Source organism: Astatotilapia calliptera, chromosome 4 (assembly GCF_900246225.1).
Source record: "Astatotilapia calliptera chromosome 4, fAstCal1.2, whole genome shotgun sequence".
Lineage (NCBI taxonomy): Eukaryota > Metazoa > Chordata > Actinopteri > Cichliformes > Cichlidae > Astatotilapia > Astatotilapia calliptera.
Window position 1 is genome coordinate 17,951,367 of NC_039305.1, and position 72,089 is coordinate 18,023,455.

General features: G+C 40.5%; 2 protein-coding genes across 9 annotated transcripts; one reads left to right on the forward strand and one right to left on the reverse strand.

The window, feature by feature from the left end:
* Positions 1-1,989: 1,989 nt before the first annotated feature.
* On the reverse strand, positions 1,990-4,577 carry LOC113020036 (interferon-induced protein 44-like). Its single transcript, XM_026163704.1, has 7 exons — positions 4,236-4,577; positions 4,084-4,117; positions 3,693-3,891; positions 3,159-3,305; positions 2,737-2,908; positions 2,536-2,636; positions 1,990-2,411 (listed from the first exon to the last, which is right to left on the reverse strand). The coding sequence occupies exons 1-7, from the start codon at positions 4,270-4,272 to the stop codon at positions 2,241-2,243; spliced, it is 861 nt and encodes a 286-aa protein (XP_026019489.1). The 5' UTR covers positions 4,273-4,577; the 3' UTR covers positions 1,990-2,240.
* A 6,865-nt stretch (positions 4,578-11,442) lies between these two features.
* spag9a (sperm associated antigen 9a) lies at positions 11,443-36,665 on the forward strand. Of its 8 annotated transcripts, none has more exons than XM_026165243.1 (32): positions 11,443-11,946; positions 15,405-15,525; positions 17,517-17,587; positions 17,684-17,772; positions 17,894-18,044; positions 20,088-20,174; positions 21,179-21,314; positions 21,439-21,532; positions 21,630-21,751; positions 22,239-22,250; positions 22,733-22,747; positions 23,030-23,087; positions 25,004-25,156; positions 25,409-25,460; positions 25,561-25,691; positions 25,848-25,904; positions 27,475-27,636; positions 27,763-27,892; positions 28,149-28,238; positions 28,340-28,456; positions 28,566-28,752; positions 28,832-29,047; positions 29,127-29,346; positions 29,628-29,744; positions 29,985-30,065; positions 30,181-30,248; positions 30,431-30,582; positions 30,735-30,906; positions 31,166-31,279; positions 32,665-32,847; positions 33,165-33,302; positions 34,500-36,665. In XM_026165243.1, the coding sequence occupies exons 1-32, from the start codon at positions 11,647-11,649 to the stop codon at positions 34,616-34,618; spliced, it is 3,915 nt and encodes a 1,304-aa protein (XP_026021028.1). In that variant the 5' UTR covers positions 11,443-11,646; the 3' UTR covers positions 34,619-36,665. The 8 variants fall into 8 exon arrangements, with proteins under 8 accessions (XP_026021028.1, XP_026021029.1, XP_026021032.1 ...); XM_026165244.1 differs by having other exon boundaries at positions 30,434-30,582; XM_026165247.1 differs by lacking the exon at positions 22,733-22,747.
* The last annotated feature ends 35,424 nt before the right edge of the window (positions 36,666-72,089 follow it).

Genomic DNA, 72,089 nt, shown 5'->3' on the forward strand with positions numbered 1-72,089 from the left:
GGTGGAGTACTGGTTTGGGCTGGTATCATCAAAGATGAGCTTGTGGGGCCTTTTCGGGTTGAGGATGGAGTCAAGCTCAACTCCCAGTCCTACTGCCAGTTTCTGGAAGACACCTTCTTCAAGCAGTGGTACAGGAAGAAGTCTGCATCCTTCAAGAAAAACATGATTTTCATGCAGGACAATGCTCCATCACACGCGTCCAAGTACTCCACAGCGTGGCTGGCAAGAAAGGGTATAAAAGAAGAAAAACTAATGACATGGCCTCCTTGTTCACCTGATCTGAACCCCATTGAGAACCTGTGGGCCATCATCAAATGTGAGATTTACAAGGAGGGAAAACAGTACACCTCTCTGAACAGTGTCTGGGAGGCTGTGGTTGCTGCTGCACGCAATGTTGATGGTGGACAGATCAAAACACTGACAGAATCCATGGATGGCAGGCTTTTGAGTGTCCTTGCAAAGAAAGGTGGCTATATTGGTCGCTGATTTGTTTTTGTTTTGTTTTTGAATATCAGAAATGTATATTTGTGAATGGGTATGGGTATATATTTGTTTTTTGTTAAGTTGCCTAATAATTATGCACAGTAATAGTCACCTGCACTCACAGATATCCCCCTAAAATAGCTAAAACTAAAAACAAACTAAAAACTACTTCCAAAAACATTCAGCTTTGATATTAATGAGTTTTTTGGGTTCATTGAGAACATGGTTGTTGTTCAATAATAAAATTATTCCTCAAAAATACAACTTGCCTAATAATTCTGCACTCCCTGTAAAATCACACTTCGTGCACAGCTCTCTCTCTGTACTTCAACAACAGTTTCCCGTCTAAAAATCTGTTTTCTTCATTATTCGCTTGCTTGTTACGCACAAGTCTACCGTTGTTTACAGCGCTGTCGGCCACTGGTTTTTTTCCCTTTTACTTACTTCCAAAAAGAAAACCTAATTTCTGCCGTTCAATAGGCTTCTGAACAAATTTAAACTTTTTAAAATTATGCAAAATGCAAAAAGCTTAACTGTGTCTCTAATAAAACCGCTGTAACTTCAGAGATGATGTTCATATGTTGATTAATGGTTTTCTTTCGTTTTTGATGTACTGCAGAATATTTTTTATAAAATCCCAGGCCAGGAAAACCTTCATGTTTTTCTGTGTTTTATCTTCAGCTACTTTGACACAAAGGCATCTGCTGTGATGCTCACACCTTTGATAAAGTCTTGCGAGTGTCAGCTTCCTTTTTATAGATACAAAAATATGTTAATGTACTGATCTGAATTATAATATTTCTGACTGTCTGACGCAAAATTTCCCAGATTCAAATCAAATTGAATCGAATCAAATCAAATTGAATCAAATCGTGGATCAAATCGATTCGAGACCTTGTGAAATCGATTCGAGAAATCAGTGACGATACCCAGCCCTAATTTAAATAACCTTTATCAGATTTGATGGTTTTGTTACAGACTTCTCAAAAAAGTGTTTTGCTTTTCTTTCACAAATGTGGGGATTCAATTGTGTTAAAATGTACAAAACAGTGATGTCATGTTCTGTGACGAGGACCCAGGCACAGAGAGACTTGATGCATTTAAGAATCTTATGATTTAATAAAGAAATTTGCAGACTTGCACAGAGATGGTAAAATTATGATGACTGATAACGGAGACGAAGACAACAGACGATGAGGACAGGGAGGAACAGGGGTTTAAATGCACCAAAGTGACAGTCAGAGAGAACTCGGGACAACATTTAAGGATGCAGGGACTGACAGAGACAGGTTTATCTTGCCTGGCTGGGCAGCTCTCTGGGTGCTCAGCACCCCCAAAGCTCTGATCCAAGAATCGCCCCTGAATTTCAGTACCGTCCCGGTGCTGGTAATTTTTCTTATACAGTTGAGGGCTTTTCTCTGTACCATTATTTAATTCCAGAGGTTTTCAAGTTATTTTTTTTTTGCCCTTTAAGCAAACAGTATTATTAAAGTACTTCATGACTGGGCCAAGTGTCCTCTTTTTGGAAATCAAAATATGGTCATCCTAGTATAATATGAAAGCAGTATAGTTTTCTTACACAATTACATGTCTGTTCAAAGGTTGATAGATACAAGAGCAAAACACAAAAACTGAAAGCCAAGTCTACAAAGCAGGGTAAATGCTTTAGCCAAGGAAATGAGAATCAGCATGCAAAGAATTACTCTGACATTCTTGTTCAGACCCAAAAGTCATTTTAACACAACAATAAACAAGGTTCAGCAGGTCTGCAGTTTGTTAACGTAGTCCTCTCCAAAGTCGATCATCTGCTTCAGAGCAGCCAGTATCAGTGTGTCGATGTCATCATCTGTTTGGATCTCAGAGTGGTAGTTCTTGACAGGAAAGATGCAGTACAGTGGAATACCTGATTTCACACTCACTATCTCCATCTAAATTTCAACAGTTTAACATTTGTTAGCATTTATTTTACTTAAAATTTACTTGAATTAAACTGTTGGTAAAAAATAAATAAATATTCCAGCTAAATACTGAAAATTACCGCTAGAAAAGTACCTGTTCCTTCAACCAGGTGCTCTTATACACATTTCGTATATTTTTTTTGACTTCTGGACAGGCTTCATCAATTTTGGTGAGAATTGCCATTTGGGGAATTCCTGTCAATACACAGAATATTAAAGAATATCAGAGTTGGTGATGTTTGTCAGCTTATTTAATTCATTTTGGGTTTATCCTATAACCACGCTTGGCTCTTACCCATGTCCCTGGCTGCAAGTCTGACAGTCCTCATCTGTTTTATTATATCATCACTCATGAGTTTTATTTTGTTGGCATCGAGCACAGACACTAAAACATGAACTTTGTCATTTAGAGTGGGCTCCTTGTTGTACTTATGATCATGTTCGGATAATGAAGATTGAGGATTGAACTGGAAAACAATGAAGTTAATTAAACTAAACAAGTATACGCAAATGTTTCACACACACATATACACATATGTATGTATATACATATGTGTATGTATGTATATATATATATATATATCTATATACACACACGTGTTTTTGGAAATCTAACTTTTAAATACACCGTATGTGTTATTTAAAGGCATAATTAAATCGTGTCATTGTATACACCATCAAATAGTGTCTGCAAAAATGCCTTAAACTTCATGATACCGTGTAACCATCCTTCACGTGCCCATTCATGGCCAGTATGATGTCTTCCACCATAACTCCTGTGTCCTTCTCAAGGCCCATGATGTCAGTGAAGGCAAAAGGATAAAAAGTTCCTGGTCCTCCTTTTTGGATTTTGAAAGTTTCATACTGTAAAACAAAAGGTTTTAACGGTTCTGATAACAAGGTCACCTAATCACTGAAGACTACAAAGCTGGTTTCTGGTTTAGTATAAGGCTGATATCTGTGAGAACAACTATGGAGAAAAGTAAAGTGAAACTAAACTTCAGACAAAGATTCAAGAAGCAAAAAATAAAAAAACCCCATCTGTCACGCAAGAGCAGACCACATCCTAAGACCTCTAAGTGCTAATCTTTACTGTGCTGTAGTGGAAAAACAAGTGAGCTTGGTTCTACGTGCAGCTTTATAGCTGTTTAGTTTCAGTCCCCTAGTTTTGTTACAAATTGCATGACTTTTGTTTAACAAATTGCACAAAATACATGAGCTTGACTAAACCATACTAGGATTAAAACATACTTTTTTAGTGAAGCTCTTTCCAGAAATTCCATCTGCCAAAGCATTTGCGGCCATTCTGCCTTGTAAAAGAGCATCAACTGAGTTGATGAAGCTGGACTTGCCGGCACCAACGGGTCCATGAAGAAGAATTCTGAGGTGCTGGAGCTCAGAGTTATAAGGCTGGTAATTATTTATGCTCTGGAGATCACTGGTTTTGCCACTGTTCAAAGAAGAATATTTATGAAGTTAAAGTCAAGAAAGTGAAACTGATAGTGGTGCAGATACAGTGGTGAGACTATGCTATGAACACCAATGAGAATGGGAAATTCAGCTGACAGCAACCGATTTTTGCAAGTAGATGATTTAAGACGTTTACGTGGCAACAAAAGCACATTAAGAGTCAAATACTCACGTCCACCCCATTTTCCTCCATTCTTCACTTAAAGCTGAAAACATGCACAGAATTGACAAAAAAACTGAAAATACATTTTAAAGAAAGCAATGACTGATAATACGTAATTCTTTCTGATCTGTTTGACTTTATTGTGTTATGTATTATCTTACTCGGAGTGTTTACAGGTCGAGACTTTTGTCCTCCCATTGCTGTAAAACATTATAGCACAATAATACATCCATACATATGCATTGACACATTTAGAACATAACACTCTTTGCCCAAAATCATTTGTGTCGTATTGTACTGTGTTGTGCTGCTCTACTCCCATGTTCTGGACCAGAAAACAGGGTTTGATCTTTCGTTTCACTCTATAATACTGAAGTCATTTTTGTACGAAGGTTTGAACTTTGAGAGCGTTTAAACAAGAGAGAAACGTGAAAATGTTGATGCCTGTCTGATAAAAGTGTATAAAGCATGGACTGAGGGATTTTACAGCCTTAAAACATCTATAATAATGGTAAAAAATAAAGTTCGCTACTTCGCGGATTTCACCTATCGTGGGTTATTATTAGAACGTAACACCTGCGATAAACGAGGGAACACTGTAATTTCATAAAATCATTACTCACCTACAAAGAAAGTCTAATATTGTTTTCTTTTGTCTTTAAAATTTCACTGGAAAATAGAAAATAGAAATAAAAGGTTGAGAGAGAAAGAAAGGAAGCAATTTTAGGTAGCACCACCAAATATAACTAAATAACAATAATAAATTACACTGTTGTGAAAAAATTACAAATACGACAGAGGTGCTCATCACTGTTATATGTTCAAGTGCATAGTGTGGAGCATGTCATAAGGCCTTGAGGCAATTAGATGTAAAACACAATATTTATGAATTTTTTAATTTGTAAATTGGTCATATTTGACCCGAATAGGACAGAATATTTGGTATACATATTCAGTAATGCGCATACATTCTTACATATATTTATTCTTATAATTCTCATATTCCTATTCTTATATTTTGCCTTGTTCTTGTGTTTCTTGTATTTTGCACACGTCTGTTGCTGTTGAAAAATGAAACATTTTTAGGTAGCACCACCAATTGTAACTGAATAACAATAATCAATTACATTGTTATGAAAAAAAATACAAATGTATAAAAAGGAATAGAAAGACTAGAAAGAAAATGTAACTTCATTGAAATGCAAAGAATAATGTCAAAGTTATTCTGAAAGTCATTACCTTCTCCTGTGTGGCTCTGGACTGTCTGACTGCAGTGGGGGCAGACAGAGCTCATTTATACTGTTCTTGCTACTTTCACCTTTCTTATCATAATTTTACTTTTACTTTCTTTTTTATTGATGTTGACTCAGTTTACTGTATACCACATTACTTGACTTCACATCACTGGAACTTTCACTACTTTTCACTTAAGATAAGATAACATGAGATGAGATGAGATAAGATAAGATTAGATTAGATTAGATTAGATTAGATTAGACTTTGATTCCACAACGCTGAAATTGCGTTACCCCAGCTCAGGTACAGATGGCAGATGATAAATACAAAAATACAAATAAAATACAAACAAATACAAAATAAGTAAGATAATAAACTATATACAACGGTAGCATACACAGAATGTGATTATTGATAGAGGGTTGTGGAAATATGCAAGACATAAATAAAAGTATTCTACCACTGCTATTACTATGTAAGTAATAGATGTCTACAAATATCTATAAGTATAGACATGTGCATGCACACAAGACGTCCATACTAAATATACATATGCATACATACACATACACATATATCTATACCTGCACACGTCCATACATATAAAAGGTGCATGTGCATGAAGTATCACCATGGATATGCAAGGGAGCGGTCTCTTCGCTGTAACTTCCTTTTGCACGTTTAGAAACCACAAGTTTCTGCTCTTCTGCTCTTTTGCACCTATAGAGCAACTTGAGAAGAGGTTGCGCCATGTATGGTGTGACAGGAGATGACACACACACAGACACACTTGCTCACATACGCTTGCCTTGTCACGTATTTAGCTGAACTGTGTGTAAGCCAGTGGTTTGGACGTGCTTGACAGGCTGTCATACGTGGTTTACCAACCTGTTCTCACTCCCGACGCATAAAATACTGACGATTTGTCACGTCCCTTAACTTCTCAACAGGGTGCTCGCCTGGTACCCTATCAACCCATCCGGGGAGCCGTCACGGTCCCAGCTCCAAACCCAGGCCCCGACTTGGTCTCGGAGACGGCTGGGGGACCCGTAACACATATTTGACGACAGTGTCGCCTTCTCCAACGCCTCATAGGCCTTGTTATGGACACACAGGTTGCTGAGGAAAGCTAACCACTCAGGTGGGGGCTGTGCGGCATGTTGGGAGCGGCTAGTTGTCTCCCATCATGTCTTGGGAGCACGTGTTGCCAGTTAAGATGTAAAACTGTGTATCTGCCAGAGGTGGGTCGAGTATTCAAAAATTGTACTCAAGTAAGAGTAGCATTACTGTAAAATATTATTACTCAAGTAAAAGTGAAAAGTAGTCATCAAAAAAGTCACTCAAGTAAGAGTAAAAAAGTAGTTGCTGAAAAGACTACTCAAGTAGTGAGTAACTAATGTCCAATTTTTTTTTTAAATAAATGCTATCAGACAAACAAAAATAAAAAAATATACACATTTTAGTATTTTCAAATAGAATATGTGTAAAAACATCAACAAAATAAGGCACAACAATTCTAATTTCAGTTTTTCACAACATAAAGCCTTTTTAACCAATATCTACAGTCAATAATATAAATATAAACAGTGCAAACCATTTCCAGTGACAAGATATGCTGTAAACTTTATATTCATTTTTGCTCCAAATGGCACAGCAGCCTTAGAAAAAACATTAGAACAAGGCAATTTCAACATATGTAAATACAAGGCAGCTCAGTTTACCATAAATTGTATGGGTGTGCGTCTATTTCTGCATATTTAGCAAAAATGTGCCATTTCTTCACTCAGTGAAGTGATGGTTAAGCTTCAGCAGCAGTTTGCTCTCAAGGTTCTTTCTGTGAAGCTGTAACTATTTACTGTTTAACTGTTTGTGCAAAACACATTGCTAGTATTAACTGAACTCCCAAAAACAGAGCTACCCAAATCACTTAAATTACACAGTTGAAAGCACATGTTTATTGTTTGTGTATTTATACACAACTACTCATATATATTCAAATAATCAAAAAATAAAAAAAGTTCATTTTCCTTTTACTACCACACACCAAATCCGGTCCGTGGTACTTCCTGGCTTGTTCAGCCACTAGATAACAAAAGCTCAACACTGCCAATAGCATCCTGGAGCACTTCCGTTGTGTTTTGGAGTTTGTACATGTTTTTGTTAGGATGCCTGGGTCGTTGACCCAGGGTATTTGAGTTTCTTATATTATTTATACTTTCTAGTCTTTGGTTTCTTTGAGTTCTGTCTTATGGTTTATGTCTCTGTCTTCTTTAGTTGCTCTGTCTCCCCTATCACCTGTATCCCCTTGTCTAGTTCACGTCTCTGTGTATCCTTAGTTCCTATATCCCCGTGTTCAGTCAGTGTTTGTGTCTGCCCTGGGGCCCGTTCTTCGTACCTCGCTAAGTAGGTTAGCCGGATTAGATTGTTGACGATTTCGCGTGATCCTGGATCAGTCGGTTCCCCGAAGCTCATCCGGGACTTGCTGTCATAGCAACAGAGCCGTAAGCGTAAACCTGCTCGGGAGCAGGCTTACTTTATGTAAACAGGATTAGATCGCGGCCACGCAGGTATGTCCGCTTCATTTATACGAAAGCAACAGCGATATTTCTCCACTGTTTCACCATAAATAAATATTATCAATGTAACTAAAGATAATGCAGCACTTGATCCTTTTATTGATGTCACACAGATACATACAGGTCATTTCCTAAAAAAGGGAAATGTACTATTAACATTCTATTACATGTATGTGATTATTACAGATGTAATTCATATTTCAGAGTAGTAATTGCAAATTACTTTGTGTAATCAAGATGAGAGACCACGGCTATAAAAGCGAAGGTGGATTTGGGAAGCCTGTCGCAGCCATGTCCTGTCCGTATACGCGACCAACCCATTGCGGAAGGTGCAAGATTGATAAGGAGAGTTTTCAGAATTCAGCGTATATTGCGGGATAGACAGGATCCTTTAGCTCAGCGCGACAGTGTGCTCATAGAGAGATATCGATATTCCCGTGAGGGTATTATTTACTTAACCAACTTGTTGACGAGGGGGTGCAGGACCACCACCTGTCTTTTTTTGCTCTGCCCTTTTCTTGGTTGCTGTTATAAACAAACAGATTATTTCAGGGTCTCTTTCCTAGAGACGAAAAGCAATATAAGTGATAAATATTACCATTCTGTAGAATATTCTTATATTTCACTTTTACTTGTTCCCATGTTCTAGTGGGTCCTGTTGTGGCTCTAATGTGTAAGGGGATATAATATAACATAATATAATGTAATATAATATTGGATAATATAGTGTAATACAATAAATTTACCCTACCGCCTACTGGTGTTGGCCAGAGGGGCCGATGGCGCGATATGGCAGCCTGGCTTCTGTCAGTCTGCCCCAGGGCAGCTGTGGCTACAACTGTAGCTGCCTCCACCAGTGTGTGAATGTGAGAGTGATTGAATAGTGGCATTGTAAAGCGCTTTGGGTGCCTTGAAAAGCGCTATATCAATCCACTCCATTATTATTGTTATTATTAAATAACTTACGAGTTTAATTTGTCAGCAACTTTCTGCCAGCCCTCTCTCCTTGCTTTTGCAGCCTTTGCAGTGTTCCCTTGCGCTCTGATTAAACTCTGAAACTCCTGAAATCCCGCACTCATGAGTTCTTGCTCTGCTGCCGGAAAATACCGAGCACGCCCCTTCGACATTTTCGCCGACCAATCAGCGGGTTGCCGATCAATGTTTCTACTATCGATGCGTAGCCCCTTTTACGACACCCAGTGATGTCACATTCCTGCGTCCAGCTGTAGTAATCGTCAACAGCAGGTGTGTTCGGGGAACCGGATTAGCGAGCTCACGGTTAGCGCGATGATTTGATCTTGGATGTGTCATTTGATCTTGGATGTAGTAAGCGACGTACGAAGAACGGGCCCCAGGTCCCACGTCTCTGTTCCCTCTGTGGTGCCTGCCTGGGAGTCTGTGTTATGTTTCCTGTTTTACTTTGAAAGTCCATGTCTGATGTTAATGTGTCTGGTTTTGCTTCCCCTTGTCTCGTTAGGCCTGATTTGCCCCAGCTGTGTTTCCCTCCTGTTACCCATTCCCTGATTGCTCCTTCTGTGTATTTAAGCCCTGTGTTTCTCTGTGTCCGTGTCGTGATCTACTGTTTACGTTGCTGTGTGTTTTGTCAATCCGCCAGTGTTAGTTTATTTTTGACCTTTTTCCCAGTTATGTTATGTTTGAGTTCAGCATTAAAGCTGTTTTGGTTTAAGTTCTGTCTCCGGAGTCTGCACCTTGGGTCCTATTCCTGCCTGCACACAGCCACACCTAACAGTTTTGGAGGTTTCACGTGCTTCTGTATTTGTACGTGCTTCTGTATTTGTACGTGCTTTGTCTCTAGGGGCCACTGTAAATATACTTTTATTTATTCACTCCAGATAAAATGTAATAAACAAATTATATAATACAAAAAAACAACTATTCACATTTCAACTTTTAACTATTTAAATTTTAAGCTTTTTCCTTTTAAGCAAATTTAAAGTGAAACAACACAAAACACTGCAAACCACAACACAATTAAATATAAATTAAAATATGAAAACAAAAAGAACATGCATATTCTCTGTCATATGGGCCCGCATGAATAAACTTTCTGAATCCTTTATCATCTGCAACTGATAATAGTTGTGGATGATTACTATACCTTTCTAATGTGACGTTGTTGTCCCTGGCTCTCTTTCTCTCTGCTCTGTTCCTGTGCTACTGCCAGTGTAACTACCGCCCCTCCCCCCGCTGCTCGCTCATGTGCGAAGTGAAGCCAAAATAAGTGTCATAGAGAGGGTGAGAGAGTAAAAAAAAAAAATACATGGCTCCCAATAAGGAGCCGGCTCGCGTCGTTCACTTCAAAGATTCGGCTCTAAGAGCCGATTCGTTCGCGACCGACACATCACTAGTTGATAACTTTTTCATTAAGTTAAGACCTGATTTGTTTGAAATTCATAGCCAGTGCTCTGACACAGAGCCATCAACCTCCGAACGCAGAAAGAGCATAGAGTATCCAGAAAACACATATGCTGCGATAAATGCACTGCTCTAGTGTCCCCTCTCAGTGCCTTTCAGCGGCACGCAGCAGCAAACAGGTTGTCAGAGGCCGAGATGATGATTAAGTTTAACATTGTCTACAATATTGCCAAAGAGTGCCACTTTAAGCACTGTAAGCCCACGCACTTTTCCAGTAACTCACCTTTCTTGTAGAGCTGTGCTTTAAATACAGAACTTTGTGTTGATAAGATTGTTAGTTAATCGTTTACAAATAAATATTGTCTGTATGGACAGCAATTAAAAAAAAGTGAACATGTAAAACTTTTGTGCTGGTGCAGCTAAGAAAAAAAGCGCACCAGTGTAACCCTGGCAAAAAGTTAGTCTAGAGCCCTGGCATTTGTAACCCTTTTCTGGAAAATTTCTCTCCATAGTACTTTGCATGGTATGTCACTCATCTTTTATGTGTATGTAGAAACGTATATAGGCAGACCTATGTTTTTTATTTTACTAATGCACAGCTGGGGAATTACCCAGAATCTTATAATATATTTATTTACTTTTCACTATCTAAATAGTTGCACACAAATCACTTTGCACATTTTTTAAACCTCAGTTATTTTTAATCATATTATTTAGAAAACTTTCGAGACGACTTTTTCTCCATAAAACTGCCAACAATTTTACGCCGGTAGCATGATGTGACGTCATCACGTGATATGTCTGGTCAACAACTCAGCTGTTGGATAGTTGCTTCACGTACTATGAGAATTGTTGGAATTACAAGTTGTATTGGACGAAATAAAATGCCTGGATTTGTTTGTCTCCTTCCATGTTCAAGATAAACGTGTCATTATCGTGCAGTGTAACAATACGTCTACATTTCTAAATTCAATCAGCTACAGGAAAAAAACATTTTGTTGTTTACATTTAATGTGAAAAAATACAGTGTTGTGTGTCTATATAATATTGTTTGTGCTATATTTTCAAAAGATAAACAGTATCTTTCGCTACTTCTGGGTCTTCAAGGGCTGGAAACTGATCCTTGTGGTTTTGTTCTCATGGTGATTGAGGAATTTGGGAGCTTCGGGAGAGCATTTGAACGCAGCACGGGACAGGCGAGGAAAAAATAGGAAGAAATCCACGTAGCCTGTCTTGCATCGTAATAGTACATTCGTACGCTGTTCTCAATGTGTCCGTTTGATTAAAGAAAAGCTGTCTTTATTTAAGGAACACGGGCGTTCATAGTGGCGGGGTAAGGCGGAGAAAAAACTGGTCCTGTTAGTTGAAAGGAAGAGGACTAAAAATGGAGCTGGAAGACGGAGTTGTGTACCAGGACGACCCGGGGACATCAGCGATGATGTCTGAGCGGGTGTCGGGCCTGGCCAACTCAATTTACCGCGAGTTCGAGAGGCTTATCGGTAAATACGACGAGGACGTGGTGAAAGAGCTGATGCCGCTTGTGGTGGCCGTGCTGGAGAACCTGGACTCCGTGTTCGCGGAGAACCAGGAGCACGAAGTGGAGCTGGAGCTGCTGAAGGAGGACAACGAGCAGCTCATCACCCAGTACGAGCGGGAGAAAGCGCTGAGGAAACACGCAGAGGAGGTGAGCTGAATGGATCTAAGAGAGGGGGAAGGAAAATATCAACATTCAGCATCCTTTTTTTTTTCTTAAAGGAGGGCAATGAAGCCTGCCTCAGGTGCTTTCTCCTCCCAGCATCCCTGAGCGATGAATTAACCTATACACGTGGCCTGGCAGCATCCATGGTGTTCAGTGGGGATGTAAACAAGGCAGAGTCATGCTAACGGCTCACTGAAATGGCCCTGTCTCCTTGTTGGCTCTGTTTTCTTGCGGGATGATCTGTCATATAACTGTGTCTATCTATGAAACAACGCATCAAAGCCACATCCCTGGCAAATGCACATATGATGTCCTATTGCATCAGATAGTGAAGTCAGAAACAGCAGGTGAAGTGACTCAGCGTTTTGGGCCATCACTGTAACTGTAAAATACATATATGACGTTTATAAAACACATCAGTGTGAAGAGGATGGAGCTTGTGGAATAACAGTGAGGCATAAAATGTCACAGAAAATCCCACCACGGCTTTAACCAAACTACTCTTAGTAATGTTTACATCACTAAACAGCATAATTTCCATCATTCATGCATGTGCAAAGCCAAACATCCTGCACAACAGTGTTACTTCTTTAAGCTCTTATCTTCATATGCAGAAAATACTGTGTGCACAGATAGATGACCACAGTTCAGATATCTAACACCTGGAAAATATCAGAAATATACATTTATATTTACTTAAAGGAGATTTCCAGTAATTTAGCTATAAACATACTTTTGGGTAAGTTTGGGTAATTTGTAAGAGACAAAAAATAAAGTCTAAATTGACATTACAGTCCTTCCGAACTTAAAAGTTTTTATTTAGAGCTGGAAAACACCTGCAACCTACATTTCCTGTAATGCTCTCGGATCTCATTATTTACAACAGACTCTCACAGCTGGGGAATGTTCACATCTTCCAAAGCGGTCAGGTTATAACACTGTTGTTGTGCAATAATTACTTACTTTGTAGGCCCATGCCTATGAAGACACAGCTTCTAAAGTTTAGGATGTGATATCTGAGTGGGTGCACATTGGCAGCAAAAGTGGAGCCCTGGATTTCGTGTTTCTGGCAGGGTGTGTGTGTTTGTGTGTGGTCAATCTGCCCTGAGCCCTCAATATGAAGGGTGAAGCGATGTGACTCGGACCTTCTGTCACAGCTGGCCTCTGTGGCTCAGGGGCAGTGGAAAAGCAGCCCGGTATGCTGTGGAACCTCCATCCAGTGGGTGATGCTGCACCTTGGTCACAGCAGCCACAAACACTCGTATACACAGTGACAATACTGCTGTATCCTGCATTGTTTTGCAGTATAATGTGTTTTAAATAGACACAGAAACAATAAGCCGGTTTCCTGGGCAGGACTCTTTATCTAAAGCCCCGAGGAGGAGTGAGCAGGGGTACGCTGAGCCTCCTGGGAAGGCACAGTGTTACTTCCAGGTCATGTGATCCTTTGTGAGAAGAGGGGAACATCCTTCAGCTTTCATTTCTGCTTTTCTTTTGTTTTTGTCTTGGGTTTCAGTGTCAACAGACTGCCCTCCTTCCCACCCATTTTATCAGACCGATGAAGGGTGTGACATTTCTGTTTTTGGAAGTCGTTTTTAATGACACCTTTTACCCGCTCCTTCATTGTTTCATAACAGGTAAAAAAGGATAGCAGCACATTCCTGTCTGCTGTGATGTGTTTGCGAGCCTGTTTCCACTAAACTCGGATTTAAATTGAAGATAATCTTGAAAAATGAAGCAGAATAAAGCAGACGGCTGTGAGAATATCTTTAACTTTAATTACATCTAAGGCAGCAGTTCAGCCCATTAAAACTTATTTGCATCATCTTTAAATTTCTTGGGTGTGTCTGATCTGCACTGTTGATGTTGTTTGCTGCGGGAATACTTTCTATCATATCTTCACAAACAGGAAGCTGGTGTTTTAATTGTCTCACACATAGTTACTGCTTTATCTTAGGTCCAGCGTGACTGATTATTTCTATTATTCCTTATTAGTTACTAGCTAATTTCCTTCTGCCATCCCTGGGCAGTATTAACTAAACTAATTTTATTGGTTGTTTCTGGAGTTCTGGTGTTGATGTAATGTAAAGACTGGACAATAATACAGAGTAAACCCTGACAATGAAATTAATGCCTTTTGAGCAAGCACTTGGCGACAGTGGGAAGGAAAAACTTCCTTTATACAGGAATAATCCTGGAAGAAACAGGCCTTCTATGGTACTACTGTACTGCTAATATGGAAGACTGAGAATGTCAGCAAATGTTCATGCTTGAAACTTTTCATGATTCCTCATATTTCTACCACTTTCTTTTACTTTTATTTTATTTTAATTTACTAGTAGATTTCCAGTTTAAGATCCATAGTAATTACCTTAAATTTCACTTCTATGTAATTCATACCTTCAAAAACACAGTAGCGACTCCCTTAAAACCACGGCAAGCAGGCTGCTACTGATGAAAAAGAGTGTCATTTGGGTCGATCACTGAGTATAAGCTAAATTATGTCTTTGCAAGGAAGTTTCCTGCATCTGCTTGTACATCAAAGTAGGGTAAGATTCCTGTGCCCACAGGAAGGAAGAGAGCCACGTCAGGGCCTTGGCTTGCTAAGCTGGACAGGATGTGGACGTTGATACACACACATAAACAAAAGTGCATTTTCAGAGGCCGGCCTATAAGGAAACTGGGAGGAAGCGGCACTGCAGATCAGACTCAAGACACATTTGATAATCTGTCACAGTCGTAGGACCATTAATACTTTTAGGGATCCAGAGATATGTCCTTCATTTTCAGAAGCCACAGTTATATTTGTACGCGTCACATCAGTTTTCCTAAATGTTAATACTGTAAAACAGCGGTCCCCAACCTTTTTTGCGCCACAGACCGGTTTATGCCCGACAATATTTTCACGGACCGGCCTTTAAGGTGTCGCGGATAAATACAACAAAATAAAACAAGTACCGGTACCGAAAAAAAGAAGATTTATTCATAACACACGTGAAAAGACCAAGGAAAACCGAGTAAACGATAAAAACGACAACAAAATAACGCTGAAAACCGATAAAAACCCTGAAAACCATACATTTCACACCTGAGCCTCAACTCTCGCGGCCCGGTACCAAACGACTCACGGACCGGTACCGGTCCGAGGCGGTTGGGGACCGCTGCTGTAAAACAACTAAATTGTATTTATAATAGAGTTTTTATTCTAAATACAGTGACCAAATTACTATTTCAAACATGCATTTTGCAGTGGGGCAGAATTCCTCATTTGGTTTCATTACTGTCATGTAAAAATAGAACGCCCAAATTTAGGAACGGCGTCTTTTTTTTTCGTATTGCAAAACAAGCATCAAACAAGATCAGACTGCTGACAAACCAGCTTTGTTATGTTTTGCATTAAGTGTCAGTGAGTCCAACAAAACTGTGTTTGTGTGTGTGTGTAGAAGTTCATCGAATTTGAAGACACTCATGAGCAGGAGAAGAAGGACCTGCAGAGCCATGTGGACCGGATGGAGTCCCACTCCCGCCAACTGGAGCTCAAAATCAAGAACTATGCAGACCAGAGTGAGCAAAAACACACATTCATGCACATGCGCTTATATTATTGTGTACGTGCTTTCAAAAAAAACTTCCATGTCTGTCAGCATCCATGCGCTGAGATGAAATCTCATCGCTATTATAAATAATTCTGTCTGTTTCAGTTCCTGCAGTTAGTCTATTTTTCACTCCCTTACTATCTCCTTCCTCTCATGGCTTGATATGTATGCACACATTAACTATGCAGACTCTCACGCTCTCTTTCTTCATCTTTGCGGGGGTAACAGTAATGGGATTAAAGGATTTCTGTTATTCCCATCCTCCTAATGCGGCAGTACATTACCCGCCCATCTTATGGGTGGATTAAGAGGTAGAGGGGAAGCGATTGGTTCATACATTCTGTCTTGTCAGAAAAAAAGAGGGGATTCACACAATGACTGGTCCAGTATCTGGTGACTAAGTAGCTGGCTGGTTAAAGCAAATCATTCATTCACACAAAGCTGCGAGTGGGAAGAAAACAGGAATTTCTTTCCGAATCTGACTTACAGCAGAAGCTTTAACAAGGCAAACATAAGTATCCCAGTGGCTGGTTTGATGTGGAAAATCAAAAGTGAATTATTTATCGGTTATTGCTTTGTTGTGATTGCTGTTTGAGAGAATGATTCCTGCTCAGTAGGTTCAGCTAATTTGCTGCCACTCCCAGTAAATGGTAAATCATTCATTCATTGAGGTGCTTTAAATCCGAGTCCACTGAGTTAAACGGCCGCAGTTGCAGCAAGAAGTTAGGCAACAGCAGTATAGCTTAGATAATGTTAGTGCTTTAGTTTCACTGGCCTGACACGGAAAAGATCAATAATTAAGAGATTGGAGCTGAGTTTGGGGAATTCAGATTTAATTGATTAATAAAGCATCCAGCAGAGTAACAGCCTGATGAGGAAGTTTTAAACAAGTCATGCTTTATACTTAAAAAAAGATTTTTAACTTTCAGTCAACATGAAGCAATATTTTGAATAAAAGCAGCTGAAACAAATAAAATCAAAGGTTTACCTATTCAAATAATTCAACATTAATATGGAATCACTAAGAAGAATGTGCTTGGTATAAACTGAATGTTTACCAATCAAGCAAATTTAATCAGACCAGATTTGTTAAATTTAACCTTTTAAATTGTTCATATGTAACAAAATTAAGTTAGTTAAAATGAGCATTTCGGCCAAAACGTTTTTTGAGTGTAGAGCTTCACAGTGGATGATGCTGTTTGCTTTTTGACATGTAAACTGTTCATTTGGTATGCATTTCAGGATTTTAGGCTAAATGACTCATAAATCCAGTCAGGCTTATGGCCTTACATTCAGCTTCTTCTCCACCCAGTGATTACTTTATAAAACAACACACACACACACACACACACACACACACACACACACACACACACACACACACACACACACACACACACACACACACACACACACACACACACACTCATCAAGGATTGCGAGAAGCTTCAGCTGTCCCCCTGCACAGCTTTTCTTTCTTCATTTTATTACTGGGATCTAGGAATGTGATGACTCATGACTGCAGAATAAAATTGCTCGATAGTGTCAAAGTACACACTGGCAAGGCATCATCGCACAACACACAGAAGCTTTAGCTGTTGTAATTGATAGTATCCGATAGCTTTAAACCCGTCTGTTGCAGCAGCTCGCTGCGTGGCTTAGGCTAAACCTGATGTGCTAATAAGGGATTAGATGTTTTTGTCACTTCGTAAGGCGCCCAGTGCTGAAAACTATTTGGGTGCGATTACCCCCCCACCCCCAGCCCCCCTATACTGCATAGCAGAGAAAAACTGCACGCCTTTTTACGTACGACTGTCATACACATGCAAAAACCTAATGATCACGGAGAAGAATTACAGTAATGTGACAGTGAGGTTCTGAAGTATTTAACAAGTGATTTAAAGTCTATAAGCTGGTTGTAAAGTAGCTGAGACTGATGAGGGCCTTCCTTTGTTTCAGTTGGCAGGTTAGAAGAACGAGAGCTGGACCTGAAGAAGGAATACAACTCCCTCCATCAGCGGCACACAGAGGTAGGTTAGAGAGAAAGGGAGGAGCGGAGCGTAACTCTGAACAGTGGTCATGACTAACTAGCTCCCTTTTGGGTGTTTTTGCTTTGAATTCTGCAGATGATCCATAATTACATGGAGCACGTGGAGAGGATCAAAATGCAACAGATCAGCGAGACCTCCGAGTCGAGCGCAGTCGGCCGAGTCAGGTGAGAGCGCATAAGTTTGTTTGCCAAGCCACTTTCATATCACACGTCATCGACAGGCAGCGTTTGTGGTCTGTTCTCCAATAAAAAGGGACGTTTTATAATTTTTTTTTAATCTCCCAAGGAGAGAGCGACCTCTTTCTTTGGGAATCTTCCCATCATCTGGCGGAGCGTCTCTGCTCATCCCAGATCCTCAGGCCAGAGCAGAGACACTGGGCACAGAGAGCTGGAGGTTCACTGACTCATCGCAGCCTCGCTCCAACACAAGTCTCAAGGTGGGTGTGTGGGTCGTACCCACCTTGTGATCTATCCTTAGAGAATAAACCTGTGTCTGGTTCAGGCCACGTTATGTCAGCCAGAAAACCGATGTGTAGAAGACACATTCATGCCTCGTCTATGAAGTCTGGATGTAAAAGGCCAACATATCTAATTTCTGCTTCTTAAAGCATCTTTTCCATAAATAAGCTGAAGGCTGTCGTCCAGGTCATGTTAAATAAAAGAAAAGCAAGTGAAATGAAAAATCTTAAATAATGACATCACTTGATTCAAATTGAAAATTAATAATTGATTATTTAATTAGTGCTTTTGCTGTATTATTAAAAAACACTGGCATTATGGAGAATGATATGATCGCTCTAATTGGATTTCCTGTTTGTGGTGGTTTTGCCAGAGGTCGAAAATAGAAGATAGAATAGGGTTTTTAAGCTTCGAGTCCATTTATAAATAGAGAGCCTTTGATAAGGCTCGGGTGTGCTTATGTGTTTTTTATGCAGGCATCTAACAAGGCGCCCTCTGTTTCTAGACTCTTCTTTAGCCATTGATGAATATGCAGACTTCCCCTGGTGTAGCAATCAGAGGAGATCATTAAATGTGTCACATGAATATTTATAAACGTTTTCTGCAGGTACAAATAACACATTTTTATGTGTTATTTTATTCAGTATTTACAGTTCATTTAATTCGTGTTTTAAGTGGGGAAACAAAAATATATTTTTTATATATATCCACAATATAATGGTGTTGATGCTCCTTAAAGTCACTTGGGTACTTGATGGGCATGTCAGCGGTGTTTGTATCTGTGGCAGTCAGAACCTGCAGGGTGACAATGTTATTACATTGCACTGCTGCGTTTTTGTTAAAACTGGGACACCAGCTCTGCGGCACAGTGCATTCTGGGAATGATGCCGCTGTATGGCGTGCAGCCAGTCACTGAGAGAGGGAGGAAAAAAGAGGCTGGCTGGATTGTGATGGGGCCTTATGTAATCAGAGCTACAGGGCGGTTATTGTTAAGCCACCGCCTTTTGAACATGGGTGTCTTTGATATGCAAACATGGCGTCAGAGTTCAGGAGCGATGTCATGTTTATTTATGGGAGCGCGAGGTGCTGCAGAGGTGAGCGAAAAGCAAACGACAGGTTAATGACCTGCATGTGCTGGCCATGATCTAGTTTCCACATTAGTCATTTAAGTAAAACCATTTCATCTTAGCTCTGAAACTGGCATAATTATGTTTCTGCGTCATTGCATTTTACTTCATTCAAGGGGAGCGCTTAAATAAACAAAAGAATTAAAATGATTCATATGTAATATTACTGTAATGTAATATGTAAGTGCTGAAATTATAAAATACAAAAACTGAAAAAAATTGAATCAATATAAATATATTTGTGTACTTTTCATAACTAAACAATTGTTTTACTATTACTATTTCTGACTTCCTGCACAAATAGTTTTAGCTTTGCAACATGTCATTAGTCAAAACCTATTTTGATTCTATACAGAAAGTACAGTGGCTCTGAGAGGTCAAATGCACTGCACTTCAAGAACTCTAACACTGAAAATGACAAAAGCACACATAACACAACGGAAGAACAAAAGCTCACAAAAGTGACAAGCTAACAGTTAGCGGTTAATAGTGAACATGTATCTGCAGCATTATAAGAATCACACAATTACGTTATTGTGTCCCCAGAAACACTTCAGTTTTGTTTCATTTAACTTCTGTTGTGTTTTTTGTCCTTCTGCAACATTTTTTCTATTGGACGATATTTGCTTAAGTGCATTTGACCTCTCAGGGCCACCGTAGGAAAGAGATTTACAAAACAATAAACGCTGATTTGACTTGACTAAAGACTCATCTGTTGCTTGTTGATGATCTATAAACTATAATCACACATGCACTCACACACACATGCTTATTTGTATGTATGAACTGTCCCATTCACTTCACAGACATGCACACTATGAGGTGTTTGCATTTCTGTTGAACTGCTTCTGCACTTGTGAGCTGCATTCTTACTCTTCCCCCTCCCCCAAGCAGTTGGACTATGGTGACCCCCCAAAGGAAAGGGAGGGTAAGAGTGCGCAGGACTCTACTTGGGGGAATTCACTGGCAGATGACTGCAAGGTAGTTGGATGAGTGGCGGCTGGTACGAGCAGCAGCGCTCCTGCACTGGCCGTGCGCAGCACAGTTTATGTTTGCGTGTGTGTGGGCTTCTGTAGTTTGCTCCACTATGCTGTTTCATCTTTTCAAACACGTTGCTTTGTGCATTTGTAGACTCTCACGTCACAGACCAGCTGTGCTATATGCAACCATGTCTGAAGGCCTCATTGGGATCTTTCAAAATAAAAGTGCACATATGGAGCTGGTTAATTATTAATGTGCAAAAGTCAATAGCAGCTTGGTTGCATCTGGCCTCCAGTTTGTTTTTGATTTTGGGTAAAATGCATGAGTTGTATATATTTGACTTTATTTTTGCTGTATTTATGTAGCTCTTCAAACATTACTAATCACTCATTTTACATTAGCGTACATTTCATCTGTCACTTACTGCTGTAGTTATGTATTATTAGTTTTTGGATTTTCGTGGGATTTGTGTAGTTTACTAGAGTTTAGTAAACTAGCAGTAGCTCCTGTTGTTGTCCTTACTTATGTTCAGTAAATGTTGTTTGAAGCCTTCTGCAGTCTGTGTCGTGTTTTTTGGACGTTGTGTTTGCGTGCCACTTTCTGTGTTGCTCATATTGTCTCTTTGCATCCAGCCAGAAAGCTCTCCTCAGTCCATTCGCAACGTTTAGTGTTTCCAGTATATTTCATTTATATGTGATTATCTGTGTTTTGTTGTGCTCCAATTTCACTAATATAATCTCATATAGGATAGTGTGTCAGATCTTTGTGGTGTAAGTGTGATTTTTTTCTTTCACCTTATAAGAAGTTGGTAAAAAAAAAAGCTCGATAGTTGAGGATTTTTACTTTGTGAAAAGTGCCCTCTACATAATGTAAGAGCGGAGAGAAATTGGACTCTTGCTGCTTCTGTTTCTGTGTCAGCTCTATCTTTGGTTTATTTTCTATTTTGGTACAGCTTCAGTTAAGGCATCGCTTTGTTGTTGTAAATGAATCACTTTTCATTACAGGATGAGCTATCAGACTTCACCGGCTCCAAGTCGGCCACACCGATGTCAACCACTGCCTCGGACATGGAGAGGGAAGATGGGAACAGTAAGAGCACAGAGGTGCAAGCTGCTCCAGGGACCAGAAGCATATCAGTAGGTAGGGTCACATATTCTAATACTCTTATGTTCAGGTTTACAAAACAACACCACAAAAACATTATGATGTTTACTTGCATATCCTTCCTTCTGATCTATATCATCTATGCTTGTGTGCTTTGCAGGTCAGCCTGAAAATGAAGACAGCTCAGATGTGAAGGACATCATTGAGTCCACCCCTGAGCTGGACATGGATCTCATTGGGTACAGACCCTGCAGGTAATACAAAGAGGACCTTTTGGGGGTGTTTTTCTTTTTTAAATGAAAGATCCATCAGGCAAAAAACACGACCTCCTATTGTTCTTTCTTTTGTCAGCACTCCTACTAAAGGCATTGAAAACATGGCATTTGACCGCAATACAGACTCCCTGTTTGAGGAGCTGTCCTCTGCAGGCACCGGGCTCATCGGGGACGTGGACGAAGGAGCTGATCTTTTAGGTGAGTGAAAACTTTACAAAAAAGTGACTGAAAAAACGTGGATTGGTTAGTCTGAGAGTATTATGTAGAAAAGGTCACATAAAAGCTACATTTTTGATGTTTTTCAGATGTTTGACAGATATACTATGTAAAGGTGTACATTTCAATGTCAGATATGTAAAGAAAAAATACTGAAATCTTAAAAGCCAGAGGTGAAATACATGCTGAATGATTCTGTAAGAAGCCTGAATACTTCTTTATAATCACTGCTTATTTTCTTTCTAGAAGGTCTTAAAGGTGATCTGCTGAATTCCCACTTTGATACTTTACTAGCAGATGTTGTTCTACTTTCTTTAAATTCATTGTAACTTCAACACCAGCTGTTTTCTGCGACGCTACACCGCTTGCTTTGGTCCAGCTGTTGTACAAAGTGTTAGCCATCTACCCATGTTAACATCACCTCTCTCTCTCCCGTGTCTCATTCTCTGGCTTTTGTCCATAATCCAAGTGGAGTACTCTGGTGTGTATGACCTCCAACCTTTCCTTAGCTAAACATTTTTCTGTAAAGTTCCTTTGACCTTTACCCATTACTCATTCTTTCCACATCCACCATTGTTAAAGGTTCTTCTTCATTGCGTCTTATATTAGGGTACATTAATATATTTTCGTCTGCCTACTACTTCAAAAAGATTTTGGTGCATGAATGATGGAGTGTAGTGCTTCCTTTTTTGGCCTAATTGATCTTTATACAGCTTTTATTTTTTTCATTAATTTTTTTGCTCTTGTACTTTTCTTCTCTTGAGTGCCGAAAATGTCAAATGTATGTTATCTTTAGAGATTTTACAGCATCTCTTCCTTTTTGCTTGTGGAGTCAGCAGCTACACATTCAGCTCTGGCTCCTTCATCATTTTGGTCATTTCACTGTCTCAAACTATATCCGCATTTCTCTCTCTCTCTTCCCTACTCTTTTTCCGCCTGGCTTGGATTGCATGGTATTCTCAGACCTTAGTTTGATTGGTAAGACCTCACCCACTCTTTCCATTCTTCTCATGTCTGTCATGTGACATGTTGTGCTGTGGGTTTGTGCGTTGCGGTAGTTTCATGTGCTGTGAGACCTACAGTAACAAATATCTCACTAGGAGATATTTCATGTCCAACGTCATGCCTGGTTGGATTTATTCTTAGTGTGAATAGTGTACTTCTTTATATGTAGTGTTAAAGTAGTGACAAATCCAGTTTGTGTTCAATTCAGATTTGTTAGGTGATAAAATTATAATGTTGTTCTTTAATTCTGTTCAGGAATGGGCCGGGAAGTTGAAAATCTAATTATGGAGAATTCACAACTGCTTGAGACCAAGTAAGTAGAATTTAATATCCACTTCTTCATCCTTTGTAGGGCTGTAATGACTCTCTCTAAATTTGGTTTGTTTTAGTTTTTTAAATGTTTTTGTTTTATTGTTGGAGATCATTAAGAGGAAAAAAGCAATGTTGAAAATATTGCACTCACAAACATCCATTGATTAGTATCTAATACTGTCGTTTAACATATTGATGTATTCTCATAACGTAGAATTAAGCCTTAAAAAATACATAGGAGTGAGTGCCACATTTTAGTGGTCACCATGTTCCCCCCACCATCTTGAATACAATGGTGGAAATGGACTTCTCTCTTCTGCCTAATCGCTGAGTTGTGTATGTTGCTAGAGACCAGCCACAAACAAAGAAAAAGGTGAAGGAGAACTCTTAGATGTTCGAGTGCCATGGAGTCAGATTTTTAATTCATGTCTGCACATTCACACGAAAGGTACAAAGAGTCCTTTCGTGTGAATTTGTACACGAAAGGTACAAAGAGTCAGGGCAGCACGGTGGCACGGTGGTTAGCACTGTTGCCGCACAGCAAGAAGGTCCTGAGTTCAATTCCAACATCAGGCCGGGGTCTTTCTGTGTGGAGTTTGCATGTTCTCCCCGTGTTTGCGTGGGTTCCCTCCGGGTACTCCGGCTTCCTCCCACCGTCCAAAGACATGCAGCTTGTGGGGATAGGTTAATTGGATAATACAAATTGTCACTAGGTGTGAATGTGCAAATGAATGTGAGTGCGAATGGTTGTTTGTCCCTGTGTGTTAGCCTTGCGACAGACTGGCGACCTGTCCAGGGTGTACCCCGCCTCTCGCCCTATGACAGCTGGGATAGGCTCCAGCACCCCCCACGACCCTGAAAAGGATAAGCGGAAGTGAATGGATGGATGGATGGATGGTACAAAGAGTCATGAACTGAAGTCAGAGCCCTAACACATGAAAATGTGCATGCCTGTTTAATTATTACTGTCAGCAGATTAGACTCTCTCTTCTCTAGAAGAGCAGCAGCTGTTTATAAGCTATCATTATGTCAGATAATATTAGGCTTAATAAACACTTCCTTTGATAAACAGTCTGATGACATTTTCACATTGTATGAGAGTTTACTCGCTAGGTGTCCGAGTTCAACAATGTGAGATCTTGTTTAAGGAATGTTTCACTAACAGCTGCTAACAGATTTTAACAGCTGCTAACAGAGGCTAACAGCTGCTAACAGAGGCTAACAGCAGAGCTTACTGACAGAAAAGTGAAGGAAATTTAGCTAACAAGGTAACAGTGGACAGCCTACCCAAAATAGCAAAAAGGTCCCAGAGTCACTTTGCTATCAGAGTACACTGACGATAGATTAACAGTGGCAAGAGTTTTTGAGGTGACTCAGGCATAACAGCATAGAATACCTAGAATAGAAGTATTTACCAACACATATCCACTTTTGAATTTCCTAATTTATTGGTAAGTGTTGATCAAATTCAAATATATTAAAAGAAATAATGACTATTAAAGAGGATTTTTTTTCTTACACAAACAGTAGTAGAAACACGCTGGCAGGCCACGGCTATTATGGCATACAGCCTAGATTTAATGTTTTTGATCTCTCTTGGCTGACTAAAACATGTCTGCCCTACAGTAGCTGTCCTAGCTAGGATTATGCACTTCAATTGGGATAATTAAAAAAACAGAATTCAGTTGACTGCAACCCACTGACATCTATGGGGTGAAATTTTACACACTGTACCTTTAAAAACTGTTTTTTGGTTTTTGGATCACTGTGTCCTGATTGGACATGCAGCACTATATTACTGACTTTTGAAATTCATGATTTCAGTGTAAGTTTTAGAATCACTGAATCCTTTGTTTAAGCTGCCTTTTGTCTTGAAAACAGAGATTAAAAAACAAACGTACTAAAATGTCCTTCCAGGAACGCCTTGAATGTGGTGAATAAAGACTTGATTCAGAAAGTCGACGAACTGACAAGTGAGAAGGAGATGTTGGAGGGAGATCTGGAGGCTTTGCTGCAGGCAAAATCCAAGCTGGAGGAAAAGAACAAAGAGCTGGAGGAGGAACTCAAAAAGTAAGAGCTATGAGAGGAATCTGTGATGTTTAGTTTCTGTCTTTAGTCACAAGGACGATGAAGCACGCTGCTGCAGGTAATTCACTGTCGGTCGCAAAGTATAAATCCTCGCTGACACACTTTACTACTGTGCTATTGGAGCTAAGTAGCAGGAGTCTCTGCTTGGCGAGTGCCTAATGGTATCTCTCCAAATAGAAACTCTGGCTACGCCCATTTCCTATAGACATTTGTGTAAAAACTTATATTTTCCAGAGTACGCCTGGAGATGGAGGAAGCAAAACATAAAGCTAACGAAGAAGAAGAGGTGAGTCCTGTATCCTGTGTCTGTTGTGTGGCTCATTTATGTGGTAGAATTCATGCATTTCTGTGTGGTCATGTTTGGGTTTAATTGTGTGCCGGTACAGAGTGATTTACCTACGGCTCAGAAGAAGCGTTTCACCAGAGTGGAGATGGCCCGAGTGCTGATGGAGAGGAACCAGTACAAAGAGCGACTTATGGAGCTGCAGGAAGCTGTGCGGTGGACTGAGATGATCAGGTGATGAAGCAATGAGTGGTGGACGGATGGAGCAAAGTGCATTTGATGTTTTGTTAGGGTTATAACTTTGTGTTATACATCTAAAAAAAACATATATCAACATATCCGGACACATAAACTAAAGATTGTTAAAGATTGTCGTCTTCTCTTCTTTAGGGCTTCAAGGGAAAATCCAACTATCTCAGAAAAAAAGAAATCCAGCATCTGGCAGTTGTGAGTCTTTTTGGATTTACTGCATTATTTACTGTTTGTCTTTTAGTTTTGATAGGGCTGCCACGTTGCCTTCCAAGTTGAATCCTGACTTTTTTTGTCATTCAAATATTCAAATACATCTTTTTTCTTATCTTTTCCGGGATGTGCCATTGAATTGGCAGCATTAGGTAAAGATGATTTGACAGACCTCCCCACTAAACCTCTCTCCTACCCTACCCCCGTTTAACACAGAAGTGCTCCTCCATTCTGAAAGGATCCAACTTTGATGTGTCTTTATCCATAATCTTTGCTCTCAGTGCAGTGCATCAGTTGTTGTTATGACAAACTGCTCAGATGTTACTCTCCTTTTGCCCCCGGGCTTTCCTGTCTCCTGCCTGCTGTGTGCCTTTTGATGTTTTCCTTACTCTGTCTGCTCATAGCGAGCAAAGGGAAACTACATATACGAGTATATGTACATGTTGTGTTGCTTATGTCTACCACGTCAGACTGCACATGCAAGTCGGTAGATTTGATTTCTATTATTGCGGAATTTTAATATCTAAATTGCCGTCCTTAGCCTTGGTAAGCTCACCTCTGTAGCTTTTTAACATATTCTCAAAAATCAGAAAGAAAAATCAAAAAGCAGTACGATATCGTTCTGCAGTAATAAAACAGGCTTTAAGCATGTATCAAACTTTGTCTTATATATTGTACAAATTCACACTCACTGGTCACTTTATTAGGTATACCCTACTAGTATCGATTTGGACCACTTTTTGCCTTCAGATCCAACAAGATTGTGTCAATGCTTCAGCAGCCTGAAGCATTGATACAAGGCAGGATGGCTTTGTGCTTTCATGGTGTTTAGCCAAATTGTGACCCTACTATCTAAATATAGCAGCACAGCTCGAGACATCAGACCAGGCAACTTTTTTCCATTATTTCATTGTCCAGTTTTGTTGAGCCTTTCCTGTTTTTCACTGACAGAGGTGGTACCCGATGTGGTTTCTGCTGCTGCTGTTCTTGCCTATCTGCTTCAAGGTTGAACATCTTGTGCATTCACAGATGCTCTTCTGCATACCTCGGTTATAATGAGTTGTTATTTGAGTTCACCATAGAAATGGTTGTTGGGAAAATTTCAGTAGATCAGCAGTTTCTCAAATACTCAGACCAACTTGTGTAACACCAACAACCACAACAGCCACATTCACAGTCACTTGAATTACTTTCTTCTGCATCCTGATGCTCAGTTTGAAGTTCAGCGGGTCATCTTGACCACATCTACATGCCTAAATGCACTGACCTGCTGCGATGTGATTGGCTGATTAGATGGTTTTGTTTACAAGCAGTTGAACAGACATGCCTTATAAAGTAGCTGGTGAGTGTATAGTAGTTAAAGTTTTAGTTAGATATAATAGGGGAGTGCTTAGCTCTACTTTGACTCCCAGCATGCTTTATGTCACTGTACAGTAAATGTTGGTGGTAGTTCCTTGATTGTCTGGTTTGTTGGTGACACCCCTGCCTTGCTCTTTCCCTGCGCTCCTGTCGGCTCTGTTTCCCTCTTGGCTTTCTGTAACTTCGCCACGTGCAGCTTCAGCAGACTGTTTAGCTCCTCCTCCAGTGCCCCTGCCGTAAAGTTTGAATCCCAGTCCAATACGAAGTACAGCACTCCGGGCAGCACGGTGAAGAGGAGCAGCACTTTCTCCCAGTTCCCCACGGAGAAGTCCAAGACATTTGACTTCCTCAATGAAGAGTAAGTAATGAGGACGTGTGACTTTGAGTTCTGTGGATTTTACCAAGTTGGAAATTCATTAATGCACCTGTCTATAAAATGTATTATCAGCTGATGGCTTTGTGTCTCTCGTGGTTCTCCCTTTAGTAAGGAACAGTGCAGTTCTCCATCACGTAAAGAGCAGAAGAGAAGCCAGTACAGACAGGTCAAGGCTCACGTGCAGAAGGAGGACGGACGAGTCACTGCGCATGGCTGGAGCCTGCCCAGCAAATACAAGGTGGGAAATGAAAAAATTGCTTTGCATTAGGTCAGAGATGCGATCGGCACTTTTTATTTTGCTTTGTTCGCTTTAGAAGAAGAAATCGTTTATTTTAAATGGCCAGCATATCCTGTGCAGCATAATAAGGTGTATCCTTTGTCTGTTCCAGCCCTGTGTTCATGTTCACCTGAGAAAATTTAAAAGTAGTGGTTTTAAAAGTCTTAAAATAAACTTTATTTACAATATTTAAGTTTTGACTGTTCTACCATCACAGGTAGCAAACGGTGGACAAGTGGAAAACAAAATGAACTTACCTGTGCCGGTTTACTTGAGACCTCTGGACCAAAAAGATGCTTCTATGAAGGTGCTTAAATGAATGAATAGACAACTCTAAGCATACATGCAGGATATTGTTGTTATATTTTAACATTTTGATGTTTCTAACAAGCTCTTTCTGTCCCACAGCTGTGGTGCGCTGCCGGGGTCAACCTGTCCGGGGGTCGGGCATTTTCCTCATCAGAGCTTTCTAAGCAGACAAAGGGTTCTCAGAGCAGCTTGGATCAGCTGGAGCAGGAGAGTAAGGTGAGTAGTTTAAGGAAGGAAGAAGCTCTTTGGAGGCAGTTGTGACTTCTGATAGTTCTTTATGTTTTATACTTTGAGTCGATTCGCTAATGTGTTACGTTGCTGTAAGGATCGGGAAAAAGGGGAGAAAGAGAAGGAGCTGATTGTTCAGGATGAGATGTCCAGTCGTGTGTGGGTGTGCACTAGCACCCACTCCTCCACCAAGGTTATGGTTCTGGATGCCACTCAGCCCTCTGACCTGCTCGACAGCTTCTACGCCTGCAACACTCACATTGTCTGCATCGCCAGTGTGCCAGGTAGGTCCAGTGGTCACGCTTTGTGTTTGTTGGGGTAAAAATTATTTTTCTTACTGGGTCATTTGTGGTGTTTTGTCAGGTGTGTTGGAAACTGATTATCCAGCAGGTGAAGCTGTACCCCAAGACCTGGAGTCCAGCCAAGGGGATGCGGCGTCACTGGCTGGCAGCGTGGCCAGTGTAGGCTCAGCAGGCAGCGATAGCGCCTCTGCAGCCGAGGGCACCACTGCCATTCCCCAGACAGCTAGTGCAGGTGTTGCCGACCAGCCAGCTGAGCACAGCGCCACCTCAGCCTCTGGTAGTTCTCTACTAAAAAAAATGTTTAGATAGAGTACAGTATGTGTGGTTTGACAGCTGTGCTGTGCTGTGATCCACAGCTCCCACTGTTGAGTTGTCCAGAGAGACCAGTCCAGCAGAAGATGGGGTTCCCACAGCGGAAGAGGCAACAGAAGCAACGGAGGCTAATGCTGGCGTGGGCGAAGAAGGAGAGGAAGATCAGGGGGCTGACCAAAACCAGCCAGGAATCTACACGGAGCACGTGTTCACCGACCCACTCGGGGTGGAACCCACTGACTCCTTAGTTGCTGAATCACAGAGGTGAGAGTGAATATTGGTAGATGCTTTAGTCAATTCTTAAGATTTTTAAGGCATATATGACAACTGCAAATTTAAAATCTTGAAATGTATGAACCCTAGAAGAATTATGTCCAGACATTAATTTACACACCTTAAAAATAAAACAGCCTAAACTTGCTGTTGCAAAATAAAAGCACTGGTATTTTTAGCTTACAGAGGAAACCATAAGAGCAGCTGTGGAAACTCGGCTGCACGTGTTTACTCCATGTTTTCTTAATGAAGGACTGTTTTCCATTATCCAGGGGATCCAGACAGGATGGGGTGACTTCTCTGGCAGAAGACTCGGACCCATCAGAGACTGAGGTCCTGAGGATGAGCAGTGCACTTCCCACCATGTGGCTCGGTGCTCAGAATGGGTGGTAAGTGAGGCAGCAGCCACTAGAGGGAGCTATTAGTTCAGGGGAAAAAGGAGGAGAAAATTTGATGAGGTTGTAACTTCATGGAGAAAATTTGCTTTTGGTTATCATGCTGATTTTGGTGTTTATTTATTTATCAGCGGCTGTGTTTTTGTCATAGTGTTTAATCATTCGGATACATTTTCATGTCTTTATTTAGTTGATAATCACGAGTTTTCCTCTGCTCGACTTTCCTGTCTTTAGTCTGTACGTCCACTCGTCTGTGGCTCGGTGGAGGAAATGTCTTCATGCCATCAAACTGAAAGACTCGATCCTCAGCATAGTGTGAGTAAAAAGTTGGTTGTGTTTTTATTTAAGGACTTGCACACACACAACAAATGAACATTTAAAAATAGACTAATAAACATACTTTTAAAAGTGTCTTCATAACCTGTTGCAGGCATGTTAAAGGGAGGGTCCTGGTAGCACTGGCTGATGGGACATTAGCAATTTTCCACAGAGGCATTGGTAAGTCTGTAACTTAGACTGCTTGCAGTCGGTCTCCGACAGCAAAAAGTCCGGTTCATCAGCAGCCAACCAGTGGTTTTTGCTAGTCACAGGGTGGTTGCCGTCTTATTTTCACTGTAGTGTGACTGAGCCACGACTAATTTTATGCCACAAATTGCCAAAGTCTTCTTGTTTCTTCCAAGCAGACGGACAGTGGGATCTAACCAACTACCATCTGCTGGATCTGGGCCGGCCCCACCACTCTATCCGCTGTATGACCGTAGTCCACGATAACGTTTGGTGCGGCTACAGAAACAAGATCTACGTCATCCAGCCAAAGGCCATGAGGATAGAGGTACAGCTGTCATTGAAACTTAATAAACCATATGTTGTGCAAGTTATTTTTCTGTTCCAGTCAACTTCAACCAATTAAACCTTATTGTTGTCATGGGAACATCCCAATTTACTTCTAACATTACGCAATTGCAATCTATCGCGCCCTTGCAGAAATCCTTTGACGCTCATCCTCGGAAGGAGAGCCAGGTACGGCAGCTGGCCTGGGTTGGAGACGGCATCTGGGTGTCCATCCGACTGGATTCAACTCTACGCTTGTTTCACGCCCACACCTACCAGCACCTCCAGGATGTGGACATTGAGCCCTATGTCAGCAAGATGCTGGGTATACAAACTGTTTGTTGCCTAGCAGTTAATCAGCACTTTTGTAAATCATCTCAACAGACTTCTGGTTTTATGCTCACTCATTTATAGGAAATAATCCCTAGATAGAGTTGATGTATGAACGCTAAGGCAACATACATGTAGAATTCAGCGCTTACTTTCTGTACACACACGTAGTAGAGTGATATTTTGAACAGTTTAGGAGGTCGCAACGTTTCTTCTTCAGATCTTGGATCGAACATCTTCTGTGTGTGTTGCAGGTACAGGTAAATTGGGTTTCTCATTTGTGAGAATCACCGCTCTCGTCGTATCCTGCAACCGACTGTGGGTGGGTACAGGAAATGGCGTAATCATCTCTATCCCGCTCTCTGAAGGTACAGCACAATCTCATCAGCTGCCTGCTTAAATGTCCACTTTTGTTTCATAAAGCAATGCATCATCAAAATGTTCTTTTAGCAGTGTTTATTCACTGAACTCAACTCATTACTGCATTAGGAATAAATACATACTGTTAGCTTTTATGCTCTATTTGCATTGCAGAACATTAGTTTCATCATTTTAAAGTGTCCAAGTCTTTATGATTTAAATATTCTGTGGGAAAACTGAGATGTTGTGAGGTTAAACTGTTTATTTTTGAGTATTCCTGAGTACAAATATATTCATATTTGGCATATGGTTGAATTGAAGCATGCTATTAGTTACTTAAACGCGCGGCGTGTTCTTAATATCAAATCCCTCACTGCTACCTCCACCGTCTCCTTTTATTCTTCTTTCATATTTCAACTCATCTCCCAGATGGCCATTCTGATGCCTCAGGGACCGTCATTGTGTAGCATCACCTTCTCTCTTAAAATCCATAAATCCTCAGTCTCTTCTCGCTGCGTATCTGTGCTGTAAAAGACAGTGGCATTGCCATGGATACAAGTCTCACATAGCTTACATAGTGCAGTTTGATGGGTTTATGCTTCAAAGCTGGGCTCTCAGTAGATATTGGGGAGTGCTGCTCTCTTTAAATATTAAAACTTTTCCAAGGGTGTACCTGCGTTTCCTGTCACCATCTTCTTTCTTTTATATCAGTGTCTGTGTGAAGGCTGTACAGTTCTCTGTGTTTTTATAATCAGGGTCTGTTCTTATGTCTGCTTTAACCTCTAACTTTAGGTTTTACTTAGAGGTCAGAGAATAAAGCGTTCTTCCAGAATTTAGCAGACAGGCTCCTCTGCGCTCTGACTCACTTGATCTACATACAGTTCGACTGCCTGTGTCACAGACTGGTTTCAGACCAGGCCATAACTGCGATAACTGGTTTTTGCAGATAATCCTAGCTTCTTTCTTTTTGCTCCCTGTATGCTCAGACCTTATTTTATTATTTTGATTATCACCTTTAAAGCACATCTGGGTCTGGCCCCACGCTACATAGCAGAAATATGAGCCCTTTGACCTTGGAATAACTGGTGTGAGGATTTATTTAAATCCCTTCTTAAATACACTTCTGCCGACTTCCTTTCTGTGATATTGTATCTACATAGTTTTTCTGGTATTAATTGTTGTAACTACTTTTATCTTTTGGTAGTTTGTCTTGCATTTTTGTTTTTTTGATTGGCGTTTTACCTGTTTCCTAACTTCACCTGTTTTTGTTTGACCTCGTTTGTTTTTCCGTTTTCATTTACCTTCCAACTTTCCTGCTTTCGTTTATCCATGAAAGCACTTTTTTCAAAGAAGCACATAAAGTGGGCAGATGACACTTTACTGTATTCTTCAGCTAACAGAACAACAGGAACAGTGCCAAATCGCCCGGGCAGTGCTGTACGGGTCTATGGTGATGACAGCTCTGTGACAGACTGTGCAATGCCAGGCAGCTTTGTGCCATACTGCTCCATGGCTCACGCCCAACTATGTTTCCACGGACACCGGGATGCTGTCAAGTTTTTTGTGACAGTGCCAGGTAAGAGACAAGTGCAGAGAATCTGTGGGAACATGTTAGGTAATGTTAGCCATTATCAAAGGAAAATTAGCAGCCATGTTGAAGTTGATGTGAAGTTTTCTATGATTGTAAAGAGAATATGAGTGTGAGTGTTTGTTGAACTAAAGAGCACAGTTGAATCAGTGATATGAATTGTACGATCTAGTTTGTCATAGATTAAATAAACAAACCATTAAATGAGAACGTAATCGGTAGCTAAAGTAACAAGAGAATGAAAGAGTCCCTAAAACACTATCTTTTGTTCTCAGTTTCTTCATACTTTAAATTAACTGTCACAGGTCAGGCGATGCCACCTCCAGGTGGTGCAGATTCAGGCTCTGATGACCCTGCATCTGAATCCTCTGACACAGCAACTTCTGAGACCAAAACCTACCTGGTCATCAGTGGAGGGGAAGGCTACATTGACTTCAGGATGGGTGGGTGTAACACAATCCATGTACAAGTGTATATTTATACACAGCAGAGGTTTTTATTCTGAAAAGAAACAGCTGTTTACTAGACTTTTTGGAGTAAAAGGCTTGAATGTGTCCCTTCTGGTATGATGTTTGCTTTAGGCCTTAATCACACAGGCTTAAAGACTGGTTGGCAAACCTCTGGCAACCTCAAGTCCCCAGGAAAAATGTATGATCTCTGTTAGGCAAGTGGTTGCTGGAGGTTGAAGGCTGTCGCCATGTGAAATTGATCTCAAAGCGGGTGCTGAATAAAAAATTTCTTTATGATTGCGATGGTCGCTAGCAGATTGCAGCAGTTACTTAAAGTGCTAAAGCATTAAAACAAAAAGTTTTACGTTTTGAAAAGACAAGTAAACAATAAATTACACTAATCCAGACATGAAGAAAAAATGGCATGAATAATCATTTTCCAATTTAGAACTCAACAATATTTCTGGAGTGATTTAAGAAAGAGTGAACCAGAGATTCAAAATGAGCATGAGCATTTGTGTAAGATTTATATCTTAGAAATAAGTTGTGCTTAAAAAACATATACAGCCAAATGTCATCTGCATAGCAGTAAGAAGAAATGCTCAGGAAGTTCTCAAAATGTGTTAAACACAAAGCAAATATTACAGAAACATTAAGGGCCCCAAAACAGAACCTTGTGGTACACCGTGAGCAAGAGAAGTGGAAGAGAACCTGACAGACATGATGAGAATCACTTCTTTTTATTCTGTAGAAACTGTGATGCAAATTAAAAATGGACAACGTTTCCCTTTGAAGTCAAAATTATGCCAGGCTGCTTAAACCAACACAATTAAAAAGTTCCAAATGTCTCCGGTTCTGGTTTGTGTTGTACTTTTTACAGTTTCACTGCCACTTGGTGAGTAGTTTGTGGACAACTCAGGAAACATGGAAACTACTGGCAACCATGGTGATCTTTTAGCAATGAAACCAATGGCAATGAGATTTTCACTACAGCAGCATACAGCTCTTTGTAAACAATTTCACACTAGCAACTTCAAGTAACCTCTAACAGCCAGTCAGCAACTGTTTCTTTCATCCAGCAACCCCCTTTACCCTCGGGTCCCTGACCACTTTCTAGACCTGTACAAATGTGGCTTTTGCAATTGATTCCACAACTACATCCAGCAACCTTACTCATCATCTTCTCCACAGGTGATGAAGTAGGCGAGTTGGATGGTTTATCCGAATCGACAGCCAGCCTGCAGTCGGCGCCTGCCAAGAACGAGCGGAGTCACCTCATCGTCTGGCAGGTCACGACTTCTCACGATTGAAAAACTTCATAGACTCTTGTGTTTATGCCAGGGGTGCCCACCAACCCCTGCATGCCATTCTGGAAGTTTTTAATTTGTTCTTAATACCTGAGTAGTTTACTACTTTGTAAAGAAATCAAAAAGAAAACAAACAAAGAAAAAAACACAATTATTTTTAGTCCATGTTTTGTAAATTTTATTGTTTATGAATCTGAAATAGGTAAAATGAAGTATATGTTAACTTTAAGAATACGTCCAGGCGTTCCCTTCTGCATGTTGAAGAAGCTGGTGCACACACAGGGGAAAGGCTACCTTTTAGCACATCGTGTGGGATGGGCAGTATGATCAGGTAATTGTCTGTTGCTTTGTATCTCAAACGTTAAAAAGGCTTTCGTTGTAAACAAAAAAAAGGCACTTACCTGAAGTTGAAGTCATCTAAATAAAGAGCAGGCAGTTTTGAGTTAAACTGAAGTATATTTTATAGTAATCAGACTATAGCACTACATGTGTTAACCAGCACCGACGTCTTTCCTGTGTTGAACATTTTAAGACCTGAGCATCAAAAACCTGCAAGTTATAAACGTATAAAAAGGTATCGAATTTCTTGTCACCGGCGATATCAGGCTGATTACTCGACTGTATTGTTTGTTTGGTATTAGAGACATAGCTTGCAGCAAGTGGTGCACATTAAACACACTGTTGCATATTTAAATGTGCTTTTATGCAGGAAAAGCTGTAGGCTACAACATTGTTTGGGAGTTCGAATGTCCCACCAGTTGCAACAGGCTGATGTTTTGTTCTATGAATCATGTCTAAGCACTTTGGGTACTTCAAGGTTTCCTGTGGTTAGAAGAACTAGTTTACTGTAGGTTAGCAGTAGCCTGCATGAAGAAACCCCTCGTGCCGTAGGTGAGGAAAATCTTCCTGTGCCGCCAGCTCAGTGCTTCCTGTTTGCTTCAGCTCGTCGGCACTTTAAATTGTTAGATGTTAGTCGCTTTGGAGGAAAACTGCTGTGTCCTGTTTGTATGAAGGGAACAAAATGTACAAATATTTTTTAGGAAGATGGTCCCAGTAACCAAAGGATGTACGAAGAAGTATCTCAAAACTATTTCATTTGTAACTCAAATATTTGGGAGCGCGTGCGCGCATATATTCAGGATTTAAGCTCAAATGATGCAAATTTAACTAACAGCAACATTTCTGTGTGGCACCTTGAATCGGACGGCACTAAAGAGAGACTCTCCTGATTCCTTCATCATTCCATGTTTCATTGTTACACACACAGATTTCAGGCCTATAAGGCACATTTTCTTTATTCTTTTGTTGTTATTTTGGGCATTGTGTGTGTTTTGTATCCATTTGTGAGACACTTTGATTAAGAGATGAGTATTTTCATGATTTGACTGTAACCTGACAGCAGGATGCCAACATTAAGAAGATGTTGTAATTTGTTTTTATATGTGAAGCCTTGGTCTTCAGTCCATTTCAAAACAGTAACTTTATATTGTGTTTTTGCCATTCCAGTATTTATTTCCTTTGCTATCGAGCCTATCTTGGTTCAGAATGTAACTTTCTACACGGGCAGAGTATCATAGGCGGCTATTGTGAACAGAATAGTCTAACGAGTTTACATGATTGTTAATAATGGTTAAATAAAATGGATTAATGTCATTATGTTGGAAATTTTTCACAAACCATGAGATCAAATTGTGCAGAGAAAAACTTTCATTCATGTACTAAGCTATGCATGTTTTTTTTAGAGAACACTGCTATATTATCGGCTAAATCTCAGTTTATTGCCACCGTTTTGGGTGGGGTGGATGTCAGTGTATGTATGTGCGTGTTTTGTGTTTAGAGTACACATGTACACTTAGGAGTGTCTGCCAGTGTGTGTTTGATTTTCCAAGTGTGTGGTGTGTGTCTGCTTAGTGTATGTTCATCCTTAAAAACAAAACCCAGAGGCTGGTCCCATTTATTTCTCTGGGCGCCATAAATGGTGGTCAATGTTTGCTAAAACAGTATCATAGCCTTATTTTTAACAATCTATTAAACTCAGTTTCATGGATAATGTGCTGGTATTGGTGTCTGTGTTTTTCCCCAGTGGGAGGCATGGTGAAGGCATAGACTGTTTATAAAAAACCAACATGATGTGACCTGTTGGTTACTGAGGTCCACTGTAAAAACCTCAAGCTGAGTAATTTCACTGTTTCTGTGATGAAACCAGATGTGTGAGGAGCACATGTGTCTGACAGAGAAACCAAAGAACACTGTACACTCATGAGAGGAGTGATTTTCAATCACAAAATCAGCCTTCCTTAAAAACCCCCACATTTTTCAGTCTGATGGGAGCTTTGCGCTCATTGGCAACTTCATGGGTCTAATCAACCAATCACGTTGCAGGAACACATTACAGGATGTTCTGACGTTTAAACTCAGCATAAGAATGATGTTACGGCCCGTCTAGGCGAAACCAGACCACAACATAAAGGGTGATCCATCCCCGTCCAACCCCGAGCAGCACGTCACACAATGAATACTTTGTGACAGTAAATACAACTTACCTAGTCAAAAGAACTAAACCAAACAACAATTACTTCCCTCCCTACCTAACAAAAACAGGAGAAAACTAATCAAACAAAAAGGCGGTCCACGCCTACATGCTCCTACATTAAACCAACATAGTGAAACAGTGAACACACGGTCGGGGTTGGGCCGAGGATGAATTAACTGGCAGTCCCTGGAGGTGTCTTCTTATGCGCTGCCTCCCGGTCGTTAGCCAATCGGTAGGATCCATCCACCCTGGATGCACCAATCATGGAGGAGCACCTGCACACTCAAATTTACATATTATAATTACGACAACAGTCGTAACAATGAGGCAGAAAGGTGATTTAATTCATTTTAAACAAAACATAGTTGTTGGTGGTAGACAGGTTGGTCTGATCGTTTCAGAAACTGTTAATCCGCTTGGGCTTGGCCTCACAACCATCTCTAGAGTTTATAGAGAATGTGCAAAATAGAGATTTCTGGCGAGCTGTGGTTCTTTTGACAAAAATGCCTTGTTGATATCAGAGGAGAATGGCCAGAATGCTTCAAATAACAAGAGTAATTCAAGTAACCACTCATTACAACCAATGTATGCAGAAGAGCATCTTTGAAAGGAAAAAAAGAGGAACCTTGAAGCAGATGGTCTACAGTAGCAGGAGACCAGACCAGCTGTTGTCAGCAGAGCTGGAAACTGAGGCTACAACTTACAGGGAATCATCAAAAATGGACAACAGAAGATGGAAAAAATGTTGCCTGGTCATATGAGTCTCGATTTCTGCTGCATCATTCAGATGGCAATTTCAGAAATCTTTGTAAAGCACATGAAAGCATGGATTAATTTTGTGTCCCCGTGATTCAGGCTGCTGGCGTAATGGTGCGGGCAATATTTTCCTGTTCTCTTTTTTATCAGCTGAGCATCTTTTGAATGTCACTGCCTGACTGTGTCAGACCCTTATGATTTCTGGATGCTTCCGGTTGGATAATGCGTAATCGCAAAGCATTATCCTGAACATAGCAATGAGTTTACTATTCAGTACTCAAATGGTCTCCACAGTCCAATCCAGTAAAGAAACTTTGGGATGTGGCGGCCCATTCCATGATCCTATCATGTCAATATGAACCAGAATCACAGCAATGTTTCCAGCGCCTAGTTGAATCTATTCGACAGACAATGCAGTTCTGAAGGTAAAAAAAAAAAGGGGTCCAACCCAGTACAAGCAAAGTGCCTGATTTGACCTCCTAATAAAGTGAATGTACACAACAAAAAGAAGTTGATTTTGTATTTGGTAAGATTTGATATTAGCAATAAAGCTCATAAAAGTATGAGCAAAGTGACTTTTAGACTTGCTCCAACAGGCAGTTGGCAGTTGGTAAAAGAGAAACTGCTTGTGTGTTTAAGGCACGTCTGAATTTGCTAATGCTTACGGGTAAAGTACCACACCCGCACAGTCCTGATGAAGCATACCAGTTTAACAGAAATAAATCAGCCAATTAATGAGTATTACCTTTAGGTGTTTTTGTGGTTTGTTTTAGGGTTGGAAAATTTGACAGCAGCATTTAAAAACAAACAAACTGTTTAACACTGTGATTTGAACAGACCTCAGATGTAAATCTTTCACCGTTGTTTTCCCCTTTCTGTCCTTTACTAATATCCTTTTATGCCCTCTGCAGAAATGAATAAGCAAAAGTCACCCCATGACTAAAGAAACACATCATTGAGGTCAACATCTGTGTAGAATGAAAGATAATCAGGTTTTTTCAGTTATATTTGACCTTTTAACACAACTGAAATGTAAATCTTTGAAATCTATGACTTCTGCTGCCACCAGATGGTGCTGTATGTTTAATTCTAAAACGGACTGATGCATCACCTCAGTTTAACATTAATCGTAATGTCATTTGAAAACATGGCACCCTCTTTAAACGGCACCATGGTGCAGCTCCATGATTGTTATGATGGGTGGACTTGTGCGAGCATGCTAACACATCCAGGTTAGGCACACAGGTTAGGTTAACCGGCACACAGGTGTGACCACAAGTCTCTTTGCATCCCTTCACTGACCTTTCCAAAAATGTACTTTGCGTCAGATGAGCACACACCACCTCAATAATAAGCTGAGAAAGACCATGCTCGAACCTTCCACCAGCCTTCCTGTGGTTCATGTAAATGTTGCATGTGATTTTATGGTCATACATATCAACTAGCATAATGAAAAACAAACAAACCGTGAGCTCAATTGTTCTCTTACCCGGCCAGTAGGGGGCCTTGGTGTTCACATCTCCTGTAAGATGCAGCATCACCACATAACAACTTCCATGAAATTACATCACAACATAAAGCCCACCTCCCACCTCCGTCTTTCCCATCCTCCCTCCTTTTTTCCACCCCCCTTCTCCTTGTAAGCCATGCGGGGGCTGGCATCGAGGGCCGCGCGTACATACAAAGAGGTTTCTGACGTCAGTGGGTTGCAGCCCAGACAGGGGATTCTGAGGATGTAACACGCCAGGCTGCTGCTGCTGCATTACAGCTGAGATGCTGATAAAAAGGCACTGATCCCAACTTTGTGGTAAAAAAAAAAATCAAAATACCGTGTACACAATTTCAGGATTGCAAAACAGACTCATGATTTAATATCCGAGTAATTTATGCATCAAAACATGAAAATACACAAAGCAATTTCATCATTGTTATCAACAATTGAAATGTTCAGACCGAGCAGCGGTGCAGGAACAGCCTGCAGGTAAAAGCTTTGCTAAAAATGTGAGGCACTTAAGGGATTTCAATCCTGTTTGGGGATTTTCCTTCACTTAGCAGGGATGAAAGTGAGATGTCGGTTGTTGTGCTCTCTGGGCTCATTGTTTATGGTGTAGCTCGGGTAGAACACAGATTACAGTAAAGTGAACCCAGCGCCCCTCGGTATGCTAAAACAGGGACCGACTGATATGTAACATCTCCATCTGCCTGCTCTGCTTCATGAAAATCAATCCTTGAGTTGAGTCAAGGTTGAATCTTTTGAAGTGCTTTGTTTGCAGTTAGTTACAGGGATGAGTAACACTATACAGTGAAGATATCTGCAGGGGTTCACACATGGAAAAGTACTCATCATTTCTTTATAATAACTACAAATTGTACATTGAATAATGAAACAACTATAGCATTTTAATCATGATCCATATGAGTTAATGTTGTTCTTGTCAAGTCTGCAAGTGGGGGCTAAACAACTGAGCAGTGATGGCAGTGAACGTATATGTCTGTAAGTGTTGAAATTATGATTAAGTAAGAATAATTGCTTCATGATTTCATGCTTTTATCTGCAGTCCTGCAGACCTGACTGAGAAATCATGAATATTATTAACAGCTCATGAATCATGATGACTGAAAAAAAGTCATTTATGTGTGGTGTCTGGCCATATTATTTAAAGGTCTTGTATTCTGAAGAAACGGAATTCTTTTCAAACAGTAATTAAATCCCTAGAATGAAAACATTTCTCTAACCGAGCGCATCAACAGTTATGGCGGCTGGTCTTCCTGTTTAAATCAGAATACAAAAGCTGCATTAATTAGATGAAAACTATTATGTTATAATACCTGACAAGAGAAACAAAACAAGAATACATAATTTTCATTCATAGGACAGTAAAACATGAAATAACCTGATAAAATTCATTACAAATACAATAAACACGCAAGGAAAACCTGCAGCCATCATCCCCTTATGTCTGCAAGGTCATTCAGCCTTCAGCTACACCGGCCAGCCTAAAAGCTCTGGCTTGCTCGAAATGTCTCAGGTCTAACTGTCTAAATGCCTAAATACCTCTTCCTTGTCCTGACTGAGAGGAACAAAAGGACTTCCTGTTTCCTGTCCAGGCATTTGTAGTTTTTGTCCCCCTTCAGCTGTTGTCTACTACAACCAGGCAAGATGCTCAAAACATGTCACGTCATTAATTCTTAAAAAAACAACTAATTTTCTACCAGTACATTTTCCATTTGTTTTGTTTGTTTGTTTGTTGGTTTGTTTTTTTAAATGCATTTCCCTAAATGGTATATGGCAAAAAACCAAACCAATCTGTGGTTTAACAGTTAAGGGAAAAATATGCAAAAAACATAAAAACAAGCAAAAGTTGTTTTTTTTTCTTTAAATGTATGGCCAAAAATCAGAGCAATTCTCTGCTAGTGTTGGTGGGGGAGGCTGGATGAAAACAAATTCAGGAAATGAGAAGTCAAGAAAACAGAGGAGCCAAAAGGATGGGGAGGGCGTCAACAAAGAGAGGCGAGAGGAGAGGCTCGGCTGCATCTGCTACTACTAGTTTGTAAACAAGGAGGGAAGTGTGTATCTCGTGCATGAGCATGCGCAACATCCATCTTGAATCTCTCTGTGAATACTATTTTTTATCATAAAACCAATTTCCGGGGGCATCCACATTAGTGTTTTTTTTCTTTTGTAGTCTCCTAATTTACCATGAATCACTTCTGGTCTTTTTCAGCAGATGCCCGAAATGCAAAAGCCTTCATTTGTTTTGTGTCACAGAATTTCTCTTAGTAACACCAACCCGATACACGTGCCTCTAACACATACTGCTGCAGACCTGCAAGCGTGTTTTTCTCTGAGCTTCAGGTTCACAGGCGATGCTCTGCTGCTTGTGCTGGGCATCACAAATTCATATTACCATGCCGTCGGAAAAAGCTTTTTAATCGAGGCCTCAACAATAAAAAAACGGTAACATAAAGAGGGAGCATGACCTTGAATAAAACTCCTCAGAAATGACTGAAGAAAAAAAGAAATCTAGTCTTAAAAGATTTAAATGTTTTATGTACTGTATATTTTGTGGATGCCGCTAAGGTCGCAGTGCTCTAAACTATTCACCTGACTGATGTGTTGTGGACATAAAGCACAGGAGCGTGGTGTGCTCCTACGTCTGTGATTTAAAAGCCTCCTTTGGTTGCAGTGAGAATGCCCTTGGCCTCCCATTGAAGTGTGCAGTATTTTTACTGTGATGGGCTAAGCATTTTCTAATCCAATACTGCACAGCATGACTGCTTCCTGAGAGTGTTCACGGCATGAAGGAGCCTGCAGGTGAGACTTCATCACAGCTGAAGCTGTTTAGCTTAAAAATAAAAGCAGACGGTTGATATGGTGGCTGTGGTGTGTGTTGCTGCATGTATGCCTATTTATAGCAAATGACTACAGTGCTTAGGGGACTGAACCGGGGTTGAAAGCTGTGGCAGGGCTTAGTGTGACACTAAAAATGAGACAGAGGTTATATATGGGTGCAAATAGGATCCTCGTCCCAGTTTTTCTTTTTTTTTCTCCTCCTTCCATTTTATATTTAGGAAGTGTATGCAAGTGTGAAGTTTAGCCCTGTGAAATTCTTCCAGAATCTACCAACTCTTTCGCCTCATTCCTCCATTCCTGAATATTCTGAACAGCTGGAATCAGACAATCCACTGATCATGCGCAAGAATGTTGTTGTAATTTGGGCTTTTTACTGAGTTCTCTAAACTGTTCTTTTTCCGGAGTGGAATGATTGTGTCTAATAAATCATTAAAGACTTTTAAAAACACAATAATTTTCAGCCCAGTTCATGGCAGGCTTGAGCCTTGGTGGTTCCTGGGTTGTTCTTGAACATCCTAACTAATTTCTTCAAATCTGAGGGGAACAGTTTAGGTCTTCTTCCAGACCTTAGAAACGTTGTGCTACATGACAATATCTTGCACTTAGGTACAGTTGTTTTAAGTGATGATCTTGGGCTCTGCCGTTGTTATGAAACGGCTCAAAGAGACCCTCCCAACTCGTGTAAATCTACAATTCTCCTTCTTAGATCTTGAGTTTCCTGGACTTCCCCGTTGTACTGAGTATTGCTTAATCCAGGCAGTGCTGTCAAATAAATTCCCTTTTATGCTGGTCGAAATCAGTCATACCAGTCATGATCACTAACGGGAAGTTAATACGTCTTGGCTTTGTCAAGTTAAAAGACAATGTAAAATTTTCGGCATCACTGTTTTTGTTAAACTATTAAGCATTAAACACCACTTATTAACTGACTTAAGTAAGTGTATCGCTACATTTGAGTCTGTATGTATATTTTTTAAACCCTGCGTTGATTAGAGAAAATCGATGCCCATAAGAGTGGATGGTGGTGAAGTTAAGATGGATGAAAAGAAGAAAACTAGCAGAGAATAAGAATCGCCTGTCCAGTGTTTGTGGAAGGCAGTCACTGCACCGAAAGAGAACTTTAAATTATTGACCACTTTTGACAATGTTGAATCATGTGTTGTGTGTGTATGAATATATATATATGCTGCCTGTTTAATCATTAAAACTCTGCTGTGTGTGTGCAGATGCGTGTGCTTTTGAAAATGTGTTTGTGTGGGTCCGTGAGGGGCAGCACCAGCAAGCCTCCCTGCAGCCTGAGTGACATCACTGCCCAGCAGAGCATGACAGGCGCCAAAGCCACAAGCAAGCAGGGATATGTGGAGAATATTATCCACCTTCCTGCTCCTTTATTTATCCTCTCCACCCAGAGGGTCTGGTTACTCTTTCATAAGTGACGTAGACATACTGCTGTTATCACTTCCCATTGTTCACCCCATCCTTTTTGCGCTGTTTGGCTTTTGCATGCAGGCAGCGACTGGAAGAGTTTGTTATCATGAGTCACTCTTTTTTTAGTTTTGAATTGTGTGATTCATGAGGCCAGTAGTGGGTTTCTCTCGAGAGAGGCACTTAAGGCTTTAAGGCAACTGTACACTTTCTGACATCCACTTCTGTGCGTCAGCGTTTTATCTTTTGTAATCATGCATGTAAAAGAGACCAGAGTGACTGCAGCCAGTGAGAAAAGGTCTTAGCAGATAAGGCTGCCTGCACCACACTTTACAAATGTTATATATCTTGAAACACAATAATTAAAGATGATTAGCATACATTTCTTTTCCGACAAGAAGAAGTTGAGTAGAAATTGGGATCAATCAGTCGATGGGAACTAGGCCCATTTTATGCACTTCAGTCAACTAAAAGCAACCAGCCTTCAACATGTTACACACCTGTATAAAATTCAGACAGACAAGAGAGAAAGTGTGTTTATGCTTCAGTGAATGACAAACACAATCTGCCCACAATACATCTGTATACACCAATAAGGAATAATGTTATCTCCATTTTGCTGCCAAACCAGCCCCAATCAATCGAGGCATCGACTCCACCAAAGCCCTGAAGCTGAGCTGTGGTATCTGGCACCAAGAAGACAGCAACACATCCTCTGAGGTGTGAGGTGAGGCCTCCATGAATCAGCCACATCCCACAGATGCTCAGTTAAATTGAGATCTGGGGGGTTTTGAGGCCAAGTCAGCAGCTCAAAGTCGTTGTTCTGCTCCTCAAACCATTCCTGAACCATTTTTGCTTTGTGGCAGAGCACATCATCCTGCTGAAAGAGTCCACAGCCATGAGGGAGTACCGTTTCAATAAAAGAGTGTACATGGTGGTCTGCAGCAATGCTTAGGTAGGTGCTACATGTCAACAACCACATGAATGTCAGGACCCAAGGTCTCACAGTAGAACTTTGCCTGAAGCATCACACTGCCTCTGCCAGCCTGCCTTCTTCCCATAGTGCATCCTGGTGCCAGGTGTTCCCCAGGCAAGTGATGCAGATGCACTCGGCCAGCCACGTGATGTAAAAGAAAACATGGTTCAGCAGACCAGGCCAACTTCTTCCATTGCTCCATGATCCAGTTCTGATGCTTAATGCCCATGTTTGGAGCTTTTAGAAGTAGACAGGAGTTAGCATGAGCCCCCTGACCATGCGGATATGGATACACAACAAACTGTGGTGCACTGTGTATTCTGACATCTTTCCATCAGAACCAGCAGGAAAATCTGCAACAATTTGAGCTGTGGTAGCTCATCTGTCGGAGTGGACCACTCCTCCCTGTTACATCCCACCCACTAACAGGTGCTGCAGTGAAGAGATAATCAGTATTATTCAGTCCATCTGTCAGTGGTCATAATGTTATTCCTGATTAGTGTTTAAAAGAGGGAATTTGCTACGGTGATGTCACCCATTTGAATGTGTGGTCCCGTCGTGAAGACTCATAGTCATCATTTTGTCTGTCGCTATCTTGATGTTTTGAAACTGGAGATGAAAAATGATGAACCTGACTATCTAATAAAGGAAATCATGAACACATCAGGAAAGTGTTTACTGAATGGGTTATGAGTCTGTTATATATTATTTTAGGTAATCGTTAACACTTTTGTTATTTATTTATTATCTGGGGATATTTAGTTAGCACTCTGCACTTTGGTAAAAAAATAAAAATAAATTGCACATTAAGAAGCAAATGTTTGCATATGAGAAACCTCTTATGTCATGTCTCGTGTCATTTTTCTCTTTCTCTTGTGTCCTCTCCAGGGTGTAAACGTCGACATACATCAAAATATGTAAAAAACAGTATTTGGCACCAGGATGACCAATGGACCAGACTGTAGTGCATAATCTGAAGCTTTGTTTTTGTATCTTGTGAGAATTCAGCTGATTTCACAAGATTTACCTTTTGCCTTCAGTTTATTTTGGTCAGTTCATCTCTCTTCTCATCTCTGAATTGTCTTTCCTCCTTTCCATCTCCTCTGCCTCTCCATGTGCAGTCCTCCTTGACACCCCATAGAGCGGTCCCACTGGTGCGCTTCATCCTAGTTTATGATTTCATCTGTGCTGTTTCTGATGTGGCCCCACAGGGTTTGAGCTGTTCTGATTTCCTGCAGGGTCTGGCTATGTCAAACTCAAATGAAGACCCCCAGAGAGAGGTTCGGGGTAATACTGCTCTTTCATCATCAAAAGCAGCAAAAAGCTGGCTTCTTTATGTGTGCAATGTGTGACAGAGGTACTGTATATACATGCTGTGCCTGTTGTCTGCATATCAGTGTGTGTGTATGTGATTGGCACTGTGGCATTAAGTGGCCTGCTGAGCTTACAGGTCTTGTTTGAAGTCATACAGGCAGATGATTGATACTGATTAGTCTAAATCTCACTGAGGTGCTATGCACTACATTTCTGCTTAATGCACTTGATTTGATATTCATTTGATATTCTCCTAAAGAGGATGCCAGTGACTATTGTAGACAAAATTATTGTAGAAATTTGTGGCAGGGTTAGTCAATTTTGCTTTTATGTAGAGACAGAACAACATAAAGTAGGCGGGATGGTGCATGGATCCATCCATCCATCCATCCATCCATCCATCCATCCATCCATCCATCCATCCATCCATCCATCCATCCATCCACACATTTTCTTCTGCCTATCTGAGGCCAGGTGCAGGGCCAACTACCACAGTTGGTATATATGTTATTGTTACTTGACTCTAGATATCGTTTGTAATTTTGAAGGACCATGTCTTCACCATGTCTTTGGACTGTGGACTGTGATCCAGAGAGAACCCACAGAGGACATGCAGAACATCAGAACATGTGCAATCATGTGTCATAATAGTGTGAAGCATGATGTGTGTGTTTGTTACAATTTTTGTGGGAAACGTATTCAAAGGGAAGCCATTTTTTAATTTCCAGTTGCTAATGGCTTCAAAAAAAAAGGTCCTTTTATTCGACTCAGCTTGCCCACTCACAAAGATAGAGATGTGCAGTATCCTCCAATACAGTATGTTTGTTATTTAACTTATTATTGGGGACAGATACAGTTCTACAATATGACACCAATTTATAGGTCACAAGCAAACATTTTTAAAATGGCATCCTGCTTACTGAATATAATGAGCCGTCGTCATTTAGCAGCAGCACTGATGCGGTTCATTACACAGCAATATCAATTAGTTTACAGCTCAGAGAACGTGTGAGTGTGCAGCACCTCTATGAATATATATTACACAAACTCACTCGAGTGCTTTATATGCCCCACACACGTGTCATTGGACCGCATGAGAAATCAAGTTTGAAAGCTGGCCTGCGTTCTTTCATAATAATCGCCTCATGAGTCACAGTTTCGAGGTAGCTCATTAAAATGCAAATGTGTCAATTCATAAGTGCGACTTGTTTTACGTTTAAAATGGAAATGTTTACGCAAACCGCTGAGCTGCTGTGCTCATGCAGACTGAAGCTGATATGTGCTGTTGATTCTGCGTTAAAGAACCATCCTCTGCTTTTACCCTTTCAGCGGTGTGTTTGCTCGCTCATAAGGGCCTGTGATATTGTTTCAGTAAAGGAGCTTACAGTCAGTCATCTTGTGTTTAGTCTTCAGTAAACAAATTATGCCCAGGACCATTTTTCCATGTCCAGAGGTAAAGCCGAACTTGGAGACTGATATTTCCAGGTTAGCTGTCACTCTGGTGACAAAGAAACGTCGAGACATGAAACTATAACCTCTGGAAAAACTGTGCAACTTATGCAAACACATAAAAATGCAATTTGTTACCAGGGGATATTTTTGTGTACTTTGCAAGATGAGGAGGATATTTAGATGTAGTCATTGTGGCAGGTATGATGTTGGAAACTGTTTTCTTTCTCTCTTAACTTGCTGTTTTCTTGCCAAGACTTGAAAACATAGCACTGACTTAAGTAGTAGTAGAACAGCATAATAAAATAAATGGTAATATAAAAAAAAATATTATGGGCAGTAGTAGCTGGATGGCAGGAAACAAAAACTGGCACTTCTGAAGCTTTTCCTGAAGGCTTACGGACAATACTTCCTGTATCATCTCTGCTAGTCAGCATTATCTTTGGGATCGCTGAAAAACATCGTTATACGGTCTGTGGTTCAGGTGTCCTGAGACTTTATGGAAAAGAAAGTGAGCTTGAACAAATCATAGGCTTGATTAAACACAATAAGACCCTAAGTGCCAAATAATAGTTTATTTAAATAAATACAATTAAATTAAATGTATTTAGAGTAATCAAAAGCATGCCGGTATATCATGGACTGCATATCATGATATCTGCAGTACTGTGCAACAGTCTCGAGCCACACCTCATTTTTTTAATACTTTGCTTCCAAGAAGTCAGAGTTTCTGGTAATTTAAAAAGAAAAAAAAAGTCTTAAGCAATAGTTCTCCAGGCTTTCTGAAGATCTTTCAAAGTTTGTCTTTGAACACTGCTACACTGGCTACTTTTTCACTTTTTCAGAGCAGTTGTTTTTAAACCACTGGACACTGAGCTACAGATCATTCAAGCACGAAAAAGGCACCTAACTCGACACATGAACCAGTGTTGTGTCTACACATAATAGACAGCTTAGCACAGAACCACTTTTAAATGGTTTCTTTAGGCATTTTGTTACTTGCAGCAAAAACATTTAACAATTTGTTGCAGTTTCTTTAGCTGAATCTATGAAAAATGCCAAAGATAACACAGTTTGAAAGTCATAAAGTACTGTAGTATTTTTACTGTTTTAAAGTAGGAGTTTTGGACAACAATGTGATTGCCAAAGAGCTCATTTGCATGTGCCAGAATCTGTGTAGTACCTATGGAGCCAGCCGCTTCGAGTAGCCGTTCAAGGAACTTCATGTTTCAGTCTCGATTGTTGCCTTTTGATGCATTTGCATAAACGCCACACATACACGAGCAAATGTTTTGCTTTTGTGCACCATGATGTGATTACGGAGCAGCTTTGGGTACAGTGGCAGTCCTGTGGTGAGACAGAGCCATAAATCTCTGACAGGGACACAGAGACAGATGGAAGCACAGAGAGAGTCTACAATTCATTTACTGTAAGAACACCACATGTCTTTGGTGCAGGGATGATTTGTTATTTTCACTTAGCCGTTTGTGTGGCAGAAGGTAGGCCGTTTATTCAGTAGGCGAGTGAGAAGACAAACTACGCCACCTGAGCAACTGCAAAAATATGTTTTTTTATTGTTCAAGAGTGTTTGAACTGTTCCCTGATTAAAGGGGTGTGTGATTTAAAGTGACTTACTGAAGTAATTCAGCCAAAGTAAGCTGGATCTTGGGTTCATATGGGAAACAGAAAAAAATATAATTGGGCTGTGGCTTGTGAATGGTGTCTGGCTACACTAAAGACCGTATCTGCTGATTCTGTCACCTAAGCTCAGATACTGTAACCACAGTCACACAGCAAACAAATGAACGACCTATTATTTTTACACAGATTATGGTGTTACGTTAGGTCACACACTCTTCAATATACCTTTGCTTTTACTTTAAGCTTTACATCAAAACACTATGACTATAAATTACAGGGAGTTTGATTCGAGCATTGGGATTTGCTTCAGTTTGAAGGATGAAAGAGAAGCATGTAGGATCCTGCCTGAAGTGAGCACTTAAATTGTTTACACTCTACTCTTTATTTATCCCACTGTTAATATGTAATTGTAACAGAGGAGTACTTTAACACAATTCAGTACACTATCTATACACGATCAATGTTGGGTCCGTTACTAAAACAAAGTACATATTACACATTACCTGTTACTTTTCTTAAAGTAGTAGTACATTACATAATTACTCAATGGAGAAAGGAGTTTGTTACAGTACTTTCTCTTTATTCTTATTAAATGACCTGAAAAGCATTATCTCGTTATCACCAAGATATACCAAGCTGTGATGGTTGCAGTTACAGCCACACAGTGGTAACATCCACTAAATATTAGTTTAGAGACTTATACATAACACTGCATTCACATTTTCATTCTTTAAATATAGTATTTAATTTGCAGGATAATAACTAGTTTTAGTTTAGAATTCATTTACATACTCGCATAACACTATATTCTAAAATAAGTGCGCACATTTTAGTTTACACTGTTATGTATGATTTAATCTCTTTGTTTTCTGAGTTACCTCTTAATTGCCCCTTGGGGTTAAATTAAGTCTTTCTGATTCTGATTCTGATTGATTGAGGGGGCCAAGAGGTGGGAAAGGGGCGGGGCAAGCCTAGATGGAGAACTGCAAATTGGCTTATTTAATAACTCTGGAGCATGGGAGGAGATTGGAATTTGTTATGTTAGTTTCAGTCAGGTTTTGTGTGTTTTACCCCCTTTTGTGTTTTTGTGGACTGATCAGCCACATTTTAAGTTTCCTCTTTGTCTCATTTAGGGAGGTCCGTTTGTTTGAGTTACCAGTACTGTTTGTTGTCAACTTTGAGTAGAATTGTGTTACTTTGACCTCTTTTATGGCCGCAGGATTTAGATTTTTTTTGTATTATTTAATCAACTTTGCTTTGGGGTTAAATTAAAAAAAAACTTTTTTGGACTTTAACCTAGGCGTGACTGGTCAATCACACAAGCAAAGATGAAAACCACGACAAAGAGAGTGTAAAGCCATCACCACAGTCACTACTTCAGAAACATGAGCATGTATAATTGGAGGCTGCCAGGCTGACTACTCATCAGTTTTTTTGTTGTCTGTTGTCTCCAACAGTCACAGTCTGACTTGAACTGATTACGCTCACTCTCAGACAGATGGGCGAAGGTTTGCACATAACTGCAGTCTAATGTATAAATGCAGACAGATTTCCAGCATATTGCAATCAATCTGAGTCAGTCTGCACTGATGAGCATAACCTATTCCTAACAATAGGGGCTCTCTTTGCAATGGGGGACTTGACTCAACTCACTGCCAACTGGCTGGATTGTGGGCTCTGTATAAAAGCAAGTTTGCGAGCACCTACAGGGTGTCATCCTGCTGTCCAGCAACAACTACACCACTATTTGTAGCACTTTAAGCATTTAAAGTGAATTCTTGTTTAATGTGAAGTTCCATGTATGTAGATGTAGATTGCATGTATAAAGATGGAAACAGTTTGGGGATTTTCACTGAGTTAGCACAGGTAATCGCTGTAATATCACAAACACCTTGAATGTAGTTGCTGGCTTGACTTCATTTAATTGAAAACTGATAGCAGACTGACTCTGTCTTATTGCTGTTTTATGGCTATCATGACTGCAACTGGCCACAGACTTCACTTCATCTCTCTGCATGTCTTTTTGTCTTATTTCATCCCTTCATCACCAACCGGTCATGGCAGACACCCGCCCCTCCCTGAGCCATGTTCTAATAGAGGTTTCTTCCTGCTAAAAGGGAGTTTTTCCATCCCGCTGTCACAAATTGACTTCTCATAGTGGGTCTTGACTGCTGAGGTTCTCTCTGTCTTATTATTGTATAGGGCCTTTACTTTAGAAAATAATGTTGTGATTTGGAGCTCTCTGAATAAAATTGAATTGAAATCTTTGAAGCAACCATATCCAAGGCAATGAGACTGCAAGTTAATTGTACATCACAACAATTTTTCTCATGCCGTGGTGTCCAATGCTTAGTGAGAAATAATTAATTTACTTAACTAAACAAAGCTAAACTCACCAGGTAATGACTATAATTTTATTGTTGTGGCAACAGTGGAGACATCAACTCTCAGCCTCCAACCTGAGCAGGGCCTCCCCGTGTGAAGTTTGTGTGTTAATATTGTTAATATTGACATCATGGAAAAAATCCTAAGTAAGTCTACTTTTGTAGTTCTGTTTGTTTGCTCAACACTGCAGAGTCATCAGAGCCGATCATAAAATCAAATGAAATCTGGGTTAAAATCTTCCAAAACCGTTAAAAAACCTGTGTGCAATTGCGCACCACGACCCTAAAATTATTTAATAGTCCCACCGTGCATTTAGCTAAACGTCACTGATGACTCCCTGTGTTTCTGTTTTTATGAGCACGCTGAGAAAGCAGTTGAAAATGTGTTCCCATGACAACCTCCATCCAGCGTTAGAAACATGAAGTGTCTGGGAATATCCGAATGTGTGTGAAAGAGCAGAAACTGACACATGACGTGGGTGAAGCAATCTCAAAAGGAGAACAGAGAACACTAGACATAAATACAAAGCACGCATTTGTAACAGCAACCTCTTTCCCCCCTGAACATGATGCAAACTAAGCACAGCTCAACCTTTTTTTGAACAGCCCCAAGAGGGCACCTTCAGTTCATTTTCTCATGTGAATGGAAAATGCTGCTTTTCCATTTAGGAAAGCATGCTTACAAAACAACACATTTGCACTCCATGCTTGTCACGTATTCACAGTGTGCGTCTCCTCATGTATTAACCAAGAGGTTTGCATAACGTATCAAATATCTCTTCAGTATCATTTCATATTAGTATGAACAAAAACCTAAAATAATAAAATAATCTTTGTTAAGAGGGTGTAGTGAAAGGCTCGACCACAGATAACGGCAGAGTGATTGTGCCTGCAGTATTGTGATGTTTGTTTGAGATCAAACACTGATATACACTACCTGGCCACTTTTTTAGGTACACCTTGCAAATAGCAGTTTGGACCCTCTTTTGCTTTCAGAGCTGCCTTAATTCTTTGTAGTATAGGTGCTACAAACGTTCAGAGATTTTGGTCCAATTGATGTGACAGGATCCCACAATGGTGGACGTAAACACCCAAAGGTGCTCTATTGGGTTGAGATCTGGTGACTGTGGAGGCCATTTGAGCACAGTGAAATGTCATGTTCAAGAAACCAGTTTGAGATAATTCCAGGTTTGGAACATGATGTGTTATCATGGACGCAGAGGATGGGTAAACAGTAGTTATAAAGACATGGTCAGCAACAATACTCAGGTAGGCTGTGGTGTTTCAACAATGCTCAGCTGGCACTAAGGCGTCTCAGAGTGTGCCAAACTAATGCCCCCCACATTATTACATGACCAGCAGCAGCCTGAACTGCTGATCGAAGCCAGGATGAATCCATGCTTTCGTGTTGTTTACACTAAATTCTAACCCTACCACCCGAATGCCACAGCAGAAACCGATACTCATCAAACCAGACAACATTTTTCCAATCTTATAATATGCAGTTTTGGTGAGCCCGTGTGAATTGTAGCCTCCGTTTGCTGTTCTTAGCCAACAGGAGTGCCACCTGCTTTCTGGTAACTTTGCGGTTATTTGAGTTACTTTTGCCTTCTTATCAAAGCAGTATGGACAATCTCCTCTGTCCTGTGATATTAACAACACATTTTCGCACAAAGAACTGGTGCTCACTGGATATTTTCGTTTTTTTCTGGCTTTTTTTCAGGCTATTCTACAAACCCTAGAGATGGTTGTGTGGGAAAATCCCCGCAGACAATCACTTTTTGAAATATTCAGGCCAGTCTGGCATCAACAATGAATGCCAGATTAAAAGTCACTTAAATCCTACTTCTTCCCCATTCTGATGCTTGGTTTGAGCTTCAGAAAATTGCCTTGACCATATCTTCTTCCTTAAATGCACTGAGTTGCTGCCATATGATTTGCTGATTAGATATTTGTTTTAATGTGCAATTGCATGGGTGTGCCTAATAAAATGGCTGGGAGTTTCTGTATTCCACTGGGCTTTCCCACACACTGAAAAATGATCCTAACTAAAATGATACCTTATGTATTACAGTGTGAAAGCCTATGGGCCTGGCACACACTGAGGAAAAGTAAATATACCCAACTACTAGCATAACAGTTTGCCTCGCTAAGATAATAATCTTGGGTTCCAGCAGTTATGAAAACAGTCACAAAGTAGGTCATGGTTTATGATAATGCCTCTTCTTGCGTAAAAGTTCATGTTGTGACATGTTTCTGGCACCTGTCAGCTTACAGCCTGAAGTAGCTGCTCAGTGAAACCCCACACCTCCCACCTGTATCTTTTTCTTCACATTTCCCTTCTTACAATTGCTGGGTGTTATTTGAATCCTTTTCTCCACTTTTCCCTCCACCTTATCTTTTACCTTCCCCACTCAGACTCCTCTTGTCCGTCCCTCTTCTTATCTTATACAGAGGAGCAGAATCTATTTTCCATATCTGTTGTTTTAATGTGCATTGACATTCAGTTTGTTGCCCCAAAACAACTCAAAAGTATCGTGGCTGCTTTTCTCCTTCTCCCCCCAATTTTTATAACCAACCCCTGCAAGACTGAACACATCTTCAAACTTGCAATTTTCAGATACAATCTGGTCGAAACTCCCATTTACAAACCGCCCCTCTAGGGATGTGAACCCGTATTTCATACATGTCAAACTAAATTGATTTCTGCTCCCTCCTTCTCCTCGTGCGTCTATCTCTGTCTCGCTCAGACACATATGAAATACAGCCGGATGGATTGGCCTTTACCAGACGTTATACACACAAGACATACAGCACAGGAGAGGTGAATTAAATTTAGTAATGTGTCTGCCAAGGTTGAGCTGCAGTGAGGGGAACATGGCTGTCTGACCTCTCGGACGTGAACATCAGTCTCTTTCGTGACAGCGTGAGGTGGACGGTAGTATATCTTAGCCAAAGGGGAGGCCAGCATTTCAGAGTGTAAAATCCCCATCTTTGTAAAATACGTTGGTGTTTATGAAGGTGAAGGGTGCATTTAATAGGATTGTGAGGAACAGATTCATGCAAGGACTGGTTGGGAGGCAGTGTTGGGGATGTGCCTGTTTCAGCTTCATGTTAAGCAGTGTGAAAACTTTATAATGAAGACTAAGGCAGAGTTAAATGATGTTCGACTGCACCATATCAACATGCTCACAACATTTCCGATCAATATAGCGGACTTGTTTGGTTCCCTTTACCATATGTTTGGTGTTACCATGGCGACGTAACCGTGGATGGCACCTCCCGTGTTCACTGACACTGAGGTTTGAGCGATTGCTCTTTTCTCCAGTGTCAATTTGGCAGCTTAGGTGAGAAAATCCCAGTGTTTGTGAAAGTTATGTGGGCAACACTCCCAACTCCAAGAGGCATTTTCCTCCCTTTGGGAATCAAAATAAGCCTCCTAATACCAAACCAGTCACTTCAGTTGTTCTTGAATCTTTTGTTTTTCCTTTGCACAGTGCTTTCACCATCTTGTTGAATTACCTGCATCTAATTTTCAAAGCCAATATCATTACCAATCGAGAGGTGAGGCGTGACCTTTACATAAGCCAGCCTCTTTCTGTGTTTGTTTTCGATTGGGTCTGTTTCTAGATAGTTTTCCACAGGGTCATTAAGTCACAGTGCTTGTCCTCACAGAGCTGCGAGCTTTATCACTATCTGGTTGTGTAAACTTTCGCCGTGGAGCATAGATTTCTTATAGGCCAAGCTACAAAGAACTTAGTTGAACTACAATCACTATTGTTTGATTTGATCGTGGAAGAAACCCTGAAATAAGCAAATCTTACCAGAGAGGTCACTTGTCCCTAGTTTGACCCATGTGTTAAAATGTTTGCGTTTAGGTCTTTAAAGGTTAAATGGCCTTCATCGCTGTGGTTATAATAATAAACACTGTGTTAATGTTATGGAATCATCATGTTTGATAGAAACAATGCAGGTCATCAGCTGGAAAAAACACAAAAACAATATCTCTTTGTATTACCTTCAATTTTTTGTTGTTGACTTATCCAACAGCCCGCATCTTCCCCAGTATTTATGATACTACTTGGTGTTACATAATTTCCTCTTTTTCATCTCCATTGTCTTTTGATCCTTTGCACATTTGACAGAAAGAGATAAAATGATGCTTTAAAATATACAAGAGGTTTGCTTAGTCACTAAAGAAGAACTATTTAAATCTCTTTTATCCCTCTATCTCAGCCCGTCTCAGTCTGTAAGCTCGCATACTCCCACATTCCAGTTGTCATCCCTCCCTGCCTCTGTTGCAGCATTTTTCATTCTGAGCTGTTTAAAAACACTCTAGATTTAGACCGCCTTAATTAATTCCCAAGGTAGAAGATTGTATTCAACTGTTCAGACTCAGATGTTGTAAAGAAACTGGGGGGGTAAAAACAATGAAAGTGTCCGCAGCATCCATGTCTTTTCATGCCTTATTTTGTTTCCCCACTTTTCTCCACAGTGGCTCCCTTCCCTATTTCGACCTATTTGTCAACCAATCAGCAATCGACTGACAGATAGGTCATCAACCTCTAGTGAAGAGCAGTTTGTATTTTGGAAGACTGCACAGGAGCATGTCCTGGAACATTACATATATGTGAATTATTTGTGTATGATAAGCAAGCACAGTATTGTACTTTAAACAACGCTCTCAGAGCAAGCAAAACTTCTGGCCTGCAGTGGCCCGCCACTGAAACTCACACTTAAACTAAAGCAACAATTCAATTTGAATTAAATTATACTATATTTATATAGTGTCCAAAGCCACTTTGTACAGTAATACAGCAAACATCCCACCAATCAAACTACCCTGTATGAGCAAGCACTTGGTGAGAGTGGGAAGGAAAAAATCAGTTTTGACAGGAAGAAAGCTCCAGCACAACCAGGCTCAGGCAAGGGCAGCCATCTGCTGAGACTGTTTGGGGGTGATGGGAGAGAGAAAAGACACTGTGAAAAAGAACCAGAGATTAATAATAACTAATGATTAAGTAAAACGATTTAATAAAATGATTAACGATTAAATAAACTAATGATTAAAGAAGAAGAAGAAACATGCTACAGTAGAGCTATGCAAGCTAAACCCACAAGGCTAATATTAGTTGATGATATAGTTAGTATTGCTAGTCACTAGCTAGAGTGCTAGTTACTGCTACACACACCGACTCCCACACAAACCTATCTAACACAAGTGTGTTAAGTAGATTTGCAGTACAGCATGTGTGACCAGTCACATCCTTGAGGAGAGCGGCTGAGGAGGCAGAGAGCTTTAGAGGGTAGCTTTGTTGGGGTATGAATAGCAAGGCTAATCACCATAGGCCATGGGAACCAGCTAGCTGTGGGGCTAAGTAAATAGTGGATTGCAGCTCGGTGTCACAGCCAAAGAGCTGCTCTGCCGGGCAAGGCTGTGACCCACAGAGGGAAGGGATTGAGGTCAGCTCGAGGCTTTCGGCTGCCAAAGCTAGCTCAAGCTTATGCAAGGGGAATATACAAGGGGAATAAGGAGGCTGCAAGGTACTTCATTGCACGTACAAAGCAGATGTGTGCAGGAAAGGGAGGGAGGAGCGAGAGATAAAGATTCACCTTTTGTGAGATAGTGTAGCTTTATATAATGACTCAACAGCGGCCTAAACCCCGCTGACCCACGGCTTTAACATCGATTGGATTAGTATCAACACCAGCAACAACAACAGGGCTCTGCTGTAATTTTTTGTGCATATATTAGTAACAGATATGCAGTGGTTTGGATATGCCAGGTAATAATAAGCGTATTCTGCACTCAGCGAGGTCACATTGTCTTTCACAGCTTATTTGTCAGAATTTGCAAGTAGGCATTTCTCCTAAAGGGGAACATTTGTTTTGCCTCTTTTAGCTACAAATCATATTAACATTACCACAGCTCCTTTGTTTTATTCACAATGCACACCACAGCAGATGTATTATATTTTTTTCTCTATGTATTTGTCAGTACGATTAGTCGTACCACATTTTTGTCCTGCCAATTTGCATTGAAATGGTCGCTGTTTAGTTAAAAACTGACACAAGGTGTGATTCACAGCGAATAATATGTCTTATTTAAAGTACCCAGCGGTCCTCAGGTCCTTCAAGATCATAGAAACCTGACAACACGTGCCCTTCAATGATTACCTCAGAGCTCGAAAAACATGCGGGCTCTAATTGAATCCTATCATTCTGCGCCTCATACGAGGGCACCACATCTCAACCCTTCTGCCCAGTCACTGTCCATAAATTTTTCATTCTTTATTGACTCAGGCTGTCGATATTTCTGATACGTAAAGGGAGCTGTTAAAATTCATGAAGGGTACGCGGGTCGCAGCGAGCATAAAATCCACGCACAAAAACTCTAGAGAAATTCTTTCAAATCAAATGCAAAACATGATTTGTTTGCAGCATCGCAAGATCGGCTCTGATTAAGTTTATCAATTTATATCCAGTGAATTTTGTAAAAGCATTAACAAGGAGCACCTCTGGGCAAAAATCAATCTGCTTCTTCATGTGAAGCAGTGCTGTGAGGATATGAGGAGTGACCTGAATTAAAATGACATAAAGTGGAAGAGGAGCAGAATAAAACAGGAGAGGAGAAAAATAAGCAGCATTACAAGCTTATTTCTTACAAATGATTACAGAGCATGTTCCCCTCTGCTGCAGAGGTCGAACATATTTGCTAATGTAGTAACAGCTCTCTTGCTAATTTATGAGGGCAGCGTTTCTGTTTTTGGGCTGTATAGTCGACAGTGTGACCTGTGAATGTGCCGGGTCGTGACACTTTGGTGAGAGGTAACACCAAAGCTATTGCCTGTTAGCTAGTGACTAACTTAGCTCTATGCTTGCTCAGATTAACAGATCAACAGCAGAGAGAGTGGCGGCTGCAGATGCATCATGTTTTCATTTCTCTGAGCGTATCACTCTCCTTTTCCTCTTTCAAACCCCCCTCCTCTGTTTTTAGATCATTTTCACCATTTTTTTTATTATCATTTAGCTTTTCCCCCCTCCCAATGTGTTCTCTGTTGTCATCTTCCCACACTCTAGTGTTTCTTTTACTCTCTCTGTCAGCACCTTTCCATTCCTTATACCCTAAACAGCTAAACAGTTTGCCTGGAGATTTGGAGAAAGGTGTCTTTTTGCACTCTTTCCCTCTTTTTCACAGCTATGCTTACTGTAAGGGACATCTTTTCAGTCATCGTGGGCAGCAGTTCTGAATGATGACGAGAAACTAAGCAAGACTACGAGGATCATTTTATCAGCAAGGAGCAGATTTGTAAAAATGCCACGCGAGCCTGAAAGAAAAATGCTGCAAATGTAAGGCAGCGAAGTCATAACCATCCATCTGAAAAAAGAAAAAAAATTACCATGCACATTTGACATTTTCAGCAAAATAACTGCACATTAATCACCATAAAGAACAATTTCCTTATTTTCTCTGCTGTGGACGGTCTGCAGTTGTGTGCGGTGTTGACAGGGTAAACATGCAGGGGAAGGCTGGTCACCGCATCCGTAAATGTCATGACCAGGTTGCTCTGCCAGTGCTAAGTTTTTCTGCTTGCAGCTAAATTCATGCCACAAATAGCCAAGAGGAAATATAAAGGTGCAGAGGAATGTTGGGGGGGGGGGGCATGACTTCTTTTTAACAGCCTGTAAGTAGGTTACCTCACTAGTTTGGAAAATGCACAAATATCTGTGCACTGTTGAAACTCAGAAGCATAAATGTTGCTATTGTTTATGTTTGAACAGAAAGAGAAACAGAGCCGCTGTATTTATGGATTCCCACACAGGCGCTATTTAAGGATTCATAGTCTAATGCTGTTCATAGCATGTTTTTGTATTCGGGCTGAGCACTATGCAAACATTAGCAAAATGGATTACAATTTGACTGGCCTTACTGGGCAAACATCTCGACCTTACTCTCTATTGACTTAATGGCTTTCTTATGTTTATAAAAACCCACAGCTAGAGGTTCAATTACTGCTTTGAAAGGAGGCACAAGTGATGACAGCCTGTTTTTTCCAGGTCCTAATACACAATGAGGTACAGTACTGTGCAATAGTCATGATATACCTCTTAATTTTAAGGCTTTACTCACAAATTTTGCAGCAATTTATTAAAATGTGCAAAAATACACTAAAATGCAACATATAAGGCAAAAACAGAGCCTCTAAGATGCTCGATATTTTGTATTGGCACCTATTCTTCAGCACAGTCTGAACACTCATAGGCAAGCTGTCTTCTTATATCTGTGAGGAGTCTTTGGGAATAGTTCTCCAGGCTGCTTGAAGGACATTCAAAGCTCTTCTTTGGGTCATGGCTGCCTTTTGTTCTGTTCTCTGTCAACATGATCCTTCTATAATGTTAAGGTTCGGGCTCTGGGGAGGCCAATCCATGTCTGACAGTGAGCCACTGTGTGTTTTTCTATCCAGGAGTTCTTTTACTGCACCGTGTGTTAGAAATCTTTTGGCACTTTCTCCTCCACTTGTTCAGTTTATTCAAATTTCTAAGGACATCATGCCAAGATGTGCCAAGTTATCAGGGAATAGGTCTTTAGGAATCAGCTTATTGGTTCGAACATACCATTACCATACTGTGGCATTTACCTGGCATAAACCTGGAAGGCTGCTAGTAACAACAAAGACACAATTTTAAATTGGTTCTTTGCTAAGCTTTTTGTTATCTGTAGACCCAGCACTGGCTCATCCCTCAGTGCATTTTTTTAATCCTTGAATGATTCATAGGTCAGTGTTAATGACAACAGTGAGGTACAAGGACTGGATTTAAAATGAACAAAAAAGTAGGGACTATCCAAATAAATAGATTTCTTTCTTTCTAGATTTCTCTCCCTATAACTGGAGAAATTGTGATATCCTACAGCACAACGTTTCATTCAGCAACCCTTATACGTGCCTTGTGCGTCCACTGTAGTGGTAATTTTCTTGACACACACACACAAAAAGGAGTCATATATTACAGAGTTTATAGTAAACGGAGGGAACCTGCATGAAACAGAATGTAATCACGCTCACTCTGATCAGCGTACAGTCACTTTGGCCTAGCTTCTTAGTCTTCTTCCTTTCTGTTTTACAGCACACCATAACTCTCGCCCCTACACCTTGCACCCTGTGGCATCAGCTCAGAGCGTGCTTTATGATGGCCTCTGGGGAGACTGAAAGATGCCTTAATATTTTGAAGGTCACCCTGTTGGCTCTGTGCTGCTGCGAAACCGGCATCGGACTCAACCTAAATTAGTGTACTGCAGCCTCAAACTTCGCAGCTCAAGAGAGGAGGAAAAAAACAAACACAATAAAAAGACCCTGTCATGAAGAGGGTGTGTAGAAATGGATTGTGTTTGACTGAGCAGCATTTTTTTATATTCATCAGCTATGTACTGTGGGATTTATGCCATCCCTGTCTAAAAGTGCCCTTGCCCTGTTCTTTATGGCACTGATATGAATCAGAGTTCCCATGCTCAGCTGAGGTGCAGAGAGCATAGTGAGCGCCCAATCATTCTGCCTTCACTGTGGGTTGTTGTTGGAGCTCTGTCACGAGTGAACATAAAGTAAATTTTCAGATGTTGTACGCTTAGGTTTGTAAAGTGTATTTCTATGTTCCAAGGATGTTCTCTAATATATGACAGTGCTGCAAATAACACAAAATAGGAGAAACAGGAGTATAAAAGGGCGTCTTCTCTGATACAAAAAAATCATGTAAATTACATTAATGTGATATGTTAACACCTTCCCGCATGTGGATCGTCTAGATTTAGAAAGATCAAGATTTCTCGATGTTTCTCTCTAATATTTACTTTTTTGCTCAGACTGTAATAAGCCAAGCAGTTAGTGCAAACAAGTTCAAGCAAAGCGCCGAAAAAAAACCCTGTCAGTTTCCACAGAGACATTTTTATAACACATTAGACTTTATAGTGAATAAATATGCTTAAATAATTTCCTCCCAGCAAGACCTGCATGAGAGAGTTTCTTAAATATATAAATTATATCTGATATCTAATGAAATCTGTTATAACACGTTGAACTAATTAGCAGTTAGCTGTGTCTTTGCAATGCATCCATCAAGTTTTGGCTAAATGTGGTGGTATTTATACCTCATAGTCGTAGATTCGAACTGGGCACTGTGGCTGCACTACAAACTACATTCACCCATACCTTCTTGAAGCACTTTTTGCACTCTGCCGAGCTGCATGTCAGATCAGTGGTGGGCTCTTTGTAGCAGGTTAACTGATAACTTACCACTTTACAGATGGTTACCTATGGTTCCACAAAACAAAGATCCTGGAGGATCTCAAACACTATTATTGTAATACTTTTGCCATTTATATCAAGTCTGTGACGTCGGTGTGATAAAATTATGTGACAGTGACTTTGTGTTAACAGACATGGAAGACAGTCATCCAGTCACCGAAATAACCTTGAAAGGCACTTTACAAATGATTATATACAAATGTGCATAAAATGACAATTAGAAAACACCACAGAATTAGTGAATGCATTGTATAATTAAAAGGTCAACCAAAATAAAACCAAATAAAAACGTAGGTTTAAAAACATGCATTTTAATGCAAGAATCAATATTGCAAATGTGGTGCAGGAGAGAGTTTCAAAGATCAGGGGCCACTCAGCTGAAATCTCTGAAACCTTCAGTGGTTGGGTGAGCAGGCAGTATAATGGGATTAATAGAGCAGCAGGATCTGAGAATACAGAAAGGAGTGATGATGTGCAGAAGATCAGAGAGAGTAGTAGAGGTAGGAAACAGTGCAGATTCACTTGCTCCCCATCAAGTTGGGATAAACAGGTTAAACAGGTCGATTTGAGTTTTTGGTCTTCAGTAAAACAAGCCCCCACCCTGCTTTTTGACCCCACAGACCTCTGAGATGTAAAAAATCATATCTCAGTACTACCCATTATGAGCTATAATGCCTATAAGAGCTAACACGAACTGTTAACAAACCTGTTACTTGGAGTGACAACAGAAAGATTTTTCAACAGTTTTTACACAAAGCTACTGTTGGCCTAAAACTAATAGAGAATGTCTTCATTTGTGTCAACTATGAGTTCTTCATGTGAAAGAACGGCTCATCAAGGAAGGCCACCACCTCTGTAACCTCCAGTTCAATGGCTTTAAATCTTCTGACCACTGATATCTTTATCTGTTAAACCTGTTTTCTCTTGGCTGATTTGCGACCTCACAGATGATGTCAGACTCCTGCGTGGCCTTTATAAAAACGTCACCAGTTCCGATAACATCTTTTATAAATAAATCTTCACAGACTTTGTCGTCTACCTTTGCACTAGTTTTTAAAAGCCATAAACGAACTCTGGACTCATTGCATAACCAAAGTGCAGTTTAGTCACGTTACAGGAAGCCGGGGAACCTTTGGATTCTTAAACAGCATCGATACTTGTAACATTTTTTGTTTGTTGTGAAGACAAAATGCAATAAATACATTAAAACTTGCAATGTGCACATGTGCAATGTGTGCATAAAGATGAGCAGAAAATTGATTAATCAGTGCACATCTATCTATAAAAGCAACCTTTTTATCATTAGCTATAAACCTGTGAGTTTTTGGTTTTCCATTTTTGTGATGCTATAACTTTGACAAAGTCTTTCCAATGACTGACTACTTTCCAAAGTTCCTGCTTCCTGGGGCCCGTTCTTCGTACCTCGCTAAGTAAGTTAGCTGGATTTGATTGTTGACGATTTCGCGTGATCCTGGATCGTTCGGTTCCCTGAAGCTCATCCGGGACTTGCTGCCATAGCAACAGAGCCGTAAGCGTAAACCTGCTCGGGAGCAGGTTCACTTTATGTAAACGGGATTAGATCGCGGCCACGCAGGTATGTCCGCTTCATTTATACGAAAGCAACAGCGATATTCCACCACTGTTTCACCATAAATAAACAACATCAATGTAACTAAAGACAATGCAGCACTTGATCCTGTTATTGATGTCACACAGATACATACAGGTCATTTCCTAAAAAAAGGGAAATGTACTATTAACATTCTATTACATGTATGTGATTATTACAGATGTAATTCATATTTCAGAGTAGTAATTGTAAATTACTTCGTGTAATCAAGATGGGAGACCACGGCTATAAAAGCGAAGGTGGATTTGGGAAGCCTGTTGCAGCCATGTCCTGTCCGTATACGCGAGCAACCCATTGCGGAAGGTGCAAGATTGATAAGGAGAGTTTTCAGAATTCAGCGTATATTGCGGGACAGACAGGATCCTTTAGCTCAGCGCGACAGTGTGCTCATAGAGAGATATCGATATTCCCGTGAGGGTATTATTTACTTGACCAACTTGTTGACGAGGGGGTGCAGGACCACCATCTGTCTTTTTTTGCTCTGCCCTTTTCTTGGTTGCTGTTATGAACAAACAAACAGAGTATTCCAGGGTCTCTTTCCAAGAGACGACAAGCAATATAAGTGATAAATATTACCATTGTGTAGAATATTCTTATATTTCACTTTTACTTGTTCCCATGTTCTAGTGGGTCCTGTTGTGGCTCTAATGTGAAAGGGGATATAATATAACATAATATAATATAATGTAATATAATATTGGATATTATAGTGTGATATGATAAATCTACCCTACCGCCTACTGGTGTTGGCCAGAGGGGCCGATGGCGCGATATGGCAGCCTGGCTTCTGTCAGTCTGCCCCAGGGCAGCTGTGGCTACAACTGTAGCTGCCTCCACCAGTGTGTGAATGTGAGAGTGACTGAATAGTGGTATTGTCATGCGCTTTGGGTGCCTTGAAAAGCGCTATATCAATCCACTCCATTATTATTGTTATTATTAAATTACTTACGAGTTTAATTTGTCAGCAACTTTCTGCCAGCCCTCTCTCTGTCACGGTCCTGGGTCTCCTGACCCAGCGTTTTTAGTTCTTTGTGATTTTTGTATTATTGTACTTGTGTGTGATTTATTCTATGGCTTCTAGTTTTGATCCCTTGCCCTTCATGTCTCTCTGTGTCCCCTCTGTTCTGTGTAATTGTGTGTCTTTGCATGTTTGAGTTTCTTGTTTTCTGTCACTCTGCATTGTGCATTATGTTCTCATGGTTGGTTTTTTGTTACTCTCTCTAGTCTAGTCTCTTGTGTTCCCAGCTGAGTATTTCCCTGTGTATTTTGGTTCTTAGACCTCTGCCTTATGGTTTATGTCTCTGTATTTCTTAGTTGCTGTCTCCACTGTGTCAAGTTCGCGTCTCTGTGTGATACTTCCTGTTTTACTTTGATGGTCCGTGTCTCATGTGAATGCGTCCTGCTTTGCTTGTCTCGTCAGTCCTGATTTCTCCCAGCTGTGCCCTCCTTCTGTGTCTCATTCCCCTCGTTACTTCCCAGTGTATTTAAACCCTGTGTTTCTCTGAGTCAGTGTCGCGTCGTCCCTCATGCTGTGTGTGTGGATCTCCCTGTGTCTCCCTGTGAGTTCTTAGTTTATGGTTTCCCAGTTTAGTCTAGTTTTGTATGTTTGTTCTACCAGCAAATAAAGCTGTGTTTTGAGTTCACCTCCCCGAGTCTGTGAGTCCTGCATTTTGGGTCCAACTCCTGCCTGCCGCACAGCGATTCATGACACTCTCCTTGCTTTTGCAGCCTTTGCAGTGTTCCCTTGCGTTCTGATTGAACTCTGAAACTCCTGAAATCCCTCACTCAGGAGTTCTTGCTCTGCTGCCGAAAAATACCGAGCGCTCTCCTTCGACATTTTCGCCGACCAATCAGAGGGTTGCCGATCAATGTTTCTACTATCGATGCGTAGCCCCTTTTACGACACCCAGTGATCTCACATTACTTCATCCAGCTGTACTAATCGTCAACAGCAGGTGTGTTCGGGGAACCGGAATAGCAAGCTCAGAGTTAGCGCGATGATTTGGTCTTGGATGTGTCATTTGATCTTGGATGTAGTAAGCGACGTACGAAGAACGGGCCCCAGGACTCCACTTTGCAATAACGAAACACGCAGACGCACAAAGCAACAGAAAAATCAGTGCTGTAAGTTCATTTTCCATTAGTCATAATGGTTTAGCTATTATGATAATAATATTATTCAGCCAAAATCTTTTTAGAATATTACACATTTGACTAATGTATAAAAAGAACCGCGGCTCATCGCCAGAAATAGACACAAATCCTTTCGGGGTTGAGTCAGCAAGAGTATCTGGTATCAAAAATCTGTCCAATCAAACATGCCGAGCGACCTACAATAGCGAACCCTTTTTAACAAGCGAGCAGCCGACAGTAGCCGGAAGTTTTTCTTTCTTTCTTTCTTTCTTTTTCTTCAAGATAACCTATTACTAAAACATTTGCAGTGTTTTAGTGTTTCTTGTGGCCTTACCAGGCTCAGTGGGAGTAATAGTCGTGGCGTTCCTGTTAAGACTGTTTCCACCTTATCACTGGGAAATTGTGCTGAGGTAAACATTACTAAAGATGTTACAAAACTACGCAAACAAACCAAAAAAACAAAACACTTAGCTCCCGCTGACCAGTGTTGGTCAAGTTACTTGAAAAAAGTAATCAGTAACTAATTACTGATTACTTCCCCCAAAAAGTAATCCCGTTACTTTACTGATTACTTATTTTCAAAAGTAATTAATTACTTAGTTACTTTTTAAAAACACGATTTACAACCTGAATAGGTGATAAAGTGATAGATCTGTCAGCCCAATTCTACTTTTTCTGCATAATCCATCATACAAAATGTAATCAAATGGAAAAGTCTCTTTTTTTTAAACTTGTTTTATCAGTTTTAATCGTTTAACTTTATGCATCAAGCAAACATTAAATTATATGCAACATTCTCTGACTGGAAGAAATTTATTTAACATTTAAACCTAATTTCTGCACATTCCAGCACATAAAATAAAATATTCTTTTGTGTTTACACTCGGTCTTTCAAATAGATGCAAGTAAAACGTGGCAGAAAATAAATAATGTCAAAGACTAGCAGTCCTGTTGCTCTATTTTCACCTGTAAAGCAGGAGTTGGGTAGGCGGAGGCTTACCCTGGTGCAGGTGTGCCGCAGCGGTCAGTTGAAGAATCCGCGAGTTTCTCTTCCCATTACGTCGATGCACACTCTGAGCTTGTTTAGGGGGTTTTTTCGGTGTAAAAAGAAGTTTTCTTCCCACGCAGTGAGCAGCGGACGCTAATGTTTTTGTCACTTTTTATGGAATCAAACTCAAAGTAAGGTCAGTACTTCCACGCTTTAAACGCTGCACGCTCATACTCTCTCCCGCACTCGCTATATTATCCATTGTTGATCTGCACACAGCTGTTGTCACGAACGTCGCACTCGCTTACGTCACTGTCATGAGACATTCTCGCAAAAAAATCACGGTTTTAGTAACGCAGTAACACAGCGTTCCTACGGAAAAGTAAAAGTAATCTAATTACCGTTTTTGCAATAGTAATCCCTTACTTTACTCGTTACTTGAAAAAAGTAATCAGATTACAGTAACGCGCCCATCTCTGCCGCTGACCCAGGGCATGTGGTCCTGACACAAATCAATCACAACAAATGTCTGCCTCTTACTTAGCCTGGGTTTGCCAGAGGTCTCTTCCTGTTGAAAGGGAGTTCTTCTTTCCCACTCTTGCCAAGTGCTTCTCCTAGAGCATAATGTGATCATCGGGGTTTCCTGTCTAACTTTGGAAGCTCTTTGCCCTGCAGTATAATGCACTTTGGGTTGGCTGCTGTGAAATAAATAAAACTGACAATTGAAACTGAAGTCCCTTGTGCCTTTATAAATAGCTGAGGCATCTCACAGTAACCTAGTGAATAAGTGATGATGCTGTCTGGCAGAGGAGAGGCTGAATATGCCAGTCTGTGGCTTGAAGTCTTGAGAATATTAGAGGAACTTCAGAGCATGGATTTGTGAAACTTTGAAATGTATGAGCCACTGAATAGAAGCTTATTTTTCTTCTTTCTTCAAATGGCCAACTAGCCTCTTCCCTCTGCACTCTGTGCCAACACTGAGACCCACACAAACCTGCAGTAAACCTCATTCAATATGCAAGCAGAAAAAAGTCTTCTTGTGGCACAAATGTGGCTAATTGGTCCTCTTACAGTCCATTAAAGGATGTGAATTCTGTATCCTTTTAATGTGTGACACGTCTATGTACTTTATAAAACAGTGAAGGGCAAGAAAACACCATGGTGAGCCGTTCCTGCACAAATCACTTGTGCAAATCATATTAATGGAGACATTAAACTGTCAAGTTGTGTGTGTGATCTGAAAGACAGGCAGGAAGCTTCTCATTTCTGTTCTGCCTATTAGTGATACACACATGCGTGCACAAACTCTGTCAACATCCAGTGAGTGGATAGAGCAAACATCTGCCAGTGCAGGTTGCTCCATTAAATCGGACTTACTTCAACCTTACGTGCTGCCTCACTCATTCAAACAGCAAATATCAATTATGCTGCGTGAGTCTGAGAACACATAAAGCACGCATTGATCGCATGTTTTGCATTTAGTCGTTAAACAGCACAGTCCAAACATACAGGTGAAGGCCTCGTGAGAATGAAAAGCCGCTTTCTTAGATTGACTCATAAAGAATAACAGATGACCACGACTTCAGAGGTGATTTTTTAAATCCGAGTCAATGAGAAAAGCCACAGCTAATGAAAATGTTGGCAGACTACATGCTTCAAAATGTTCTTTTCACATTTCTCCAGCATGCAGGAAACACGAGTTGGAATGGTCTACAGTGCAGTGCAAAACAAGAGTTAATAAATGCTGGATTTTATCGTGCAGCGCTCTGGCTTTCTGTTAATCTAAAGCCGATAAAAGATACTCAGCTGCCTTCATCGCTGACCTTACTGTTTACTCTTCCCGCTCCTATTTTTCCGACCGCTTTATCCATCCATCTGTCCCTCAGTGTTTCCTCGGCTTGAGAATGAGAGCAGATGGAAAGGGAGCGCTTTGCCGAATGCCAGGTGGTCAGTGATAGAGGGAGTTTGGGAAGGAGGGATGGATAGAGAGCGAGAGTGGAGAGGCCAAAGTGCACTCCTTGTGTAGCAGTCATCTCTGACCTGTGATCAGACAGTGGCGACTCTTTCTGTCCTGGAAAAATCACCTTTTGCTAAGCTTTGTGTTTTTCTGCTTCTTTTTACAATCTCACACAGATACCTTTAAAAGAATGAATACGATTGACTCTTGTCTTGCTATATGAAGCAACAGCGTGCACCACGATGAATAAAAGATCATAAGGATGCTACAGATTATGCTGACTACTTTATCTCGCTGTTGTCCAAAGATCACATGCATTATTATCACTTTAAAGCGTGATTAAGTATTGTTTTGTGTAGACGCCTACCTTTGACTTTCACAGCAATGAAACTTTTCCACTGCCTCCACGTCCTCTCCGTGCTCCTCCCTCGCACCTCCCCCTCTTCTCTCTCTTTCTCTCTCTCTCTCTTTTTTTGTAATCAGCTGTAATCACTGAAAGGACTTCAAATAACATTTGCACCATTTTAACCCCAGTTGCACAACATCTCCTCCAGCTTACAGTTGTTGCAAATTAACCCAGTATACTTTAACTCAGTGGTTAGACTGAGCTGACCTCTTTGTGCCTGGAAAAAGAAGGTCACGTTCCCGGTCATCTATTTACCCTGCTGTCACGTAGCGAGGTGAGAAAAGGCCATTGAACTACTTTGGGTCTCAAGGCAAATGATAGTCCACAAACTGGCACTGTACCTTGAAATGCGAGCTTCAGGCCTTAGCAGCTTCTTTTTGTGTGCATGACTATAAGCACTTGTGGGTCCTGGTATGACTTTGTGCATTTTACTTTAACGGCTGGACAAAAGCAGCAATCTAAAATCTATATTTCGATTGGTTGAGGCTGAGAGAAGAGGCAAAAACAGCAGACTACCTCATCTGTTTGCATTAATTTCTTTAGTCAGTAAAAGCATATGTTGTAAAAAGCTTTGCAATAAACTTCACATAATAAGTGAAATCTACTTTTATGCAATCAGTTGCGAAGGCAGGAGCAGGCTGTCAGTTCCCCCTTTCATTAACTAAACACATGCACAAACAGCTCTGCAGTTCAGTTTCATTCCCCACACTTTTTCGACACGTTTGCTCCAAACAGCCTTTCTCTGTCTCTCTGCATTTTCTTTCGTTGTTTGAATTGCTGAATCAGTGTTAGCAAAGCTCTTACGGGACACAAGATGAATGTACACACAGTAGTTTTTTTTTCAGCACTTTCAAGTAACAGTTTGTTTATGCTAGGTACAAATATCTAACCAGAAGAGCAAATAATGATGTCTGTAAGATTAACTGTGGATAGCGTGCGTGCACTTTTTGTGTCCCGATGCCGCGTGCTGTAGTGGCAGTGCAGTGGCACGTTTCATGTGTCTGTTTGTCTGTGTGATAGAGCTGCAATGAGTCTCTCAGTGGAACATAAGCAGGGGAAAGTGACACAGTACTTGATACTGGCTATTTAAAGTGCAATCAGTTTCTTCCTTTATGTTTTCTTTTAATAAAGATTTTATTTGACAAGTCGTTGCCTACACCTGCTGAAAGCAGCGAGTGGCAAGAGAATAGATTCGATTAAATTAAAACAGTAAAGTTAAGGTCCAAAAACCTAAACAGTGGGAAAATAGAAGCTATAAAGTTGCTGGGAAAGAAAATTGGATGTAATTTTCTATGGGCTCAGAGTACAGTCAGCCGCTTTGAGATAAACAAGTAAAATATTGCTAATTTATAAATATTGATTATAACTGCCTTCATAGTGGCAGGAGTTAGATGAGACTGTGGAAGTAGCACAAGTTAGCAGCTGAAACAGACTCATGGAAAGAAATAACTGTGTTTCCTTAAGAAGCACTTTATTTACTTTGAGGTGCTTGTTAAATTAATTAAGGCCTCTGTGCCTTTAAACGTTAAAGCAATTTAAACGTTAAAGCAAAAATCCAAACTCAACAGAGCAGGCAACGTTTTTCCAACTTTTTTTTTCCAATTTGGTTGAGTCCATGAGAACTGTAGCCTCAACACTGTTTCCCTTCCTTAGTAGTGCCCAGTGTGGTCCTCTGCTGCTTTGGCCCATCTACATCAAGGATAGATGACTTGTATGCAATGTATGCTCCTCTGCATACACTGATCGTAACTAACCTTCCAAAAAGCTTTTTACTACTAAACTCATCTTTGTCTCTCTGAATTTTCTTTTAATTGAATTACTAGTAAAAATCAAAACATTTTTTTTTGTCAAATTTGTTAGTTGACCACTTTGGGAGCAACAGAAAAAAACCTTACATACTAAAAGTTAATATATTCAAGACTCCATGGATGATTAACTCCTTTAACAACACAATGTGCTCACACGTTGTCACACTGTCTGATGGATTGTGTCAACTTTTACAAAAGAAAAGGAAAAACATTGTTTTTGCTGTTTTGCTTTTAAAAAAAAACTCTCTGAAGTAGCTGTACTCTGACAGATGCTGGATCAGATTACCTAACCCTGGGTTCTCTAACTTTAGCAGCCAGCACATCACAAATACCTGGCCCCAGAACAGTTGTCAGAGCTGCTTTCCGCTGCCTGTTTGTGACAGATGGCTGCGCTCATACACATAGACGCCACTGTTCCAAGAGGTTGGGCTGTCCAGGACCCGTCAACCAATCGCGGCGAGGGGTGGAGATGCGCTTCTACCCGGCAACAGATTTAGAACATTCCCCATTGCTGAGATGGACTCAGGTGGGCTGACGGAACAACTGCAGGCCTAAGTGGAACTTGTTATGGACTGTCTTACTGTGTTGAATGCTGTGACATTAGACCTCATGACAAAAAGCTCCCTTTCAAAATAACCTCTCCATAGTAGCTGATGAATCCGCCTTTCACAGCTTCAATAAAGCCAGTGTGTGTTTTAGGTGAGACGTGTTGACATAACAAATAGGTGAAGGAGGAAATGAGGCAACAGATGTACATATAGCAGCAAAAGAAGAACTCAAAATGTCAGGAAGGAGAGAGAGAGAGAGGCTGTTTGCACAAGCAGTTTTTGTCTCCACGAGGCCCCACGGTGTGTTTTTAGGAAGTTGGCAGAAAGACTGGCAGAGTGAGTGAAACATTAACACTCCTCAGCCTTTGTTACTGCCAAAGGAGCTACATCAGGGATCAAGGGATGGAGAGTTTTCAAAAGTCAGCCTTCCTGCATGTGTGAGTTTAAAATGTGGGTGTATGTGTGTGTGCATCTCTGGGTGCCCAGCTACAATATACATACATATATATATGAAGGTGTTGAAACAGAGAAACAACCTTTCCTTTTGCTTTCACTGCCAGCTCGCCCCGTCGTGCTTCACAACCCTTATCAAAACCAAAAGTACCCTTTGGTGTAATCTTATCACTGCTTCAGGGTTTCAATTACAACTCTGAACTTTACCACAGCGTTCACTTTTTGAAAGATATTCTCACATTAAAAAGATTTTAATGCATGCAGAACGTTTTGTCCTTGGCCTGTATGTTGTATACGGCAGCATATTAACTCCTGGACCATTTATTTTGGGTGTTGACACCTCTTTTAATGCTGAAACTGTAAATCACTGAGCGAGGGAGACAGCCGTGACATTACCAATCCATGCAATAAAGGAGATTGC

Bases quoted from the DNA above. Each gene is read 5' to 3' on its own strand.
- LOC113020036 (XM_026163704.1), bottom strand. From the start codon at position 4,272: ATGGGAGGACAAAAGTCTCGACCTGTAAACACTCCGA. The intron at 4,118-4,235 runs GTAAGATAATAC...GCATGTTTTCAG, and splicing joins TCGACCTGTAAACACTCCGA to CTTTAAGTGAAGAATGGAGG. The intron at 3,892-4,083 runs GTGAGTATTTGA...TTCTTTGAACAG, and splicing joins TGGAGGAAAATGGGGTGGAC to TGGCAAAACCAGTGATCTCC.
- spag9a (XM_026165243.1), top strand. From the start codon at position 11,647: ATGGAGCTGGAAGACGGAGTTGTGTACCAGGACGACCCGGGGACATCA. The intron at 28,239-28,339 runs GTGCTTAAATGA...TCTGTCCCACAG, and splicing joins AAAAAGATGCTTCTATGAAG to CTGTGGTGCGCTGCCGGGGT. The intron at 30,583-30,734 runs GTACAGCTGTCA...GCGCCCTTGCAG, and splicing joins CAAAGGCCATGAGGATAGAG to AAATCCTTTGACGCTCATCC.